Source organism: Mastigoproctus giganteus, chromosome 10 (genome assembly GCF_048544385.1).
Source record: "Mastigoproctus giganteus isolate SK-2022 chromosome 10, ASM4854438v1, whole genome shotgun sequence".
Lineage (NCBI taxonomy): Eukaryota > Metazoa > Arthropoda > Arachnida > Uropygi > Thelyphonidae > Mastigoproctus > Mastigoproctus giganteus.
The window spans coordinates 177,541,339-177,613,427 of NC_143584.1; the positions used below are offsets into that span (position 1 = coordinate 177,541,339).

Genomic DNA, 72,089 nt, shown 5'->3' on the forward strand with positions numbered 1-72,089 from the left:
GAAAAGCCACTGGTTCGAGTCGGTAACGCGAAGGACTTTTATGGCCTTTTCTTACCATGAAGTTCATGAAAATAAGCCCAAAAAAGTTCTTCGCTTCATTGACGAGAGTCAGATCCAGGCCTTTTCAATCCCTTGTATAGAGGGACGGTGATTATGACCACTGTGCCGCCCGCACGTACAACATATTTAAAAAAGAAAAAAAAATCGATTTCTTAAAGAATTCACAAGTACGATGGGTGTTTGAAAAGTTTGTAGCTTGAGTATGAAAGGGTAGTGGTACAGTGTTAAAAATTTCTGTACTTAATATATAACAAATAACACTTCAAATAGTATTCAGGTTTCGTGCAGTTTGAATAACGTCTTTTTTTTTTAATTACAGGTCCTGAAATCAACAAAATTGAGTGAATAAGAAAAGATGGATAAAATCAGTTATTACCGTTTACTTATCCAATATTTGGGGGGAAGGGACTAACGCCAAAGGCAGTTCATAAGGATATGGTAACAACATTGGTGGAGGATTCCCCTTCGTATTCTATGGTTAAGAAGTGGGCAGCAGAATTTAAACGAGGGAGGGAAAGCCTGGAAGATGACCCACACTGTGGAAGACCTGCAACATCCACCACTTCAAAAGTTGTTGACATTGTACCAGATATGGTGATGAGTGATCAAGTAGTGACAGTTCGGTACATTGCCAGCGACTTGGACATCTCATCTGAACGTGTGTGTACCACATAATAACAGAACTTCTTGTTAGGATAAAGATGTCAGCACGATGGTCCCAAAGTTATTGACAGATCAAAAACGCACAAGAGTAGTCAAGTGAAAATTTGCATCGTTTTCAAGCAGATCCAGCAAATTTCCTTGCAAGGTTTATGACGACGGATGACACACGGATTCATCACTTTCAATCAGTGACAAAGGAGCGGTCCAAAGAGTGGAAACAGCTGCCAGATTATCGGACTTCTACTATACTAACCGCAAGTAGAAGTGAAATTTTCATTCGACCTAAAAATATCTTTCTCTCTTTTTCCTAGAACTCAGTTCACTGCAGTTTTCAGAATATTCCAGCGCTTAAGGAACGCATTCTCTTTGAAGGAAATGGTCAATCGTGATACCTGTACGGTACCTGTATTCCTGTACCTATCGTTCTGAGACGGGTCTTATTTAGTATCATTCATGAAAAGTTCCCATCAGTAGATGCAGCAATGACAGGAACAGTCATAATCATTCTTAATAGAATTAAAAATATTTGAATACACTTTGCTGAGGTTTTTTGATCTTCTGGAATTTTTTATTGCTTCATCAGCATTTTCATAATCAAAACAACTCTTTTATGCTTCTCATTCTCTTCTCTTCTCTTCGACCTTTAGCGCTTTGAACTTTAGGCGGTAAAAATTACAACACCGAAATGAAACATAATTAAAACTTGAATGAATACCATATGAGAATATTTGAAATGAGTAAACTGTTAAACTTACTTCTTCATGAGATCTGAGAATCAGATGAGCACCCAGTCTGTACTTGTCCAGAAATAACTTCGTGGGAGAAGAACACAGAGTTCTGGAAACATGTAAAAATGTTTCTCCTACCAGAAAAGATCTATAAAAAAGAAATTTTAGGAATCAGTTTTTAAATTTTTCGTTAACTTACCAGATCACACGCAAGCAGGCATTTACCTGAACACTGTAACACCATTACGTGTAATCGATATGATTTTAAAATCTTCAAACAGGAAAAGATGTTCGCATACTCTCACATCAATAAGTAACCACACACACTCACGCTACAATTTTAAAACTGTAAAAAACCGACCATGTAAAGATTATTACAAACTGTCTCTCATTTCTAAAACGGCTGTGTTTCAAGTTAAAAGTGCTACTGAAAAGCAATAAATGGACTGCCCTACAGAATCACCACTCCGAAAGCGGATACTTCAATAAAACTGGTTTCATCAACAATGATTGTGAATTACCTTTCTTTCAATACCAAAATAGAACCAGTATTTGAAACACGCAAAGTATTATATGGGATAAAACGATTATTACTAGAATGCCAAGGCCCTAATGAAAACTTTAGCTAGATTTAAAATGTTTTTCATTAAAAAACTAAATTGAAATCGTGTCATTATGGAGTCAAATAAGTTTTTTAACCAATGTTTATTATTAACCCGGCGAGGTACCTGATAGATGCCCGTTTTCCCTTAATTTTTTTTGAAAAAGTTTAAATAATACATTTTTTTTTAAATTCTGATACCAATATTTATATCATCTTTTCTTAAATTATTACATTCTTATTGTATGTAACTTTTTAAAATATTAAACATTTTAAAATAAGTTGTGTTTTATGTATTTTGTTTAAAAAAATCAAATATTAATTTTAGTAAAAATTACAAGAAACGTATCAGACATAAATTAGGAACATCCGACTCTTGGTCTCTTCCATTTTCCAATTTAAAAATCGTTGAGCGTGAAATTTCCAATTGCACTTGCGCATATAAATTTCTGCTTATTATGTATATAAATATTTCTTTAAAAAATTTAAAAAAACATATGTAAATTAGATACTTGTAATTACTTTCATTTTCAGGCTTAGATGTATTTGAAATTTAGCTCCCTACACAGCGCGAAAATTTTTAAATTACCCATGTTGCTTCCGCCATTTTGAGAGAATACCGTGTTTGGTGTTATCATCTTTATGCTTCCTTCTGATCGCCCAGAGGATGACTTGCCTGTTCAACAAATAAGACTACTCATCCACGCCTACAATACTTCTGAATTTCAGCCATTTGGAGCTGTAGTTGGACAGTGCTGTCCTAAAAATTAATAGCCCTGGTTGTCCAGGCGTCGACCTTCTTGAATGCATCTTTATTGAGCAATACCACAAGCTCCGTCCAATGGTTCATCCGACTGTATTCAATACATGTCTCGATGAAAGTATTTTTCCTGTTATTCGGAAGATCGATCTTCTTAAATTAATTGCTAAACCTTTTAACATCCCGAGTGGCAAATCAGTTCGGCCAACTGCTCTGTTATCTCATTTGGTCAAAACACTTGAAAGATTTATTGCTATAAGGCTCACTTCTCTTTTTGCTAATACTAATCAGTATGGTTTCAGTATGCTGATCAGTATAATTTCCGAACTGGACGAGGTGCTGAAGAAGCACTCGCTGAATTCCTTTCTCGAGTTCATTATGCACACTCTAAATATGTTCGTGCTATTTCTGTTGATTTCTCTGCAGCCTGTTATGGTGATCAGTCTATTTGAGCAATTACATCTTGCTGATTGTCCTCTTTCTCTTTATAATCTTCTAAGAAGTGATTTTTAAAATCGTAGTTTCTATTATTTCTGGATCTAAATCAGCCTCCCGCTCTGTCGCTAGAGGTTGTCCTCGGGGCTCTTTTCTTGTACCACTCGTCTGGAACATCGTTCTTGAACAGTGGCTCCTTAAAACTTTTCCTTCTGTACTTTCAAATTGGCTTAAGCGGATGATCTCTCTCTACTGATTCGGGGTAATTCCAGCGCCTCTCTTGAACTATTGCCAATTCAGTCATGACAGATCTCTCCCAATGGTCTACTGTAAATAATTATTCATATCCTCACACAAAAATTAAAATGTTGCTGGTTAAGGATTAGCTTAATATTTCATGGCCACCTGTTGCAAAACTTCAAAACAAGTCACTGTCCATGGTTTCATTTCTAAAATTTCTTGCCTGATTATTGAAAATAAGCTTACATTCACTTTTACATCCACTTGGACCATCTTGAAACATCAGCGTCTCTCCAAACAGATTTGGGGACTTAACTCCTGCTCCCTGCGGTTGTATTATAAAGCTGTGCCATTGCAAATTTGTTCCTATTGTGCGGCTTCCTCGTTCTAATACGTTAAGAAGGTTTCAGTCCGTCTAAACTTTATTTCATTCAACATTAAATGCTTTTGGCAATGTGCAGGGCTTGCAGGACTGTGTCTACTCCTGCCTTCCAGGACCTTAACGGCTGTCTGCCCCTTGATCTGTGTTCCTTTTGTAGTGAGGCTTGTGCTTCTAAATCAGGCATGCTCTCCCCGTGACATTCTTAGGTATTTTCATCAATGTCACTTCGGATCCCAAGGCGAAGGAAACAAGCTGTTGGAATCTTTTGATGCAGCGTTGTCAAGACAGATGGTGCACTACCCCTAAGGGTCTTGTTACTTTAAAGTTTATCCTACCATTACCTTTGCCATGTTAGAGTCCACTGAAAAATGGTTCCACCGTGGTCTGTACACTCTCTACTTACCCTCTAATCATAGTTCTCTTAATGCAAAACATGCAACTTTCGATCTTGTTGAATCATCACTCTATTCTTGTGGTGCCCCAGAAAATTGGGAACATCACTGCCATCAATACGTAAATATTTGATAGAACCTTCTTCCCTCGACTGATGTTAATGTCCCTGGAACTGAATCGGACTTCCTGAGTACCAGAAAAATCCAGTCACCGTAAGAATTTGCTTGCAAAGCCTTCTTTGATTGCTGGAAATTCCTTCTCACTCAACTACGGGTACCTGCTTGCCTTCCTAGCGGAGACTGGTACCGACACCGCTGGGAGTAGCCTTTGCCCAGTAAGAACTGACATACTGTATATATTATCAAAATTCAGCTAGTTCCAAAAACGGTGGCAGGATACCTGACAGGTTCTCTCACCCAATTTCTATATGAAAAAACATAAGAAAATCACTTCAGAAACTATTTCGTAAAAGTTCGATTATATTTATAAAGGCAGCAAAATTCTGAAAATTCTTTTCGATATGCACCTGTGAGGTGCCCCGCCACCCCTGCCTGTATTAACTTGAATAATTACGGTTTTAAATATAATTTGAAAAAGATTAAAGCAAGATAAAAATTTAATTCACATAAAAGCACCGCATACCAAAATATAAATCCGTTTTGGTTCGGATCCGATGTACCTGTGACCTATGAGCTATTTTATAATGGTCACCTAACTATTGACATCTACACAAGCTGTTCGACATTGCTCACAATACATATAACTTCCATAACGTGTAGGCTCGATGGGTTCCAGGAAAACTGACTTAATTTAAACTAAACATGCATGACTGCATGTTTATCAGAATCTCCAACGCTGTAGTGAAGAGAGCGACCATTTAATGCAGAAAAACTGTCATGGATGGTGAGACCCACATGTATCACACGACACGTCTAACAAAGGACTTCGGAATGTTAAAACATTCTGAATGATATCAGTGTGACAATACTAAAAGAACTTCCCGTTTCAGAAAAACAGTCTGCGGACTAGAAATATTTTTAAAAGTCGTATAACTTTATTGTACAATTAGGTTTATTCCAGCTCTAGAGTACTTAACCGATGAAGAATACAAGACAACACAGTGCCATTAACAATTTTTTTAAAAAAATTAACAGATGGAGAATAAAATTTAAAACATAAAATTCATTAAATTTACTACATATTTATTTACAAAACTTCTCACACAGCGCACGCAGACGTTTGATAATGGTGACAAAACTGAGAATTACAGAGAATCAATACAAAGCTGTCAAATATCTATTAAAATATATACAACAATTGAAGAGGATGAAGGTAAGGAAGTAAGATATTTATAAAGTAGGAGTTCAAAAATTTTCGAAATTGTATTCAGTATAGTAAAAGGGCGATAGTTTCTAGTCATAGCGTTCTCTTCTGTTTCTTGTTTATCAAAATAATATAAGCCACTGAACGCTGAAGGGTAACAACTTGAAGAACACAGTAATTGAAAAGATGTGTAAGAATTGGAGCTAGAGAGGAACTCTTTTTCTTGAAGATAAAAAGCAGTGGGGATATCAAGACCAGGATCAATGAAATCTTTAAGCAAAGAAATGGCTAAGTAAACATCTCAGTAGTGAGAACTAATTTACCTAAATAGTCATTGGTTTGACTTACTCCGTCATACCTCTACATTTTACGTAGGAAATTTTGCGCGAGGATTGGCGAGCAAAGCCCCCTAGTTATTATTATTAATTTATTTATTTATGTTGCTTGTACTGAGCATGTCTTTAGTCTTGCTTTTAATTTTATGACTTAAATCAACATGCCTTTTTTACATATATTACAGGACAAGTCATGTGATGATATTACTATTTCAATTTACAGAAGACTACATGTAATTCAAAATATCTTTCATATGTAATGAGAAACTTCATAAATTAAAGGAATTTGAATTATAAAGTGTGATGTTTGTCTTTTTTTGTTGTTGTAATACTAACTCAAATAAATACTTATCTAAATCAATGCTAAATTACTTTTGTTAAAGAAAATGACTAACTCAGCAATAAAACAGTCAAAATTTAGTCACAGATAATTGCCTTCCAAATTTTCATTGATTCCAGATTCTTCGTATTTTTGTGTAGTTCACAAAAAGAAAAAAAAAGATTTATTAGTGGATATGGTTAGCAGCTAAATGATGCAGTGTTCGTTTCATAAAATGCCAGGCCTAAAATAATAAATGAATAAAGGAAAAGAATTAAATAAAAATTAAAACGGAAATCAAAAGGAGTGCAATTCATTAAATCGAAACCTAAAGCAATAGTTGAGTTTAGTCAAAGTGACTAGACGTAGATTTATGGAGTTAACATAATGAAACAGGCCTACGCGCTCTGGATTCATTAAGAAATTTATTATAGTTGCACACAGAGCGTATAAATAAAAGAAGAAATATATAAGCTTTCGGCTATATGGTAGCCTTCCTCAGAATTAAAAAGACATAAATTTCTATAATAAATTTCTTTATGGAGTTAAGGTCAAATAAGTAATAATTTGAAATATAATGGCCAGACAGTGGCTAAAATGCAGCCGAGAAGGAGATTAAGATGACAGTGTCATGTGTCAATACACTATTAATATTAATTAATGCAATGAAACAATTATTAACTATCCAATAGCTATTTAATAATTAGTTTCAGGTTCTTGAACTGGTGGCGCTGGGAGTAATTGCGCAAGCATCCAGCTTGTATCTTACAACTCTATGATTTCAATAATATTATAATATTATTGAAATTACAATATTAAAAATCATAATGTAACGAAAAAAAGTTTCCCGCTGGAATAAAAGGTTACTTTGGATTTACAAACTTAGTTCACTGATTTTTTTAAATTAAATTCAATTAAAACTGCGACTGATTTGAAACATATAGCGAAATATTCACCAAATTGCCACGTATAGCGAATATTCATCAAATTGTCATAAACAATTTGATGAATATTCGCTATATGTGTACACCAAAATTTCGTAAGACAAATTGACGTGATCTCCATTTTTGCAATGGGAAAGTCATGGAATTTAAAACGTAATCACAGTATATTGAACTGATATTAAAAATCAGGTACAGGTAGAACATGTTTAAAATGTTGTAACTAGTTTGAATATACAGCCAGTAGTGCATTGATTTCATTTGTGTATTGACTGAGGCAGCTGTATTTCAAATTCTCATATTCCTACAAGTCTTCGATCTTAAACAAAGTGTTGCCTTGCTGTAAGTATACGCTTCAATAATCATACATTATAATTCTCATATAGCATATTTGCTTAATTATTTATGCTGTTGCAATCAATAGTGTGTATAAATTATTATACACTCACTGGTCAAAACTTAGAAGCCATTTGCCACTGGCGTCTACAAATAACACTATATTTATTATAAGTTTGGAGCCATAACAATGGCTTGTCAAGATTTTTAAGAGCCTGGATGGAGACAAGATATGCATAGTCTCGCTACAACTTCTAACAACGTACAAGACAAAATAAGTTTTAAAATATGGTGGTGAGGCTGGAGGGTAATCAGTACATGTGCTTTGAGTGACCGGGGTTCAAGCCGGTGACTTCTAAATGCGGTGCTATTTCTCGTATTCTCTATATCTTGTGAACTCCTCTGACAGTGTGGTCGTCCCTGAGTATGAAACGAAAATTTATTTCATTTTTTTAAAATATATATTTAAATTGCAGCACTGAATAAAGTATAACGCAGGCCTACGTTTGGTGTAAATTATTAAGTATTACTTGCATAAATTACAACGCCATCAAATAATGATCGTTGGTGTAACTGCGTGAGAGCGCTAGTGGATGATGTTTCATAATTGAAGTATTGTAAGATGTAGCTCTTACAAATTAAAATATAAATATTTGTTTTGCTAAAATAAATCTACGAAGGGCGATGGAAAGTGATAAATAGCATTAATGCCCCAGTATTAAGTTAAAGATAGTAAATATTAAGATTGAATATTTAGGTTGAATGTAATATCGGTTAAAGTTGGAAGAACACTGGAATTAGTAATGCACAGTTTTAGGCGTGTGAATTAAAATAGCGGCTAAAGGTAAACAAATAATTTAAATAATATAAGAAAAAAAACAGAGACAGTCCAGCACTAGGGAAGGGGTTTCTTGTATTCTGTCTATATTGTGAACTCCTCTGACCGTTTGATCGTTCCAGAGTATAAACAGAAAATTAATTAATTTATTTATTTGAGAACAGGTGTGAAAGGGTTGCTGAGGGCAAGAACAATAGGACCGTAAAATGGAATTATGAAGAGTCGCTTTTGATCTAAGCCACCGTTGGGAAGTAAACAGGAAATTAGTGGACGTCCAGTGTTCAGGTCAAAATAAACGGCGTCAGGGTGACTGTTAGTTGGGTTAAATTCGAAATATTTAGCAGAGGTGTGAATACGAAAATGAGGTGACCGGCAACATGAAAGGGTCTATTGCCTTGTGAAAAAAATAAGAAATTTCTAGAGAAGAGAAGGCTGGTTTGTGCGCTAGGAAGACAGCTGGGGTGACATGTTTAGCAAATATGAAAGAATGAAAATTTAAGCAGGGTATGGAATTGGTTGGAATCCTTGGGGGAGGCGTTACAAACTTTAGGGAAAGAGTAAAGTTCGGGGTGAGAAAGTGTCCATTCTGTATCTGACTTTTCTGTGGTCAAAAGGGTCGTGAGTTGTGAGTTGCGAGTTGAAGTAGAAGTAGATTTTTTGGTGGTCAGAGTTCACATCTCGTGGTAGCAAGTTGAAGAAGAAAAAGAAAAAAAAAGTGAGAGAAAGAAAGCCTGGTCTGGCGTCCAAGGGCACTGATAGGCAGTGAAGGCGGTGGTTACATTTAAGGTTAAGGTAAACGTGCAAGAAAGAAAGCCTAGTCCGGTATAGGAAGGCAGTGTGCCCAAGAAATGGAAGAAAGCCTGTCTGCCACGAAGGAATCCTGAACGAAAGGAAATTGGAAGTAGCGGCCAGTCCGGAACGTAAGTCTGTTCCTGTTTTTTTTCTTAAATCCTGAACTCAAGGACTCATAACCTAGCTCTGTAAGGAATTGAGTGACAGTCCTTTTTTTTTTTTTAAAGAACATTCCTGTTGTATTAGGCAAGTTATTTACTAAGGTTGAGATAATTTGTTATGTCTGTAAATGATTTTGAAATAATGTGAGGGTAATAAAGGGGATGACTAAGATGGTAAATAGAGAGTAACTACGGTAGAATGAGTGATTGTAGTGAACATTTTTGAGGTAAGAGGATACCAGTTGTAATACACTTCATGTGTTAAAGGCTAAAAACAAATATACAAAATGACTTAACAAGCGTGGAAATGAGGTTTTCTGATGTAAGTGATAGAACTTGGTAATGTAAGAGAATGATTGAGTAATCATTGAGGATTCATATTTATTAAGATACAACTGATATAAACTGATGTTAATAATTTGTAAATTGAGAATAGTTGATGAGAGAGAGAGAGAGACAGTGTAGTGTAGTGTAGTATGGTTCAAATATATGGAAATTGGTATGCTTGTATGTAATTATTTGCTTTTTTATTTTAAAAACTGTATATAATGTTCATTAAAGGTTGTACAATTGTAATGTTCTGCTACCACTCACTTTATATACCCTAGAATCTATAATGTTCTGCGAATTGCAGTCAGATTTGCGTTTGTGCGGTAGGATCGTGACTTCAGTAGTGCGGAGGTCTAAGAAAAATGGAAGCAAAAACAAAACCCCCACAACTGACTGTGAAGTGCAGTTAAAATTAACATTTTTCATTTAATGTCCCCCCCCCCCAGTATGTATGCGACAGTTTGGCATTTCAAGGATTCAGAGTTGTCATAACCAGCGTCGCAGATGTCATTGCTGTTGAATAAACCAGTCATGACGTATACCATCCCGTATACCACGGAGAGATTGTTCAATATTTAGGCCTAAATGGATGTCAGATGTATTAATTAGACATGCGGCAGAGAAAAATAATGCATAAAAATAAAAACATATTAATTAACAGGTTACACAGAAGCCTTAGATATAAGCTGGTCTGTAACCAAGTCACAAAGGAGATTAGGCAGGCAAAGGCAGATTACGAGAAATATTTGGCAAAGGATGCAAAGAAAAACAGCAAAGAGTTTACTTATGTAAATTCTAGAAGGAAGGGGATGAATCAAATTGGTATTTGATTGATATTAATATTAATGGTTCAGCTATTGATGAGCCTGCTCAGGTAGCTAACAAACTAAATGGATATTCTTCATCTACATTCACACATGATGAGTTATTCAGGGAGGGGAATGCCAGAGGTGTATTAAACTCTGGAAGTAAGCTAGATAATCTTGTGATAACTGAGAGTAAAGTGGAGGAGAAATTGTTGAAGATAAACATAAGAAAGGCACCTGGGTGGATGGAATCTATCCAGTTATATTAAAGGAGGCAGCAAAGGAAGTAAGCAAACCCTTATCCATAATTATGAGAGCTTCCTTGGACTCAGGGAGGGTACCCATGGACTGGAAATGTGCCAATGTGACCCCAATCCCCAAAGGAGGATCAAAGGGAGACACAGGTAATTAGACTTGTTAGTTTAACTTTTGTTCCAGGGAAATTAATGGAGGCACTGGTTAAAGAAGCATTGCAGGATCATCTAAAGAAGACTTCAGTTATAGCTCGGACACAGCATGGGGAAGTCTTGTCTGACCAATTTGACTGGATACTATGATGTAGTCACAAAGGAACTGGATGCAATGAATAATTTTGATATCATATGTTTGGATCTTAGAAAGGCTTTTGATACTGTTGCAGATAGAAGACTGCTACACAAATTGGAGCGGTATGGCATTGGAGGCAAATTGCTACTATGGATAAAGGGATGGTTGAGTGGGAGCAGACAGAGAGTGGTGGTAATCAATGGAATTTGCTCTTCATGGACTAATGCTATTAGTGGGGTTCCCCAGGGTTCATTGTGTTGGGTCCATTGTTGTTTTCTGTATTTATTAATGATATTGATGATGGTGTATCAGGCTTAATGTCCAAGTTTGCAGACGATACGAAGGTAGGCAGGGTGTTGCTAATGACAGTACGCTGATGCAACAGGATCTAGAAAAGTTGAGCAGATGGGCTGAGAGGTGGCAACTGAAGTTTAACATTGACAAATGTAAGGTACTGTATATGAGAAGCAGTAACCCCAGAGTAACGTATCAACTGTTTGGTACTACACTGACAGGGGTAGAGAGTGAAAAGGACCTGGGAGTACTTGTGTAGGCAGATATGAAGTTTTCTGAACAGTGCAGACGGTCTGCAAGAGTAGCTCATGGTGTCTTGTCAATGATATACAGGAATTTTTCTAGCAGGGATAAAGAGGTGATTATTTCCTTGTATAAGGCAATGGTCAGGCCACACATCAAGTACTGTATACAAGTCTAGAAGCCTCATTTTAAGAAGGAAGTAGAGCTGTTGGAACGAGTACAGAGAAGGGCAACAAGATTAGTGAATGGAACAAAGGGTTGCTCTTATGAAGAAAAGCTTTAAGTTTTGCAAATTACAATATCTGGAGACTAGACACCTGCGAGGTGATCTGATTGAGGTGTATAAAGACTTTAATGGTTTGAGCAAGCTCAATGCTGATGGAATTTTTCCTCTTGCTCAGAATAATCACCTGAGAGGGCATAAATTCAAATTGAGGAAATAAAGTTTGCCTTTAGCCAGTGGGTGGTTGATTGCTGGAACAAACTTACATCAGTCGTTGTAGAATTTGATTTCTTAAACAGATTCAAGGCAGAACTAGACAAACATTGGGAGCGAGTGGATGGATGAAATGAGAAGGGTGTGTGTGTACGTGTATGTTTTTTTTTTTTTTTTTTTTTGTTTGGCTGATGGTATATCAGCTTGCTTTCTTGCATCACGTGCCCTTGCTAATTCTAATGCTAATCAGCGTCGCAGATGTCATTGATGTTGAATAAACCACTAATGACGTATGCCATCCCGTATACCCTCGAGCAACGTGATTTTTATTGGAATCTTATTTGTAAACGAAGTTTAATACTGAATGTGAACAAAAATTCGTTGAAAAATTCTCTAATACTAACTGACCATGCAAAGCTGCAATTTTCAAGACAATAAAGGAATTCCGTGAGTGTGGATCAGTTGGGAATAAGTAACGTGAAAGAAGAAGTTGTATTCTTACAATTGACACTTTAGGTGACGTTAAATAAACAATTTTGCAATCTCCAAACAAATCACTTTGTTCACTCTTTTCACTGTACGAATCACCTGAAACTTTTTCATACCGAATCCGCTTTGAACGTTATTTATAAACTATTATTAGTTAATTATTCTGATAATAAATTGTAGTTTCCTTAAATCATTTTTGGGTTTACTTTTAAAATGAACACCCTGCGCATAGTCTATATATACTGAATTGGCTTTGAGTCCCATCATGTGTGAAATAAAAATTTCACACATGATGGGACTCGAACTGAGGCATTTTCCACGCGGTATGGGGAAGACGGTGACGATACCACTGTGCTACATGCGCACACGAATCTTTCATCACAAAGATAACTCCAAAATTACAGTTATCTTAACACTAAACTTACTGGATTCTTAGTCTGGTTTGCGATGCAATGCCTATAGTCTTTTCGCTGCCGAGTACAAAATTTATGAACAAAAAAATACGTAATTAATGATATTGAAATTTCACATGATTATTTAGTGAAAACAATTTCAACCCTACAGACCAGTAAGAACCCTGGGGTTTATGGCAAATACGCTTTCATTTTAACGGAAATGGCAATTGAGTGCATTGAACCATTGAGGCTAATTTTGAGAGCATCACTGGACTCAGGAGAGATTCTGTTGGATTCGAAAAGTGCCAATGTAGCTCTAATACAAAATGGCGGTTCTAAGAATGAAGTGGGAAATTACCGATTTGTCAGTCTAACTCCATTAGTAGGGAAAACATGGAGGCAATGATTAAGGGTGAAATTCAGGATCGTTTAGATAGAAATGGAATTCTGAAGGATACGCAGTATGGTTTTGTAAAGGAAAAGTCATGTTTAACAAATCTGGTTAGCTATTTTGAGAGGGTCACTCATGAGCTGGGCTTAGGGAATAATTTCGACATTGTTTATTTGGATTTCAGCAAAGCATTTGACTCAGTCCCACATGAGCAGTTATTTTACAAGCTGAAACAGGTTGGAATCAAAGGAAAAATCCTTAGATGGATAGCAGAATGGCTTCAAGGTAGGAAGCAGAGGATTGTGATAGATGGTTATTACTCAAATTGAGTTAATGTAAGAAGTGAGGCTCCCCAAGGATCAGTCTTGGGACCACTGTTGCTTTTGATTTTCATAAATGACATCGACGAAGGGATAGAGGGTGTAATGTCTAAATTTGCAGATAATATAACGATTGGTATAGTAGTTACTAATCACCGTCAAGCAAAGTGACCTAGATAGACTTCAAGGATGGTCAGAAAAGTGGCAGCTAAGCTTTAATCCAGGAAAGTGCAAGATCTTTTACCTGGGGAACAGTAACCCCAAAATAACTTATACAATTGGTTGTTGTTGTTGTTGTTATTTGGTTTTTAGGAGCATTAGCAACTAAGGCCATATTGCTCCGGGATATGCGGTGGTCATTCCCTGACCTTTCCGCATCCTCCGTATTTGGTGGTGACGGGCTCGAACCCCGGTCTAATCAAGAAGCGTGTGCTACGCACTGCTGCCCCTTCCCACCTGGCTACGGAGGCGCCTTATACAATTGGTGGAGTTGAACTAAAGTCAGTAATGGAAGAAAGAGAGTTGGGAGTTACGATACGGCCAGACATGAAGTTCAAAGAGCATTGTAGACAGATTGCAAGGAAGGCCCATGGTGTCCTATCGATGATTTATCGAACATTTGCTAGTAGAGATAAAGACGTCAGAATCCCATTATATAAGGCTATTGTTAGACCACACTTGGAATACTGTGTTTAAGTATGGAGACCGCACCTGAAGAAAAACATCGAGCTTCTTGAAAGGGTTCTTTTGCCGAGCTCACCAGGGTAACTCGCATGGTGAGATCGGCAAAAGTGCTTCCATATGAGGAAAGACTTCGAATATGTGGGTTGCAGAGCTTGGAAACTAGGCACCTTAGAGGAGACTTGATTCAGGTGTTCAAGGCTCCGAGAGGCAAAAGTAAAATGAATGAGGGAAAATTCTTCATGGTAATAAATAATTCTAGAACTAAGGGTCATAAATTCAAGTTACGGGGGGAAGATGTTTAGCCTGGATTGCAGGAAGTTTTCTTTTCGCCAGCGAGTTATAAATTACTGGAATAAGTTAAATACATGGGTGGTAGAGGCTGACAGTTTGGAGAAATTGAAAGATCAGCTGGCTAGTTACCTACAGGAGGATGGAAACACATTGGTTGTCTTTTTCCTTTTCATTTATTAATTATTTATTTTACTTAATTTTTTATTAATAATATTTTATCTTTTCTTTTTCATTTTTTTTATCTGGGGCAGCATAAGCATAAGGATATAATACTTATTAGCATATAATAGCTAATACTAATACTAATACTTTACAGCTAGTCATATACATACACTGGTCACAAAACACACGAACCTTTATTGAGGTATCTAATCGGTCCGCCTTTTGTTTCGAATAACAACAGGTGTGCAGCATGGATTCTATAAGATGTTTTAGTGTGTTTTAGTCTAATTGTAGCCGTTCTTCCAGCAAAATACCGCGTATCTGCGACAGATTAAGGAACGATTTTGTTGCTAAATAACTTTATCCAGCATATCCCACACATTCTAAACAAACAGCATTAGCATCAGCACTAGCATAAGTTGAGACATATGATGCAAGAAAGCAAGCTTATTCAGCATCAGCCAAAAAAAAAAAAAAAAAACCATCCCATTTCACCCATCCGTTCACTCCAAATGGTTGTCTAGTTCAGCCTTAAATTTATTTAAGCTATCAACTTCTACAACAACAGATGGAAGTCTGTTCCAGCAATCAACTACCCACTGGCTAAGGAAAAACTTCCGCACATCTATTCTACAACACTCTTTCCACTATTTGAATCTATGCCCCCTCAGGTTCTTAATCTGGGCAAGCGGAAGTATCCCGTCAGCATTCAGCCTGCTGAAATCATTCAAGGCTTCATACACCTCGATCAGATCACCTCGAAGGTGCCTAGTCTCCAGATGCTGCAACTTGCAGAATTTAAGCCTTTCTTCGTAAGCACACCCCTTTGTTCCTCTCACCAATCTTGTTACCCTTCTCTGTACTCGTTCTAGCAACTCTACATCCTTCCTAAAATGAGGCCTCCAGACCTGTATACAGAACTCAAGGTGTGGCCTGACAATTGGCTTAAACAAAGGGAGAATCACCTCCTTGTCTCTGCTAGCAAAATTCCTATATATCATTGACAAAACTCCATGACCTGCTCTGGCAGCTCATCTGTACTGCTCAGAGAACTTCATATCTGACTGCACAATTCCCCCCGTGTCTTTTTTCATTCTCCACCGCCCTGAGTGTAGTACCGCACAGCTGGTACGTTTCTCTTGGGTTACTGTTACCCATATGGAGTACTTTGTATTTGTCAATATTAAACTTCAGTTGCCACTTTTCAGCCCATTTGCCTAACTTTTCTAGATCCTGTTGCAGTAGCACACTGTCTTTACTATCATTAACAACCCTGTCAACCTTTGTAGCATCTGCAAACGTGGACATTAAGCCTGATAAACCTTCATCGATAGCATTGATAAATACACAAAACAACAATGACCCAGCACCGAACCCCGGGGAACTCCACCAATAACATTAGACCAAGTACATCTTAGTCGTGCAAGGCGTTATATTTTTTCTTTAAACTGCGTTATGAAATTGATATTTTCATTACAAAAAAACAGAAACAAATAAAAGAACTCTCAAATATGGAGCGGCTGTTTTTGATATGCAATTATTACAGACATTTCTAGTCATTTAAATGCTCTTAATTTAAAATTACAAGGGGAAAGAAAAATTGGTCTCTGATTTGTATAGTGACATCAAATCATTGCAGAATAAGTTGTTATTATTTAAATCCCAAATTGAGCAAGACAATTTAGTTCACTCTGAATATTGTACCAAGCTAAAAGAGAAGCACATATTTCCAAAGAATCGTTGCTTCTCTTTATTACAATTACTTTTTGACGAGTTTCAAAGTCGATTTGCTGATATAAGATTCCATGAAAAAGACAAGCTTGTTTGAGAATCCATTTGAACCAAAACATGGTTCAAAAATAAGTATATGGACTGCAAAAATAAACTACTTGAATTCTACAAGGCTCTCCCATCTGAAGAATTTCCGCTAATGAAAGAAAATGCCATGAAAATGGATACTTTGTTTGCTAATATGTTTGCTAGCAACTTTTTTCACGCATGAAATCAAATAAATATTTAAAAAGAAACAGAATAACAGATGAGCACCTTCATTCCATATTAAGAACTGGCGTCATCAATTTTTATATATAGCATGAAAATAAAAAACGGTAACATGAAAATAAAAATTTTCTTTTACATGTAAAAGATATAGAAAATGCAACACACTAATTTTTCTCGAATCACTCAGTGCGCCCGCGAAACAAACCTAACTTTGAATATGGCCCCTATACAGGTAAAGGTTGGACATCAGCAGCTGGACATTGCCAGACACAAATCTCTGGTAGTTGTTCCTGTTCTTTAAGATAATTTTTGCGAATTTTTAAAAATGACTTTAAAACGCGGTGTAGATAAATTTTTCAGATATTCAAAATAGATAACCTCTAAATAAATGTTTTACATAGTCAAAGGCTAATATGTTTCGAGATTTTCTTTTTGCCTATCCCCAAACAGCTGATTCTAAAAAATCCTGAAATCACTTGATCAAATTAAACTCTACACCATGCTGTTATACTGGGAGAGTGATTAATGCCAATTATCACATTTCAGAAGCAGCTTGACTTGTTAAAGTTTAACTTTTAATTAAACTTATTTCAGCAGGATTTCTAACATAGTTTTTTTTTAACAGATTTGCTAGATTTTTTAAAGCACTTAAAGAGCTCAGTAACCACCTCGTCCCGAATGTGAATTTATTTCTAACCCCCAAAAGCCAGTGCCTTATTTATAAAGTGCAAATTACGAAAGTGATATGGATGGAAGATTCGTGGTAAGGTGTTACACATTCCTTTGCATTGGTCTTGACATTTCAAATGCTGTTAACTTCAGTGTGTTCTCCTGCCAATAAATCGGCTGGACCAAATCAATGTTCAGTGGACATGTAACGATTATTTTTCAAATAAACACAATCGCAATTCATGGTATAAATAGTAAAGCCTTTAGTTTCCACCTAACAAAATATAAAGTTACTTAATAAATACAGAAATAATAAATAATAAAGCGGTAAATATACACTTTTGGCACTAAAATGTATATATATATCGGAAACGCAAGTAAATTTTCACGAAAAGACTGGAGAAAACCACTTAAATCCTAAAACGAAGAGTTTTGAAATATGAAATATGAAATTAATATGAAAATAAAATAAATAAACACAGAATTAAGCATTTGTTAGTTAAATCAAATTTTAATTATTAAGTCCTAAATCATGCCTTTTTAGTTAACTTAACGCATCCTATTTTTTATTTTTTTATTTTTTTGGTTTTAAAAAGTTATGTCCACTAAAACAAATAATTTCACAAAAGAATCCAGTAAAGAAAGGACTCATTCGGAAGAAAATCCATGAGGATATGAAAAATGTAGGTTTTCATTTACTATCTCTCCCATCCTGTTTACCACAGGCCCCTTTGTATTACTAAAATCTTTTTAGACTAAGCCCTTAATGCATCTTAGTCTTAAAATCTTTTTATTAATCCATCGTAAACTTTACGATAGATATCAATGTTTTCCAATGCATTTCAGGAGTTGTAGGAACAGCACTGAAGAAGTCCTTCCTTCGAAAGTGAACACGAGTAAATCTGATGAACAGCGCTATGGTAAAAGGATATGCAAATTCCATAATAAAATCTAACATGCGTTCGAAATTCCAAATGGTTCTTTTGATCGCAATGGGTTCGGCTTTCGCTGGCGTTCTCTATTACGATACAATGCTGTAAGTATCGCTTTTTCTTTATTTTTGCACTGTCTTATCCTCTAAGACATTTTTGCTAGTTAATTTCGACCATTATTTTTTGCTTTTAACTTCTTTTGGCAGCTGATGATTATTTCTTGGTCGATTTGCCTGTTTTTTTAGATGAAAAGCTCGAGTTTCCAGGAGAAAACACCACGCAACCCTCTCCTGAGCCCGACTAACTAATCTATATTGTTTCAGAATTCAAACCTGCTTGTAATGATTTGATTACCAAGGATAAAAAAACTGCGTCGATGGATGGATAGTTGGAGGTGTGGGATGATATCTAAGCCATAATATAACTGGGCTGATTGGAGCCGTTATATGTGGAGTTGTAATTTACGTGAAATGTTACTGAATGACAACGTTGAAAATTATGAGGAACTAATCTCCGACATCCGAAAATATTTCAGAGCGAAATACACGATGTTATGAAAAATTCTGGTACATGAAGACCCATTTGCAGAAGTTACTATGTGATATCGGCCCTACACCATATTAATGGACAATTCCGGACTAAATGAGGATGCTCAATCACTTCTGGTTTCAATTTCTCGATAGTTGCCATAGAATTGTAGTGTAGCAAAATTACCACCACGATAATCAACCATCGGGGTCTCTTATTCATAATGACACGTCGCAGACCAACCTTGAGGACTGGGGATTACTTCTGTGAGTTGACTCTTTTACCTATACATATGAAAGGCACAGTAGCAGCAGCAGCAGTAGTCACGCTGTGTCAAAGAACAGCATGGAATAACCGTCCAGTGCTTTCGTAAGTCTTCAATTTCTTCAATCGTAATCGTAAAACGGATTAACGAATTTCCTCTGCAATTGTGTGGTGGAGGCCAGCTGTCTGCTAGTCTGAAAATTTGGAAAGCAACCTAGGTACTATCCCTAAGTGTATCAAATGACGTGGCAAGGCACCTGACAGATACCAGTTTTCTTTTCAGTTTCTGGAAACGGTTTATTTATTTTTATTTTATTTTATATTTTTAATTATACTTAGGCAATAATTAATTGCAATACTTACTATATAATAATAGTAATACTTATTATATAATAATAGTAATACTTACTATATAATAATTGCAATGCTTACTATGTAATAATAGTAATGTTTACTATATAATAATAGTAATGTTTATATAGTAACATCAAAGTTGTTTCTGCTACACAACTGCTTTATAACTTCGTCATAGAAAATTGCTGAATTACTGAGGCTCCCCTTCACGTAACCATGCTGAGACTCATTTAGGATACGATTCGTGTAAAGATGGTCCCGCGTTTCATTTTAATCATAGATTCAAAAATCATATCAACCACAAAAATCAAACTTAATGGGGCTACAGCTGATATCACTTCTTTGGCTCTTTCGTTATGGATTGGGGAGATATAGGCACTTCTCCGGTCCAAGGGAATAATCCCAGAATCTAATGACGATCTCATTAGCACTACAAATGGTTGCATGCTTTCATATGTCGCTTTTGTCAGTATAATTCAATATACACCATCCATCCATCCGTGGGCTTTACACGCACTCAGCTTCAGTAGCTTTTCAGATAGGCACTTCTCAAATGTCATTACTTCACTTACTTTACAGCGGTTCAATTCGGCTTCACTATTCTCACTTGGCAACTAATGTGACTTCAGTAGTTAAAACAGTTGCAAAATACCTATTCAACTAAGGATCAATTTCCGCTAGATTATCGATTATGACATCAGTTTGATCTTACAAGGGGTCGATCGAATTTACTTTCTTCTTCTTTACATTCATATCATGTTTTCGTTTGGCTTATTTTATTATAATCTTTGAATTTTAAAATTGAAGAAAAAATTCATTGCACTCCTGAGATTCCAGTTCTTTGCGATCAATATATCGTGTTATATACTTTTTTTTTTTTTATGTGAACCCCAAACACGAGAGGTATTAGAACCTATAGTACTTAGTACCGTGCTTTGGTAGGAGGTTGTGAAGACGAAAGAAGATATTTGTTGACATTGGACTTGAACTTCTGTAGACTGTAATTTTCAGGAAATACGTATGAAGGAAGGCTGTTCCAGAAAAGGGCAGTTGAATGAATAAATGAGGAAGATGAAAAGTTGGTTCTGTGGGTTTGAAGTTGGACAGTAAATGGATGTTGGCTGGTGGCGGCACGTGTTCGGACTGTTTTGAAAGAGAGAGCGGGAATTATAGAAGCCAATTCAGAAGAACAGTGCCCATGGAAGTATCTGTAAAAGAGGCATGCAGCAGAAACAGTGCGTCTATGAGAAAGCGAGTGGAGAGACTCTGTTAGAGATGAGTCATTAAATAACCTAACTGCCCTCTTTTGAATTGAATCAAAAAGCCTGAGAGAGGTTTTGGGGGCACCACCCCAAATGTGGGAACAATATTCCATGGCAGGGCGGATTTGCGATTTATACAGAGTGAGCAGCTGTTTGGAAGAAAAGTAACGCCGAGAGCGAAAGAGAAAACCAAGTTTTTTAGATGCAGAGGAAGCAATATTTGTAATGTGCTTGTGCCAAGAGAGATAAGAAGTCAGGATAATCCCCAAAAGAGATATATCCTTTTGCCTAGAAATTGGAGTGTCACTAAAGATAAGCATAGAAGCAGAAGAATCCTTTTTGCGAGATATCAGACAAGAATGAGTTTTAGAAGGGTTGAAATCAACTAAGTTGTCTTTGCCCCACTGGAGAATTACCTGAAGCTCAGCATTTAAGGAATTGGTAGCAGATTTTCGAGAAGTTGAAGCTGATTGAGCAGGACAGGATTTCTCAAAACGGAAATTTGAATGCAATGTGCTATCATCGGCAAAACTATGGATAGGATTTCCAGTCAATGGAAGAAGGTCATTGATATACAAGAGGAAAAGAGTGGGCGACAGAACTGAACCTTGCGGGACACCGGCATTAGTGGAGAAGTTAGAAGACAGAGAGCCATCTACCATCCATCACCCTCAGTGAGCGATCAGAGAGAAAACTGGATAACCAATTACTAAAAACAGTTGGCAAACCATAAGACGGAAGCTTGTTTAGAAGACCTTTATGCCAAACACGATCAAAAGCCTTTGAGATGTCAAGAGCAACTATTTGTGTTTCACCGAACCTTTCCATTGAAGTAGTCCATAAATGGGTAACATAAGCCAGGATATCACCAGTGGATCGACACTGACGGAATCCATACTGGTGATTGTTGATCAGACGGAAGGTTTCTAGGTAGTTTAAGAGTTGGCGGTTAATAGATTTCTCCATTACTTTAGAAAGAGTAGAAGTAATTGCAATGGGACGTTAATTGATGGGAGGGATTTGTCACCCTTTTTAGGAACTCGCTGGATATGAGCAAATTTCCAAGCAGAAGGAAAAACACCTTTGGAATAAGAAAGTGAAAAAAGGCGGCAAAGAATAGGAGTAAGTTCAGGAGCACAGATTTTGAGAACAAGTGGAGAAATACCATCAGGACCTGAAGCTTTCTTAGCATCAAGATTCATCGAAATCCTTCTGATATCCTTTTGACGGAAGACCACAGGAGGCATTGAATGGACCGTGTTGGGAATGGTGGGAGGTGTTTTACCAAGTTCATTAATACATGAGCTGAAAGAAAAATGGGATGCTAGCAGGTCAGCTTTATCCTTGGCTGAAGTGACAACAGAACCATTTGGTTTGGACAGAGGTGGAAGCAGAGATGGGCAAAAGTTACGGCCAATAGCTTTGGCAAAAGACCAGAATGCTCGGCTACCATTAGGGCAAGAAGCAAGTTTTCTACTCTTAGCCTGTTCAAACTCTACTTTTGACTGATTAATAACTGCTTTACAATTGTTGCGAGCTTTGGTGTAGGCAGAAAATGAAACTGAAGAATTAGAAACAAGCCAATTACGATATGCAACATTCTTCTCTTGAACAGCCTTAGCACATTTATTGGAAAACCAAGGTTTAGATAAAGGACGAGATTTTAAAGTGGAGTGTGGGATAAAGGATTCCATTCCTGCAAGAATAATTTCACTGACACGATCTGAGCAAACGTTGACATCAGAAGTTTTGAAACAGTAATCCGGCCAAGGAAAAGAAGAAAAGAAGTCTCGCAGGTCATTCCATTTTGCATTCTTGTAATGCCAAACAACACGAGGTTGGGAATAGCCATGAGATAAAGGTTCCATTGGAGAAGAGACAATCACCAAGTTGTGATCTGAAGTGCCTAAAGGACCTCTTACTTCGACCGTGTACTTAGAAGGGTTGTTTGTGAGAAAAAGATCAAGCGTATTGGCTCTATATATTCTAAAGCAGATCTACTGTATTCTAAAGCAGGTCTACTCGAAGTGTCATTTTCCTAATATCCAATTGAAATGCTATCGCATCACCATAAATTCATCCCAGTTTAGCTTGCATTTGTTCTGAATTTGGCATACTTGAATGAGCATTTTGTGTAACAGAAATGCACATTCCGGCAAAGTCGTGGCATCCACTAATGAAATTTATATTGGAACATTGAGAATTGAACTTCGATTTTTCTTGCCTTGACAAATATCTGAAAAAAAATTGTATAAATTCAATTAAATTGTACCATGTACCGTTGCAAAAATCGCACTCTGTTTATGCAATGGCAATCTTAAGTGCTTGGATATAAAAACAGAAAAATCAGTAAGATGGCTCTTTTAAAATTCTAGACTGCATACATTTCTATGTTGAGAAGAATGGGAATTAATCACTTGTTTTTCTTTTCAGAAATATTTTTGTTTCTTCAAACTCAGGAGAGATGTCATCCAATTACTGTGAGCCACAAAACAACATTGTGTTCCTGAAAACCCACAAATGTGCCAGTTCAGCGATCCAGAATATTTTGATGGGCTACGGAGACTCGCGTAACTTAACTTTCGCTCTCCCGTTGAAATCCAACTATTTGAGCAAAGCTACACCATTCCTTAGAAAAATGATTCCAGATCCATCTGTGTTCAACCAAACCTATAATATATTTGCTCACCATTGTGTATTTAATTATCAGGAGACCAAGGCGTTGATGCCCCTAGACACCGTGTTTATCACCATTTTGAGGGACCCTGCTGATCAATTCGAGTCCATGTTTTCATATGTAGGTATGCACAATTTCTACCGGAGAAATTTTAGCCAACTGCTAGATGAACTGAAGAAAAACCCAAATTTTTTCAAAGGACGCCGCTATGTTAATTTTCTTAGTTTTAACCAAATGCTTTATGACTTGGGATTCAACGTGAGTCATGCCGAAAATGAAACAGCAGTAACTGACTATATTAAGGAGTTGGATAGAATTTTCCATCTAGTGATGATTGTAGAAAGAATGGAAGAATCATTAGTTTTGTTGAAGAACCTTCTCTGTTGGGACTTTGACGATGTGACTGTATTCAAAGTAAATGCTCGTAGCTCACAACCTAGGTATAATATGAGTCAGGAGCAGCGTCAAACTTTACAAACAGTACAAAGAGGTGATAGCTTATTATACGCCTATTTCGTTCGGCGATTTAATGAACGTGTATTGGACTTTGGAATTGAAAACATGAAGAAAGAAGTCAAGTTATTGAAGCATCATATTAGTTTATGGCATAATAAATGCAGAGATCATAGGAGGCCAAAGTATTTAGAATTTCAAAAGGAAGTCAGCAAGGCACTGCATGATAAATGTGAGTCGCTAACTCGTGAAGAATTAAAATTCACCGATAGGCTGAGAAAAAAACAAGAATACTTATTTGCAGGCAAGAAACCATTGAAAAAAAACTAATTTAGAACCTGATTTTTTGTATAATTGAACTCCTTTTGTTCATTTTAATTTTTCAGTTATATCAACTGAATTTCTAAGCTCTACTCCTAAAAACAATAATATTTATTTAAACCAGCATGAGCCCGATTTATAAATCCTACATACAGTTGAGTTGAGCTCATTCGTGTACTCTGTATAAACTACCGCCGATATTTTCGTTGAGAATGTAGCCTGCAAGATTCATACAATCGATGTCACCAGACCAGATCTTAAATTTCGCTTTTCTCAACTCAACATATCTTGAAAGATAATTTATATATAATGTATAGACAATAAATATTGTCTCAATTAATCGCAAACACGTTGGGATTATTGTGTTTCATTCAGATATGTTTGAACAACTACCCTTAAATTATTTCTAGCTGTAAGAATAAATCATTAAATTATAATAATTATAATAACCCTTAAATTATTCCTAGGTGTAAGAGCGTATATATATATATATATATATATACAGTACAGCAATACCCCGAAGTTACGCGATAGGTGGGTCCGACGAAAAGCGCGTAAGTCGGGGTACAACTTTGTATATAAATACATATAAATTTTGCTTAATTGGGACCAAGGACTAACAAAAACACTAGTTTAGAAGAAAAATATTAATAAAATTGCAGTTATTTATACATATTAATAAAAAATATGTATTAAAAAAACAAATGACTTACGTTAAAAAGTTTTTTCGATGTCTTCATAAAATCTAACAAATTCGTCTGACGACACAGCGCGTTCTTTTTTTCACGCAGAATTTCTTCGTAGCGTAGCAAGCTAATAATTTTTTTATTCCTTGCTTTGTAGCTATAACGCGTTCTTCGTTGGAGTCTATGTTTTCTAAAAATTTTAAGCCCTTTACAATTGAGCCCTTTTCAATTTTCAACCTGTCAAGTTTGCAATTGTCATGTGCTTTTCGCCGTTGCTTCATTTAGGCCTGTAGCACGTGCAATATCACATGGTCTTTCATTTCGCTCAAAGCGTTTCACAATTTCATATTTTTTCTCTATCGACAGAGGTGGACTGGCCATAAGCCTTACCGGGGAAACCCCGGTGGGCCTGTGTGATTTTGGCCATAAACCATAGTATGAGGCCACTATAAATTTTCCCGGGTAAGAATTTTTGACCCAGTCCGCCTCTGTTTATCCATTGCTTTTCTTTTTCTCTCTGAATCTGCAGTGTCTTCACCAGGACGCTTCCTTTTCACACCTTTTAAGTATTTTACTCCTTTTTAGGGAATAAAGCACAATTACAAAACGAGGAGGCACGTTTGATACGCATAAACAAAGCTGCGCGCATGTAGCAGCTGAATAAACAACACCATAAAGGCAGAGATACACTATTAACACCTCACATTTCTAGGGGTTACTACCATAAAACAATAAAAATCCAGTTGCCTTTCTGCTAGTGGAATCTGTTATAAACTGGTAGTAAACTCGATCTAATTGCATTTGCGATTATACCGATAGCTGGAATTGTGTTGGTTTTTACGTTATTATGGTGAAATGTGTTTCCCCTTCACTGATATAAAAAACATAAAAGCAGCAAAGTTGAATTTTGTTCACCTTTCGCTCTCATTCTCCGCCGTCGCACCGTATATCGATACATATGAAAAACGACCTTGAAGATAGTGGGCGGCAGCGTTGCCAAACGAAAAAAATCAAGAACCGCGTAACTCCGAGTTCGCGTAAGTCGGGGTAGCGTAAGTCGGGGTATTACTGTATACAGTATATGTTCCTTTTGCAGCTGTTCTGTAATTGATCATATAAATTAAAAATTGATTATTACAAATGGGTTATATGATCCTCCGGGGGTTTGTGACTACATTGCGTGCACTCTAAAAGCAGCTGCAAAGCTATATATAGCAGTAATTTATTAAAAAATAAATTAAAAATACGGATCGCTTTGCAGTTCCATTTTGTAAACTCAATCATTACAACTTCAGTGACAGCGCCACATTACCTTGTTGAAATTAAATTGACGTAATACGCAACGTCACAGTCAGTGTATCAAGCTGTCGAGATTTGACAAAATAACAACCCTCGCTCTACCACTTCATGCATATTCCGTAAAGTTACTGCAAAAAATCAAAATAATAACTATGAATAATTTTCATGAATTTTATATAGTGGAAACACAAAGTGTAACCTGTCTGCAAAACTTGGAACTTCTTTTGTATATAGCTTCCGGACTTAGGTTTCAAAAAGGAAACTATTCTAAAATAATTGAGCAGTACTTAAGACGGTAATAACTGCAATAAAATCATACCGTGATGCTTACAATCAGGAGCATAACAAAATGCCATATGCACCATATTAGTAGTCTTTTAACCCGGAATAACTTATGGAGGGGGAACGTAACTCCCTCCATCTGAGATCAGCTAATTACAGCCTCAACTGAAGAGATCTTTAGAAATTCTTCCATTCATTGAAGGAGCTCGAATCCACATCTCTGAAAACGAGTGACAAGTGGGGAAACGACGAAGGACTATAAATATTTAAACTGCTAACAATATAATCTGAATTTATTCGCAATGGGCTTCACAGCAGGACACTGAATAATAATAGCAAGTTTCTTCTACTCACATTCATTACGGATGTATTAATGTAAACAGACGAAGAATACTCTTGCACTAAGAGTTCACTAACTGACATGTGATCATTAACAACTGAACTTTGGTCATAACCACTAGTTCGTATGGTACAGAGAACACTAAGAGAACTTAACATTAATTAAGGGTTTATGTTCGATTGGTCGGCTCACTTGGTTTCACTGTGAATTGGATGGATAACACTTCCTTCTTCCTAGTTTTCCTCAATTACAAACTAGTGGAGATTGTAATTGAGGAAATTGAGATTGTAATTACAAACCAGCATCGATGAGAATCGAACTTATATTTTGAAGCCACAGAATGGACTCCTAATTAAGAAGCCAATATTCGAACTCCATGAGATTGTCCAGTTCATAACTTTGATCGGTATTTGAGGCCAAATGTTTAAATGACCAGTGCTCTCACTACAGATGGCTTTCTTCTAGTGGGATTGATGAATTTCACTATTTAATAGTGCAGAATTTTGCAGCTGGTTATTAAACTTTATATAGTATTGTATTGTTTTTTTCCCCCGATCAATCATTAAAAAGTTGTAATAAAGACTTGTGGCGTGTATAGAAAATAAATAAAAAAAATTGAAATACTTGATAAAGGTGAATGAAAAAAAAAGTTATTTAATTATAGAAGGCTGTGTTATTGATTTTCTTATGATCACCTCTGTTTTTGAAGTCACCTACCCTTCGGTACTGTATTATATATATATATATATATATATATTTTTTTTTTTTTTTTTTTTTATTATTATCATTAATTTTATTCAATAAAGCGAAAATCCACTGGAAAGAAATGCACGCATCAACATTTTCCCGGCAGATGGCGCTAACCTGCTGCATGATATCTAGACCTGTCCGATGTCAGCCAGCAAAAGAAAGGTCAAATTTCTGTCGGGAAACCGTAGGAAGTTTACAAAATCCTAAAACAGCAAATCTGTAATGAAAATTAAAGGAATTTCATTAAACTTTTAAGCGATTGATTTATTAACTAAAATAAATACGCAAATAAATAAAAACGCATTTATGAATTAATTACCCAGTTGATAGTGTGGAAGAATCGCATGCTTTAATTCTGTAATAAGAATTAATTACATTTATTTTGTTAAGATTTAACCCTTCCATAAGCATTAAACGTCATAAATTAAATCGTATTCTTAGGCCTAACTTGTAAAATTTGTTGCTAACTGAGATAAATGCTAAATAAAAATTTAAGTTGTACACATAAATCAAAATTAAAAAGCGTATATACTTACCGTTGAAAAAAAGCTCTTGATAATCCATCTTATTTGAATAACCTCAACTGCAATTATGCACACAATTTGTAAAACAACAAAATGAAGAAAATATGCTCCTAACTTTGATTACCAAGGTCACCAACACTAACAACGTTATAATGCGTGATAGACCGTAGCGCCCTCAACATTAATCACAATGTGACGTCACAGCTTCAGAATAAACTTCAAGCCTACAGATTTTTCTTAAAATAAAATAATAGCTGCTTTGCTTCAAAAAAAAAAAGCTTGAATACAGGATATCAGAAAGGAAAAATCCCTCCGAATTTTTCCAGTGAAATTTAAATTAATTTCAATTAGAATCTTTTTTTAAATATTGCTATTTAAATCTAATCATTAAACTAAAACTTGACTAAAGTTGTTAATGGGAACATAACCACAGATCGCATTAGATTGGGGGCATGTTAGATGCCAAAGCAACTAAGGCTATGAGGTATCAGTATATTGTCTGTGATTGCATGTATTCTTCGGTCGGTTTACCTCTTGCTGGATACCTGACTGCTGTCTGACAATTCTTGAATGGTGCTTGCGAAAACTGAATTCATCTGTTATTGCATTTCACATCTGAAAATACGAAAAACCTTTCATTCAACCTATAATAAATATTAAATCTGTAATGTTGCGCCCATAAGACTTCTAGTCTTACAGGTATTATATTTTTTATATAAAAGAGAAAGGGGACGATATATTATTATCATTATTATAGGAAAATATGCCGGCATATCAAATTATACTAGAAACATTTCAATTTTCTTGAAGGTAAAAAACTAATAAGAATCTTAAATTATAGGGAAAAACCTCATACCTTTGAATAGGACTCTGGAGACCTAATTTCAGGAAGGATGTAGAGTTGTTGAGTAAGTATAGAGAAGGGCAGCTAGATTGTTGAGGGAAACGAAGGGGTCCTCTTACCAAGAAAGGCTTAAGCTCTGCAAATTGCAGCGTCTGAAGACTAGGCACCTGCGAGGTGATCTGATTGAGGCGTATAAGGTCTTGAATGGGTTGAGCAGGATCAATTCTGATGGGATTCTTCTTCTTGCTCAGGTTACGAATCTGAGGAGGCGTAAATTTAAATTGAGGAAAGACAGTTATAGAATAGATGTGCGAAAATTTGCCTTCAGCCAGCGGGTAGTTGATTGCTGGAACAAACTTCTTTCTGTCGTTGTGGAAGTTGATAACTTAAAAAAAATTCAAGGAGGAACTGGAAAAACTTTTAGAGAGAATGGATTTGTGAATTTTTTTTATATTTTTATTATTTTTTTGGATGATGCTACATAAGGTCGTACGCTTTCTTTATTGCTTCACCTGCCTCTGCTATTACTACTACTGAGAAAGAGAAGATTTTTGCTTAAGCACACAGAAGGGAGACCACCCTAGAGAAGTAAACAAACAGGCGAACCTTTCAATAAACTAAAAATGGTATGTGTGGCGAACAGGCATAGTGGAAGTTAAGTGAAACTTCTTTAGGCGAACATTTATCGCTTTATTGAGGATCCCGTATTGACCGCATGAATGCCGTAGGCGATGAATCTGCATGAATGGGAGCCTCGGATATATGAGACGTTCCATTAGCAAATCTAATGATAATGCTGCGACATCGGATGATATTTAAAACCATTTTACTTCGATAGAGCAGGAATCACTTTGCTCTTGGGAGAGCCCCGACAGCTGTTACATTTAACTTACATCCTCATTTGGAAATGCTGTTTGAAGAAGGCGTGATCTCGAGCTGCTAGAATCTTCACATCGTTTTTGAACCAAAATCGATCACACACGGAACAGACTGAACCGAAATCATTATCCAATAATGTACGTTTAAACTGTGTGTGGATGTTTCGGTGTTTCTTAAAATCCTGCTGCTGTGTATTACGCCCGCTACATGTTGAACGATTTGATGGAGTACTTTTGGTAGTCGCGTTTGGCTTCTTCCCTTTCCGTTTAGACTGGGCTTCGAGGACTCTTCATCGTTTTCATTTGCAGTATCAACTTCCATGACTCCTTCTTCCAAATTCACTTCTAACATTTCTGGGGGGGGATGTAAGGCTCTGAAGATGTAGATGGACCTCTTCGGCTTCTTTGTTCAGCTCCATCGCAAGCTGTAATTTCTTCCACTGTCGAAATAGATCTCTCCTTTGTACTCAATGGAAATGATTTCGGTGGTCGCATTAACGTTTACGTGTTCTATACGCCTTACAACGCTCACTACACTGATCCCCCGCTTTGCGATTGGTTCACTGTACGATCAAATCACTTTACGTGGATACTCCATAACAGAATACCGTTCCCTATACGATATGTAGTATGCACCGGTGATTACGATCACGTTTACGAACTGAATTTTAATTCCATTAACGGCGATTGTAATAAGCGAAATTAGGCGGAACGTTATCCACAGACTATAAAAGTAAAGATATAAAGCACAGATTTACACTTTATTACCTTACCAATTAACAAAAGGTAACGATACGTGAAAATCAGGAGCGCGCCTAAAGAACTTTCACTTAAAAAACGCCGTGATTTAATACTCATAAAGTTAAAAGTTTAGACGAATAGGAGAAGACAACTACTCTGTAATGACAGTTCTTATCAGACAAATAAGGGTGGATAATTTATATTTTAAATAAAAAAATGTATGTACAAATTTTCCTGCGAAATTTCCGGTGTGGAAAGTGTATGTGGAACCGAGTTGGGTCTGATTTTGAAGGGTGAAGACGCAATTTTAAAAGTGTGCATGTCGTGCCTATGGCAGACCCGTTCAACCTTGCCTCAGGTACAAAAAATAAAAGAAAAGAAATGGAAAGCAGTGTTTTATAGTGACCACAAGTAACTACATCAGCTACCCACGGATATTTCTCTATAATTTGAATAATCATTTGTAGTAGTGAAAATTTCCCCTTCATTTATTTTACTGTCCATTCTCAGAGCCTTATAGAATATACTTATATTCCCTCCTCTAAGGTTACCAAGCTCTGTTTTTTTAGGTTTTTTTTTTTTAGCAGTTTTAGACCCATTAGCAATTTAGACCATATTATGTCTGTAAATTCCATGTGTTCTGTGGTCAATTTTCTTGTTATGCTGAATGAAAAACTCGAGTTTCCCTGAGAAAAAACCATTCAGTCCTCACTTGAGACTGATTAACTCAGCTATGTTTTGAAAAAAGCTCATAAAAAATCCTCGTGTCATTGATGGAATTCCAATTCGAGCCTTGTACACCAGGCGCTGGTCGGACATTTCTTATATTCAAAATTATATTTGGAAGCAGAGAAATATAACAGAAGGACTTATCAAAGTAATTGGTAAAGAGTGAAGTTAAAATAAATTGTGAAGTAATTTTCTCTCAGATAAACAACAGTTTCCAGAGAAAAATACCAAGGTAAAGGATGTACAGAGAGATACAAATACAAAGGTAAATCATCAGATAATAAATAGGAAAGTTTTGAAGGAATATACAATACAAAGAATAATAATAACAGACATATAAAGGGGTAAAATAAAATGGCTTCCCATTCTCATTTTCATTTATTCCCCTTTACAGCCTTTGCCAATTTTAAAAGTCAGATATGTTTTTAAATTTTATTTTTTATTTATTTCAGCAAAGGTTGATCTTTACTCCTTTTACGTAGTCGACCAGTTTAAATGTTGTACAAAAGGTCAGATAATGATTATTTATAATTTTACCAAATTCCTAAATGTGCCAGAAGATGGCGCCACAAAATATATAAAATAAATATATAATTTTTGTGATATCATTCAAATAATAGAAACCGGAAGTTATCAGTCTAAGAGCTGACATTATTGTTATTATTAATTATTAGCAATTAGTAAAAACTCACAGTTACAAATTTTTAGGTTAAAACGTGGAAGGATTTTGTGAAGAAGAATGAATTATCAAAGAGCCATAAGAATTTTGAGTTCAAAAGATCTGCAGTATATAAAATAGACTATTTTATTTTGCATAATTGAAATTTCTTCAAATCTAGAACTAAGATAAAATTAAGACATCAGGTACGCTTTTTGAGGACTCACAGATTTTTAATTCACCTTTACATTTTTTAAATAATCGGAATATTCAAGCTCATATAACTGATAAAAATCAGTTCTTTCTGGTAGCTCTAAATATCAGGTCATTAAGAAAAAATTGGTTTAACTTCTTGCAATATATAAATGCGATGAAAGAATTTATTTGCAATACATAAAAAGGATCACCGGATGACTTTTGCAATTATAGACCAATAACAATACAGTCAGTTATAAATAAGATAATAGAAAATTATATTTTTTCCCATATTAGCAAATACTTACATCAATATAAACTACTAAACAACTATCTATTCTCATATCATAAGGGTAAAAGCACACAGACATTATTAGAGAATTTAGTAGTACAAAAAAATGGGATTTTATGTGTACTTTTTTTACTACATTAAGAACAAGTTAAATCTTCGAACAAAAGTTACCTTATATTATGCATTAGTGGACTCCCAACTCAATTACTTATTAAATGTATGGGCACGAGCAAATATAACTGAAATAAGGGTAATAAACAACTTAATTAACAGGATTTTGAAACTTTTAATGGGGATAAAACTTTTGGAATGACCTGAATAAGAGAAGGCAGTTTTTGTTGAAATATAAAATCCTTTATCCAGTTCAAAAACTGAAGTCAAATTTAATCTTTAACACTATTTTTTAAGAGTTGAATCTGCAAGGGAATTTCTCACATAATTTAAGTAACCCGAAAGCAATTGTTTTGCCTCACCCCTAGGATCTAACCGGATTGGGGAATTCTACATTAAACTATTACGCGAGATGTTTGTGCAATTTATTTGTCCCTCACCTCTAAAAATATAAAAATACTATTAGCTACCACATGCCGTGACGTTTCCAAAAAAAAAAAATCGACATTTCTTTAGCATTCGGCATTCATACCACTAGGATGTCGATTATCCGAATCGCCTATTATCCGAAAAATACAAAGAACTGACAAATAGCGGCACTCACATCCATCATCCTTTTTTTCTTTCTTTCTTTATATCAATTAATATTTTAACCTAAAGCAAAGTTATCTTTTTCTAGGGAACTATTTTGAATAACTGCTTATGTAAATAGATAAAAATTATTTCAAAAATATTTTACAATTTTTTTGTATTGTTTCAAAATAATCTGAACATAGGAAAATGACCGTGAGCCTTCACATTGAAGGTGAGGATTGAAACTGTAAAGTGGCGTGCAAATTACGAAAATTCTGCAGAATTTCCCATCAGTTAATGAAGATTTTTGCACAAAAACCACCCGCAACAAAGACCCTAAAAGTAAATTATGAAGAACTTTGATGAAGTGGGAAAGATCTGCAATCTACCAAAACCTGGTAGGCCTTATATCTGAAGGGCATCTGCCAATTCGGAACTTCTTTTGATAGATTAGAATTTCCGGAACTGTTTTTAGCCGTCAGTGTCACAAACCCAGATATTGTTGACAATGCCTTGTGGACTGCTGAAGCCAAACATTTAAACAAAATAGAATTATTAATCCCCATAACCGTGTTTATAACACTATCTTAACAACCCCCATTTATTCTTTAACAAAGTTTAAACATTCCGGGCTTAACAGTCTGGACTGGAACTTGTACAGGATGTTCTCGGACCTATTCTTTGAAAGAATCGTGTCAGGAGAGAGCTAACTGAGACTTCTAAAAGACAAAATCATTTGATTAATGAATTTTATGAATTTTTGAAATTTTTGCATTGCTTCATAAACAGTATAAAACCCCAGCTCGCTATACAAAATCTTCCCAAGGATTCATAGACTAAACTTCTCAGGTCGGATAAGACAGCGGGGTTCCATCAACGTCAACAGTTAGAGAATTTCATTACATTTCTGAGGAATGCCTTTTTTTTTTTTAATCCTTTCTCTGAATGTGCTAGCATTAATTAAAATACATATTTAAAATAGCATTAGCATTCCTCTTTGAATCTATTTAGACCATCAACTTCAACAACGACCGATGGAAGGTTGTTCCACCAATCAGCCACCCGCTGGCTACAGGCAAATTTCCGCAATTTTAATTTATACCCCCCTTAAGGTGCGTAATCTGAGCAAGAGGAAGAATGACATCAGCATTGAGCTTGCTCAAACCATTCAAGGCCTTACACACCTCACTCAGATCACCTCGTAGGTGTCTAGTCTCCAGACGCTGCAATTTTCAGGACTTAAGCTATTCTTGGTGAGCACAGCCCTTTGTTCCCCTTACCAATCTCGTTGACCCTCTCCGTACTCGTTCCAGCAGCTCTACATCCTTCCTAAAATGAGTCCTCCAGACCGGTATGCAGTACTCAAGAGGTGTGGTCTGACCATTACCTTATACAAGGCAATGGTCAGACCAATAGGGCAGAAAACATTTTTCTAAAAATTATATCCTTTTCCTGGAGATGTAAATATTTTCACTCGCAGGTTGATAATTTCGTCTCCTAGTCTAAAAAGAAAAATTTTCTTTCTGCCCCAGGTGAGGATCGAACTCACGACTTTCAGATTATGAGACTGACGCGCTGCCCACTGCGCTACCGAGGCGTTGTACTTGGGTTGTTATAGCAGAATAGTGTCAGTATTTACAGTTAAAGATACGTCCTCATGAACCATCCTGTAATCCTGTATATACTCATTCCTATCTTTTATAAAGTCTTTAAAATATTTTATTAAAATAAGACGACGTTAAGTGAGGCCTCCTTGCAGCGTCGCTTAGTCTGTTGTGTCAAGAATACCAATAAAGCATGGAGCAACAAATCAACGATTTTAATTGTAATACTTTTACGAATATCCAACGTTACAATCAGATTACATCTATATTGCTATTCGGTGTATCACATTAGGCATTCATTATACAGTCATGAAAGCACCAGCTAAATTTTCACTTTCTTCTAAGGAACGTTAACACTCTGATATCTCCAGTGACGTGCTCTTTTGAGTTAAAAAAAACTTCCTGTCTTTTTTATTGAAACATTGAGGTAGCAAACTGTGTTTTTTGCATATACTATACTTTTCTTTATTTTTGTGAAAGAAAATATCTCTTTTATAATGTACAATGCACGCTTATGTATATTTTATAAGCTCTACTTCCATTTATGGAAAAGATGCCTGTTTTCACTTTTTATGGAAAACATCCGGTTTCAAAATTCATCACACGTGACCTTGTGTTCATACGTAAAAATTTGTTTACTTTATATTAAAAACTGCTGCGTAATTAAGTCCACTAATACATAAATATTTCTACATAGAAATATTTCAGAAATTAAACAAAATGACAAACAATATTTCAAAATTCTTTAAGACATCCAGGTTAGAGACACTTCCTCGATAGACATTGGCCTTGAGGTGACCCCACAGCCAAAAATCACACAGTGTAAGGTCAGGTGAACGTGGTGTCATTGCAATGGGCAACAAACGACTAAGGACTCTTTCTGCAGAAAAGTGATGCTGGAGAAGCTGCTGTACTGGTCGTGCAATAGGAGGAGGAGCCCCATCTTGCATAAAAATTGTCTCATTCAGACACCCTCTTTGCTGCAGTTGAGAAATAATGAAACTGCTCAGCATGCGATGATATTTTTGTGCTGTAACGGAACAGGTGGCTGCCCTGCTGGGTGCAGTTCCTCGAAAAATTATGGCCCTAGGATGAAATTTGAAGTCACACCACACCAGACGGTGATTTTCGGCGAGTGCAATGAGATTTGCTGAATAGCATGCGATGCTTCTGAAGCCCATATTCGGCAGTTTTGAATGTTAACAGTCCCATCGACATAAAAATGGGCCTCATCTCCCCCAAAAGAATGTTCCATAGCGAGGCATAATCCACTTCAATTCTGACCAAAATAAGCCCATTAGGCCACAAGAACTGAGTTTAGTGCAAAGGTGTACGTAGAGAGCTGCATGGGGTCAGATTTTAAGGCAGAACCGATGATCCTGGGAGCTGCGTTACGTTGTGACAAATCATTGCTAACGGTTTACCGATATAATGACCGCATTTAGATCAGGCGAATGTCCCGAGATAGTTTCTTGTGGCTTGATCTTGGACCATTGGTTACTGTTTCTGGAACAATGAATTCCATGCAATAAATTGATATCCTGGACAGTTCCTTTCTTATAAAACTGCGCTCGCAGGATGGGGAAGGTCCTTTTCTGTTTCAGCATGGCAATGCACCATTTCATATAGTACAATTTGTAGTGTGTTGGTTTTAAGATGTGGGCATACAAAAGATTGGACTGTCCAGAGCTTCTGGCCAGGACAACATACTCGAAAAGAGAAGCGAATTGACCGCTGAGTTGAAAGAAGAATGGATTAAAACACCGCCTTTCTGTTATCAAAAATTAGTGGGCTTCCAGAGGACACAGCGCGTAATTATGGACAAATATTAAGTAAATTATGGCCAATATATTAAATATTAGTGATCTTTGAAACACGCAGGTGTCCGGTTACTTTTGGAAATGGAATAATAATATACAGTAATTTCTTAATCACAAATAAAACAATATATACTTACCTTTGTAGGTGTGCACCTGTGCAAACTAGAAGTAATGTCCATTTTTATTTTCATCGTGATGAAGCTCATAGACGAAAGAGGCGATATTCTACCAAGCGTACAGTTCCATCCTTTCCAGTGTCACCAACTTTATGTTTTAAGAATTGTAACTGAAATAACCGTTTCCAATTCCGAAGCTTGCACAATTTATGGAAAACTGACACGTTATGCCTATTATAATTGAAGAGTCAGCAACTCGTTTTGATTTATCACTAAAAATAACCTTGGGTATTTCCTGAAAGTTTTGATAGTTTCACATATCTAGGAAATAGGTTGAATTATATCTGCATAAAACTTATCTTTTGTAAACAGGACAGAAAGCAACAAACTACAGATCCGGTTTCAATATTCTCTTTTCATTAAGATGAAATTGTTGGTGAATTGCGAAAAAAAAAATGTCTTATTAATCAACAGAATTGAAAAAAGGATATTTTTATAGCGGCCAATAAAAATATTACAGTGGTGTCAAAACGTTAAATTACAACCATAAAATCTCAGACATCAATTAAAAAAATGTACTTAATAGCCTTGATTGATTTGCAGCTTTAAGTCTCTGGAAACCTCAGTTTGTGAGTGTCCTACCATCGTTTAATTTTTGTATTCTGTAGCTTAAAATTCTGTTGCTTAAGACGCACCGGGTGGAAAAGACTTGAGTTCGAGTCCCGTCGATTACGGGAGGAATTTTTATAGGTTTTTTCACAACGTGGCTGAGTTAGTCGGTCTAAGGCGAGGGCAGCATGGTTTGTTTGCCCTCAACCTCAGAATCTACCTCAGAAAACACGCAATTTATAGACAATATACAACATGTTTTTGTTGTAGGGTTTTAAGAGCATCAGCTTAGTAGCTGATGCTCTTAAAACCTTACAACAAAATATTAATTACCATTATTATTTTCTTCTTCGTATTCTTTAAATTCATAATTTACTTAATTTGTTTTGCCACTCGCTATATCCGGTGCTGAAATCCTCCCACATTCAACATCCGGAAACTTTAAATGCAAGAATAATTCTCTTTTCAATTCAACTACTTTCACTCAAATTATAAATGATGACGAAAGCATTTCTTGATCCTTAAGATTTCTCAGCTGATGAGGGAAAACATGAATGAATTGCATATGTATTTTATTACATTCAACTCGGGGAAAATTACGTGTTTATCGAAGTATATAAATTCCGATTTCATCTTTATTCTTTCTCTCCAGTACGGTATGTCCAGATCACACCTCTGATACACTTCGGCTTCTCTTGGATCGACAGGTAAGTGTTACTTTGATTGTAGATAACTGTTAAATACGTATTAAAAGCGATCTTATTTTGTTTTCTTTTTTGACATAATTAAAAATAAATATTAATTTTTCTAGATAACTAACAAAAATAACATTTGGAGAGAAATTTTAAAACTAGAAAAATGACATATTTCTGAAATACTTAATGAACATTGTTTTATATTACCTCAAACCTTATTTAAACTGAAAGCATTCATTGCTCAATAATATTAAGTACAGGCTAAGCAAATTCACTGAATTCAAAATCAGATGTCAGGTCATAAGGTCTGCTTCATTTCGTTTGCTCTTTGTTATGGTTGTGGTGCACCAGTTATCGTATGACATTTCGGATAGATGGTACAGAACGGATCAAACTGAACTGATTCAAAGTTTAACCTGTTAAGGGCAAGAGGATGCAATTTTCAGACGATATACACTGAGCAACAAGGCCTTAGTTGCTGACGCTCCTAAAACTAAACAACTTAAAAATGTATGTTTGAAAGTCTTCGGCTTTTGTGATCAGATTGATCGTACCGAAACAAGAACAAAATGTAATTGCCCATCATATCTTCAACCCACTCCTCTTGATAGCTCTTCTTCATTGACTGTTTGTCCTGGTGGAATCTTTCCCCGTGTTCTTCACTAATATCGCTCAGATTTGGTCCCAAAAAATACAGATTCCAATGAAGGTAATTGAACTTTAATGGCATTCTACCTCCCATTTTTTCCGTAATTTTCATTCAAATTGTCAGCTAGTTTGTAATTTTCACTCTTAACATTACCAAGAAAGCTGTCCACTACAAGTGATATGGAGTGATGGAAGCATCACTCCATATCACTTGCCCACGTAGGTAGCACAGTTGGTATTATCACGGTCCTCCCACACTGAATGGAAAAGATCCGAGTTCGAATCCCGTCAGTAAAGCGAGGAATTTTGATAAATAAAAGTATTTATTAAAACAATCCATGAGATCTTCCAGATGCCTCAAAATATCGCCTTGAATCCAATCTGGGACCATCTGTAACAAGCCCTCTGCAGAAAGGAAAACATTTTCCTTCCCTTCACCAATTTGTTGGCAGGCGGCCATATTCTCATTTGCATTATGAATAGTCACTTCTGACCCTTTCAGTGAAATGTTGAGATCATCAAATGCGATAATATATTTACAAAATAAATTGACGATACAATGAAACCTTTAGTTTCAAACTTTTCTCACAGTTTGTTTTCTTTTTCCCTTATATTTCCGTTCTAAGTTCCATAACAGGAGTGAAGACACGTCCATGTGTCAGCCAGCGTTCGTCTTGTAATAAAGAAAAACTTTATGAGCAGCCCCAACTTCTTGGCAGAATATTTTGAAGAGCCTCTTGTTGTTGTAACAGGATTTTAGGAGAATCGTCAATAAAGGCCTTATTGTTCAATATATACTGTCTGTAAATTGCGTATGTTTTGGTCGATTTTGCTGGGCGAAAAACCCGAGTTTCTGGGAGAAAAAAACATGCTACCCTCGCCTGAGACCAACTAACCCAGCCACGTTGTGAAAAAGCCCATAAAAATTCCTCACGTCATAGACGAGACTCGAACTCAGGTCTTTTCTACCAGGTGGGGATAGGACGGCGATCCTACTAACTTTGGTACCCACGAGGTCGAAGAACCTGTGATTCAAAGATCGAAACCGAACGAAGCTCACTGCTTGAACAGCGGTATCCATAGTGATTTCTGTCTTGGAGAAAGAGTTTTTAACTACAGTTCACGACAATATAGAAAGTGATGGATTACCACCACTTGTGGAGGCTACACCTCTGCGCGGGTAGCACAGTGGTATCGTCACCATCCTCCCCACACCCGGTGGAAGAGGCCCGGGTTCGAATCCCGTCGATGACGCGAGGAACTTTAATGGGCTTTTTTCACTACGTGGCTGAGTTAGTCAGTCTCAGGCGTAGATAGCAAGGCCCCAACAGAAACTGTGTTTTTTGTTTCGTTCAGCAAAACAGGCAAATCAACCAGAGGATATTTACATACGCAATTTACAGCCATAATACATAAACGGGTATATGTAATCATTTACGGGTGACCCTAATATAATAATTTGATTTTTTTGTACGGCCTCTGCCAAAGCCAGCTTTCTTTCCCAACTTGAAAGGTGCATATGTAGCCCAATTTTGCCTTCCAGTCCAGGTCATTTCTTTGAAAAGAACTTGTCAGTTAGCTGGTACACATCAGCAGCTTTTATGGTGGCCAACAGGAGTTCACAGAACAAAAACTCTTCTTTGATGCGCGTTTCGGTGGCATATCTCATAAAGGCCAAGAGTTGATTGCATTGAGCCTAATCAGCACTTTCATCCAATTGAAGTCCAAAGGGCTTTTTTCAGTTCTTCCATTAGCTGATCCAAGATATCAGATGACATATCCAAAATGCGACTTCTGATGACGTTGTTTGATAGAAGTACTTGAAAAATGTGTTTCCTCTGTTGCTTTCCGAGAACAGCTTGTGGGGGTCGGGGTAACGTTTATTACTTATGGGGTTATTTTTTTTTGTATCTTGTATCTTCCTTTTGCATTAATATTTTAATTTTTTTTTACTTATATATCCCCTCTTTATATATGTACATCCCCGTAGTCCAATCCTCCCACTTAGCATCTGACTTGTTTGTTCTCAGAAGATTACCTGACTCGTAGGGGACCTTAATTACTTTAAGTATTTCTCCACAGGATTGGCTGAGTTTCGGAATGACAGACTCCAACACATGAATGTAAAATAAAACAATGTTTATTAACATATCATACAGAAATTAGCAATAGTGTTTGGTCAAACTATATTTGGCTGGTGACTTGTTAATTCATTAACCTTTATATGTGTAAATATCTTGTTCAAACTCAATTGTTTCATCATCAGATATTCTACTCTAATACACATTATTATTCATTATGTCATGGTGTCTCTTCATGTTCTTTACAGGGACTTCAATAGGTCGTGTCATACGCTTTACATAGATTCTTCCCACTCTTCTTCTGAACAGTCTGTATAATAAACCAACAACTACCAGCCAATGAACTGGCTCACAAAAACCTTCAGAGTTCGTGTCTCAATTTGTAAAAAAATTGCATTTATTCAATCAGACACCCTTTCTGCAATCAGGTCAACAGGAAATATTAATCAATTCAATTTAACATTACCCTTTAGAACAGTTAATCCTCTATACCGTTATATATCACTTATTAATTAGCCCCTACTTAAATCAGAAATACTCTCCACAAATCAACTCATAATAAATCGAAATTTCAACCTTTAATTTCATACATATTATAAAAACCTTTCCCAACTTTAAACAATTCTCAGTTATCTATTATAATCTCTCCTTCCAGCAAGCATAAATATGAGGAGCTTCACTTCAAATTATAGGCTGCGTCCGTCTTAAATACATTACCCTTTTATTCATATATTCATTACTTAAACCTCCCTCCTTAACCATATATGTCTAGTTATCTTAAAGTCCTCTCCTTAATAAATTAAGTACACCTATGTTGGTAAACTCTCTAGCACTTACGTGTTAGGCCTGGAACTTCCCTCTCTGCTCGGCTTCCTTTCATATCGGTCATTCAGGTACTGGAATGCGGGGGCGCTCATTTGGGGATCTCGGTGATTTATGGTGTCTCCCTACCGGATACTGCACGGCTGGAATCAATCAGGGTCGCATACTCTTTACCGGTCAGCATTTCTTCTTCCGTGGATAGAGGGGTTTTCGAGTAGGTCAATGGTTCGACCACTCATTCGACTGGCTTTGCCTACATAAATTTCAGGATGTGATTCTTCCTTGCTACGGCTTCCATGCTTACAGGTGAACATTCCTACGGGCTGTCGGGATACGCAGAATTTCTATCATTGCTTCCATCTACCTCAGGGCTGCAGCTATCACCCAAATTAGACTACTGCTCTGCTTTGTATCGTTCTCCAACTCATTCAAATCATTCTCCAGACCGCTTCGAGAACTTCTTCCGACTCCTCCGAAAACTTCTTCCGAATGCCCCGAAACTTCTTCCGAATGCCACGAAAGCTTCTCCCTGAATGCCACGAAAACTTCTTCCTAATCTCCCTCTCAAAATTCCCTCCACTTTCTTCCTGGCCAATAGGAGATCTGCGCATCCCTTTTCCTGTGCTCTCATTTGTCTCCTCTCATCTTCCGTGGGCGGGTCTTCTTCCCAACTTCCGTGGCCTAGAATATACGAGAACCATCTAGAACGAGAGGCGGAAGTTCAGGTTAACTGAGAAACGTCACAGCTCTTCCCGTGACCTCACGCGCGCACACCTGGTGACGTCGCCCACCTCTACTAGCGTTCCACCGTGAAATTTCTAAGAGAGCCAACTTAAGTGCTCTTGGCCCTTACTATGGTGCATCTGCCTCTGTCTTAATGGGGATTTGTCACGGTTATTTACTTTTACTGACTCGTCAAAGAATTTCCATACAAACAAACTACAACTAAACAGGGAGTGACTGGAAGGTATTTTTGAATTCCAGTGCTACTTAACTGATGTTGTTTTTACCAGAAAACCACTATTCATATTACAGTTAAATTCTCATAATATTTAACAATTTTTATTAATTAATGTAAGGACGGGTCCTTACATAGCATTCCTCTTCCCCTAAAAAAAATTTATATTCCATATATAAATTTTTTTCCTTTCTGTCCTCAGACGGATATTCCTTTATCCCAGATCCACTTAATCGACAGCCAATCTCCTCTAATTGCCTTTTTATATTTTCTAATTACACTTATATACCAGACATTACTTAAACTTATATTAAGCTTCATTAACTACTCCCATCCCATATTTTCGTCGAATACTGCTCCTAGATACATTTGCTGCATCCTGTTTATTTCCTTCAGTTTGTATGCCTTCTCCTCACTGGAAGCTTCAGTTCTGTAATTTCCTAATCCTTCGATTCCTTTAATTTCTGTTGCTCCATTTAATTTGCGATCCTTCTCATCACAGCCATTCTCTCCCCCTTCATGTTTTTCTCTCCTGAATGTAAACCGACCCTTTCTCTCGTTTCCAAAATTCCTACGTGTAACACCCTCCCCTTTTCTTGGCACTTTCCCCCATTATTCCTATTTGTGTTGGTGTTCTTATTTAATTCCAATTTGTTTTGTGTAACCAGAACTTTATTATCTGTGCTTGCCTTACACCCTTCTAATTCTTCCCCACTAGCTTCCTTTGGAGTTTCCCCTTTCTCTGGCTCATACTGGGCTCTGACGCCTGCCTTTCGCCTCCTGTCTACCTTTGGACTCGCCTGGGTATTACTGCCGAAGGTAATGCGGCCATTTCGCACATCTATCTTGGCTCTTAACTTCCTTAGGAGGTCCGTGCCTAGTATTGCGTCGTGTCGACGACTGTTTATTCTGTTTGCCACAAAATATGAATGGGCCACCAAGTTATCACACCCCTGTATTCTTACCTTGTCTCTGACAATGTAATCGGTGTGAATTTCTCCAGCACCTACCCCCTCCACAAGAAAATCGCGGCAACATCTTATATCTCCCTTACTCGGCCTTTTGCAGTATTTAATGAGGTAGTCCCACATTAAAATAGACCTCGAGGCTCCTGTGTCCACCAGAAACTTACCTGGTACCCCTCCTAAGCTGCCTCTCACATATAATAGGTCGTTTCTACTGCCATTAGCACTTACCGCACCTAAAGATATGGCCTTTCCTTTGGCGGTGTTTAAGTGTAATGATGGCCTCCCGCAGCGGGCATGTCTAAAAGATCCATGTCTCTTGACTACGGCATTGTTGATGCGCTCTTGTTCATTCCGATACCCCCCTTGTTTTGCGCAATGCCTTTCCTCCCTGTGCTTGTCCATGTTTCTGGGGTTTTTTACGTGTGGGTACCTGTCTCGTTCCCAATACTCTTCTCTTTCCCAGCTTTCTTTAGCACCCTGTTTCACTTTGCAGTAGCGGGTCCAATGGTCTGAGGTCTGGCACTTATAACACCATTTTCGACCGCCGTCCTTGTCTCCCCCCTCGTATGTTCGTGAAACTGTGCCCAATCTTTGTTTCACTTCCGTTTGTTGCTGATTTTCTCTAGCATCATTGCTTAAGGAGAGCCTTTCCATCATCCACTCCATCTTTCTTTCGATGCTATTTAAATGTTTAGCTAACCCTTCGATTTCGCTTCCCCACTCCCTCGATTCCTTTCCTGTTTCAGGCTGCTTTCTGTCGGTCATTGCGTTTATTTCCCTTGCCCCCGTATTTCTGCTAAAGTTCTCAAGCCTTTCTTCCTCTAATGAGTGGGTGTACGCTTCTGTTAATGTTTCTGGATTTTTTCTTAGTACTTCTTTTTTAAAATTGTGCCTGAGCCCTGTGATGAACTGCCCAGTTAGTATTTTTTCGAATGCCTGTTTCTCCGATTCCGATGTTTCTGTATTTATTTTTAAATTTAGAAGTCGCTGGTGGAATTCGCTTACTGTTTCGCGAGTGGTCTGCGTGTATCCTCCCAATTTTCCTATGCTGGTTAACAAGTCATTCTTTTTCCCAAATAATTTTCTTAATGTCTCAGTGAATCTGTGGAGTGTTACTATTTCTTCTGCCACTGTAGCCTGCCTGTATTTTTCTAATGCCTGTCCTTCTAGTTTAAATTCCCCTATAGTTATGACATCCATATCGCTTAGCTCTTCCTTATCCTTAATTAGCTTTAATTTATTAATAAATTTTTCCACTCTTTCACCTGATTCCCCCTTGAATGGTTTCAAATACTTGCTGTATTTGATTTGTCCTGACCCCTTTGCTACCCCGCTTACCATTCTCACCTCTGGTTTTTCTTGGCCTTCATGTTCGTCACTGTGGCCCCCAAAATTTTCGCAGTCCTCGCCGCGTTTCCTACCCTTTCTTGGCATTTTTATTTTATATCTATTAATCTCTAGCTATCAACTTTAACTAATTAATATGTCTGCCGATTAATCTTTCTACAATTTTTTAACTATATTAGATAATCTAATTCAATTTACCATTAACATTTACCTGATTGGTCAATAATCAATTAGTAAAATTTCAACACCCAATAATTATAAAACTTATTAATTTTTTCTTATCTATCCTTGAAGTTTCCCTGTTCGGTCTCACTAATTAATTCAATTGTACATAAATAATAATTTCCAGTTCAACACTAAATCAATACTTGCCTCTAAAATCCACCGTTATTTACCTGTTCAATCTAAAATTCATTCAACAATAATCAACTCAGTAAAACATATATAATTCTAACTTACGCTTTCTGGCTCGCCAGCTGAATTTTTTCTATCAGTTTCAGCAACTGGATTACATATATATATACATGTATATCTATTTTCCTGTCGTTCTGAACTCAGCCTTCCGTTGTGCAGAATTATCCTGGCTTTCGCTCGCCAATTGTGGGGGTCGGGGTAACGTTTATTACTTATGGGGTTATTTTTTTTTGTATCTTGTATCTTCCTTTTGCATTAATATTTTAATTTTTTTTTACTTATATATCCCCTCTTTATATATGTACATCCCCGTAGTCCAATCCTCCCACTTAGCATCTGACTTGTTTGTTCTCAGAAGATTACCTGACTCGTAGGGGACCTTAATTACTTTAAGTATTTCTCCACAGGATTGGCTGAGTTTCGGAATGACAGACTCCAACACATGAATGTAAAATAAAACAATGTTTATTAACATATCATACAGAAATTAGCAATAGTGTTTGGTCAAACTATATTTGGCTGGTGACTTGTTAATTCATTAACCTTTATATGTGTAAATATCTTGTTCAAACTCAATTGTTTCATCATCAGATATTCTACTCTAATACACATTATTATTCATTATGTCATGGTGTCTCTTCATGTTCTTTACAGGGACTTCAATAGGTCGTGTCATACGCTTTACATAGATTCTTCCCACTCTTCTTATGAACAGTCTGTATAATAAACCAACAACTACCAGCCAATGAACTGGCTCACAAAAACCTTCAGAGTTCGTGTCTCAATTTGTAAAAAAATTGCATTTATTCAATCAGACACCCTTTCTGCAATCAGGTCAACAGGAAATATTAATCAATTCAATTTAACATTACCCTTTAGAACAGTTAATCCTCTATACCGTTATATATCACTTATTAATTAGCCCCTACTTAAATCAGAAATACTCTCCACAAATCAACTCATAATAAATCGAAATTTCAACCTTTAATTTCATACATATTATAAAAACCTTTCCCAACTTTAAACAATTCTCAGTTATCTATTATAATCTCTCCTTCCAGAAAGCATAAATATGAGGAGCTTCACTTCAAATTATAGGCTGCGTCCGTCTTAAATACATTACCCTTTTATTCATATATTCATTACTTAAACCTCCCTCCTTAACCATATATGTCTAGTTATCTTAAAGTCCTCTCCTTAATAAATTAAGTACACCTATGTTGGTAAACTCTCTAGCACTTACGTGTTAGGCCTGGAACTTCCCTCTCTGCTCGGCTTCCTTTCATATCGGTCATTCAGGTACTGGAATGCGGGGGCGCTCATTTGGGGATCTCGGTGATTTATGGTGTCTCCCTACCGGATACTGCACGGCTGGAATCAATCAGGGTCGCATACTCTTTACCGGTCAGCATTTCTTCTTCCGTGGATAGAGGGGTTTTCGAGTAGGTCAATGGTTCGACCACTCATTCGACTGGCTTTGCCTACATAAATTTCAGGATGTGATTCTTCCTTGCTACGGCTTCCATGCTTACAGGTGAACATTCCTACGGGCTGTCGGGATACGCAGAATTTCTATCATTGCTTCCATCTACCTCAGGGCTGCAGCTATCACCCAAATTAGACTACTGCTCTGCTTTGTATCGTTCTCCAACTCATTCAAATCATTCTCCAGACCGCTTCGAGAACTTCTTCCGACTCCTCCGAAAACTTCTTCCGAATGCCCCGAAACTTCTTCCGAATGCCACGAAAGCTTCTCCCTGAATGCCACGAAAACTTCTTCCTAATCTCCCTCTCAAAATTCTCTCCACTTTCTTCCTGGCCAATAGGAGATCTGCGCATCCCTTTTCCTGTGCTCTCATTTGTCTCCTCTCATCTTCCGTGGGCGGGTCTTCTTCCCAACTTCCGTGGCCTAGAATATACGAGAACCATCTAGAACGAGAGGCGGAAGTTCAGGTTAACTGAGAAACGTCACAGCTCTTCCCGTGACCTCACGCGCGCACACCTGGTGACGTCGCCCACCTCTACTAGCGTTCCACCGTGAAATTTCTAAGAGAGCCAACTTAAGTGCTCTTGGCCCTTACTATGGTGCATCTGCCTCTGTCTTAATGGGGATTTGTCACGGTTATTTACTTTTACTGACTCGTCAAAGAATTTCCATACAAACAAACTACAACTAAACAGGGAGTGACTGGAAGGTATTTTTGAATTCCAGTGCTACTTAACTGATGTTGTTTTTACCAGAAAACCACTATTCATATTACAGTTAAATTCTCATAATATTTAACAATTTTTATTAATTAATGTAAGGACGGGTCCTTACAAGCTTGGACTATTTCAAGGGCACAAGGCTTGATCAGAGTCTCACCAAATGTGTTAGGCTTTTTGTTCTTTTCGATAAGATATGTCACTTCGTAGAAAGCCTCAAGGAGTGTCTTTGTTGAGTACAAAACTTGTAAAGAAAGAGAAGTTGAGTCTTACTACAAATCACCAATGTCTATCAAATCAATTTCTAATTTCATCACCTTACATCAGTAGTACTTTCTACGAAACACTTATTTCTATCTTCGTTACTCCCCTTTCTAATACAGGACAGGATTCTTCCTTTCTCTCAAGGTCTCTGAATAAAAAAAATATACTTTTTTTTCTCTTTTACACATTAACTCATTACCTAGAATCTTATCTGTTATTTTATCATCTGTTAACAGATTGTCTAGAATAATAATACAGATTATCACATTCTCATCCTACTACGCCTACAATTTATTCAATTATTAATTCCCTTATATTTTCTTACCTCTTTTCTCTTTTTTCTTTCCTTACCTCTTTAGTCCCCTTTCATCATTTAATGGTCATAAACTTTATCCATAATCTACCACAATTTAATTGTACATTACAAAAAAAATTTCCTTTGAAAGACACTATCAAACAAATTTCTCACAGAGTTTAACTTATGAGTCTATGAGTTTGGGATTCAATGAAAACTGGAACAGCCTTGGGTACCGAAATTGGCAGCTACTTTTAATTCCTTTGCACTCTGGTTTTCCTTCGTGGCAGACAGGCTTCTCACGTCGGTTTCAAATCTTTCTGGTGGCCTATCTCATATTCGGTGGCTCGTGGACTGGACACTTCTTCTCACGTAGATTTCTCGACTCACATATCTGCATACCGGATTCACTCTCGACGGGACCTTACCCTAGATGCACGTGTAGCTTCCTACACATGTTTTGCTTCAGAAATGCAGCATGCGATTACGTTGCTAGACACTCCGACCACCCGACAACTGGACTCTCTCTCTCTCTCTGCCTTTACTTTATACTTCAGAATATGTTTCCCACTCGTCCGCACTTCCCAAAAAAAAACAACTCTCCACATTCTTTCCATAACTCTCTCGTTATTTTTTCCCTTCTCTCATCTCCCTATTTCCAAACCCCGGAACTTCAACTCTAAACTGTAAATCTGGAAATTCTTCATGTTCTCACCTCTCCTCAGCCTCACTCCCTTTTTTCTTCTTCTTCTTCATCTCGCTTCCACGAATTCCAAACTCTCTCTCCAAAGTGAACTCCCAAACTGTCTTCTTCCTCTGACTCATATCCGAGCTCTTTTTTCTCAGAAGTTTCGAATGCCTCCCACAGGACTTTCAACCAATCCCAATACTATACTTAGTTTCTCACTCTCTCCTATTTGCTAAAAAAAACCTAACCACAACTCTCTCCCTCATGAACAAACCAAACCCCTCCCTTGTGATTTTTTTCTTTTTACCTGTTAATTTTCACACACCAGAAAATCACTCTTTCGTATGTGCAGCGCGCCTCCAAAAGTAGCCCTTTTCATGTTTACACTTCCCTTGCTAAAGGTCGCCAAGTATCTAAAAATCGCCACACTGGCACTGTCTTCTTTTGACGAAAACGCCAGACGTCCACTCGTATGCAGCTTAGATCAAACGTCCTTAATTAACTGTATCCACAATCCCATTTTTTTGCCCTTAGTAACTCCTTTCTCGCCTGTTTGCAATTGACCACTCCTTCCTTCCCTAGTATGGCCACCGTTTTGTTTACTCTCAGTTGACCCTCTTTGAACTACAGTATTTGTTACTTCTGTTAATTTAACACCATTTGTAACCTCCCTATATCTGAATGCAGTATTTTCAAACCTTAATAATTCTCATATTCAAATCTCAATATTTACGATATTCAAACTTAATACTGGAACTTTAATATTTACCATTTTCTTTTCCCTACTTCAATTATTTCATATAAATAAAAAATAGTTCCATTATATTTGTAAGTGTGTACTCTTACAATACAAAACCCAACTTGGGTAAAGTGTCTGATGAGTGGAATCGAGCTTTCTTCTGCTTCAGCGACTCCAGAAAGTCTCCAGACTTTCCTAGATGCACTTTTGTGAAATACTCTTGGAGTTTTGCAGGCCTCAAATCATGCTATCACGTTTTTCGGTTCCATCACAGTCAAGACAGCACGAACCCAAATTTCACATAATCCTCACTGTATTTCCTTTTCTTTGACATTTTATATTCTTTTTGAGGAGACACAAAACTGTAATTTAAACTTTGAAATAAAATATTTCGTTCACCATACAAAAGCAGCAGTCATCATAATAGTTTATGAGTGCTCTTCATATTCGAGATTGAATTATTATCTCGATATAATATGAATTTTATATACGTATAGATTATATATGTATATAATATTTTATAAATAGTTAATAAGAGATAAAAATATGCATATTTTGTATAAAAATTAATAAAACAATTAATATATAGCGTCCTGTTTCAGATATTTTAATTAAAAGCAAAATATATTATCCGTGTATGCACGTTTGTTTTTATAAATCATTAAATTACTATTTAATTATTTATCTATAGGAAATGAGTTCTCCAACACAGATGGGAATGGATTTTGCTTTGGGAATTACAGATTACGTAGTAATCGCCACAATGTTAACAATTTCCGCTTCCATAGGAATCTACTTCCGGTTTTCGGGAGGCAGGCAGAAAACGAATTCTGAATTCTTGTTAGCCGGAAAAAATATGAACATCCTGCCAATAGTGTTTTCTTTGATGGCAAGTTTTCAGTCAGGCTCAACGATGATTGGTGTTCCCGGAGAAGTCTATCGATTCGGCATAGATATCATAGTTTTAAACATCAGCTATAACATAGGAATCTTCATATCGGCTGTATTTATTTTACCTGTTTTCTTTGGAATCACCAATTATACAGTGAACGAGGTATGGATTTTTACTAGTCAGCTGTATCCGTGAAATAACACTTTATTTTAAAACTTTTGACCTTAACTTTTATGACTTTAACCTTCATCAACCACTATGATCTTTTGATTTTTTTTAACTATTATGATCTTTGGACCGTTTTAACTTTTATGACCATTTAGTCTTCTTATCTGAGATATCCTTCTAACCTTTTTAACTATTATTATCTTTTGACCTTTTTAACTATTATGATCTTTTGACCTTTTTAACTATTATGATCTTTTGACCTTTTTAACTTATATGGCTTTTTCATTAACTGTTTTGGCTTTCTGACGGTTTTCGGCTTTCTTTCTGTGTTAAATTTTATATCTCTTTAACTTTCAATAACTGTTAAGAAGGTCAACTTTAAATTCCGTGAATTAAACATAAAAGCATTGTTAACTTTTATGTTCTTTTAATCTTCATTAACTATTATGACCTTTGACATTCTTAAATTTTATATCAATATGACCTTTGACATTCTTAAATTTTATATACATTTAACCTTTTACCTTCATTAACTGTTATCACTGCTTAACCTTATTTAAATTTTATGACCTTCTTACCTTTTATGTCCATTTAACTTTCATTAACTAGTATGACTTTTGACTTTGATGAATTGTTTTTCATTGACAAATTAAAGTCGAAATTTTTCTCAATCATTTTTCATGAAGAAAACCCAATCTGAGTAGCACCTTAACATTATTGAAATTTATTTACAGTATTTGGAACGAAGGTTCGGATCCTCAGTTAGAACAGTGTGCTCGTTTCTCTTCTTAATTCAAATGGTAAGTGTTTGAACTGTCTGTCGATAACTTGGAAATAGGTGCATTGAAATACAAATATTTGAGATAATCATTTGGAAAATATGCTCTGTTTATAGACACGATTCACTGATGACTCATGGCTTTAGTTGCCTTAGTGCAAACTTCAACAAACACATTAATATTTTTTTTTCTGACACGTATATGATTCATCTCACTTATTGCCTCAATTTAGGACCAATTATTCTTGTAAATCAATTCCTTTCTGTAATATATCGTATTAAATGGAACATTCTACTCTAAGAATGGTTTATAGAGATTCAAACCGAGAAATTATTCTTTGAACCGAATGTTCCATTGATTATGGAACTGGACTGTGTAAAAATCATTTTGAAAATCGTTCTGGAATGTCCATTGTTTGTTCACGATATTGACCTCGAGTTTTGCATCCAGGGTGGTAAATTATATATCAATCTGAAATCTTCACGAAGAATAGAGTTTATGATATTAACAGAGTTAATTTTTAAATACGAAATTAAGTAATTTGTACTTTTTCTCAAATCATTAACTGAAATTGTGAATCACGATATTATAAATAAATTCTACAACAGTTCAGCCAGTAGTATAATGGAATACAATTTTTAACAAGCCGACTTTTAACCATTTTTGTGGTAAAAGATATTCTTTTCTTAATAACAGAAAACAATATTCTTTTCTGTTATATAATTCTAAATTGTTGGTTCGATATATTTGTAGGTTCTCTTTATGGCTGCAGTTTTATACGCCCCTTCTATAGCACTGAGCGCTGTTATGGGAGTTTCCAACTGGATATCAATTGTAACGGTTGGACTGGTGTGTACGTTCTATTGCACAATGGTAAATATGTGTTTCCCTTACCAGACTGAATAAGCAAACAATTCAATTCCCTAGTTAAAATAATTTCAATAATATTAAATTGTAACTGTTGTATAACGTACATTTTCCCTTTTGTTTGAAAATAAACGGAAGTCGACTTTCAAGCATGAAAGAAACTCTTCAATTCCTCATTTTAATGTTATAATTCTAAATTCATTTGCCTGTTGCATTGTTTCATCCTATTTTATAGAAAATGTTTTTGATTTATGCAGGGCGGGATGAAAGCAGTTTTATGGACGGATTTATTTCAAGCTATTCTCATGTTCGCTGCAGTATTTATTGTCTTAGGCAAGGGACTGGTTGATGTTGGTGGATTCCGGAAGGTGATGGATATTGGAGTAGAAGGGGGACGAATAGATTCATTAGGGTAACTATTTCCTATTATTGTATTTCGCATACAGTATTAAGTGTACAGAAACTATTTCCGTCATATAATGCTAGCAATTATCACGTTTGCAACTGCACAAGGTAATATATGCATTATTTTTACATAGATTTCAACTGGACTTCTACAAACGTTACTCATTTTGGAATATGTTGCTTTCTGGTATAATAATGGGAATATCGATGTACGGAACGAACCAGATGCAAGTTCAACGCCTTCTAACGGTCCGGTCCTTAACTAAAGCGAAATGGTAAGAAAACACAGGTGGGAGCTTGGAATACGATTGATTTTTAAGATCAAATTTGAAAGAAAACTAATGAACAAAATTAATAATTCGTATATGGATCACTGTTTGTTTTTGATTTCTTTATTAACTGTCTCGATCAAAAATACAGGAAAGTCATGTAAAGTGCTATGTATTATTATAAAAATTATTTTAACCTAGGATTAGTCCCACTGACAAAACTAATTTGAGTAGAGTCCGATTATCCGAAACCGTTGGTACCAAGGGTGTTTCAGAAAGTACCAACCGTTTTTCTGCTGCAAGATTCTTTATTTCCATATAACGCATAAATTGTTTTTCATTCAGTTCATCCGATTCGACTGATCGAACAGCGTTCTAAAGGGCATTAAGCACTTCACCGGTTGTAGGTTGCCGAAATATTATTCATCATAAACTAAACCTCCCAATCACTTCCTAGTTCATTTCACAAATATATATGTCTCAGTTCTAATCTCAATGATGTCCATTTCCACTTACAGTCTGCCAAACCCCATGTACTTTTCTGACAGAATCTCAGTTATCAGTTGATTCAACTACTGCTCATCTCAGTTGCCCAAATTATTCGCTGTATGATTCCTTTCGCCTCAAAGGTGGTACTTGTGCATATGTCCGTTCCGATATTTCCTGTCAGAGACTTGGTAATTTGGAATCACCTCTTCTCGATCTTCTTGCCTTAAAATCTCTCTGCCTCATTCTGTCAAATTCATCTGTTGTCTCTACCTTTCTCCCAACTCCGCTCATCACTTGAAACTCTTTGACTTCCTCTCTTTGCAACTTGACTTTCTCCAGTCCAACTTTCCTAACAGTGAGGTAATTTTCTTTGGCGATTTTGATGTTCACAACTCCAGCTGCCATCCGTTTTCTAGTCACGTTGACCCAACTGGTCGAGATGTTGAGGCTTTTGCAATTACTAATGACCTTGCACGGATTGTTCATTTACCTAAAAGAATACAAGACGATCCCAACCATACAGCCAACACGCTTGATCTTTTTTTCACAAACAACCCTTCTAGGTACACGGTTGAAATGAGTGGTCCTTTAGGCACCTAAGATCAAAACTTGGTGATTGTCTCTTCTCTCCAATGGAGCCTTTATCTCATAGCTATTCCCAACCTCGTGTTGTTTGGCATTACAAGAATGCAAAATGGGATGACCTGCCAGATTTCTTCTCTTCTTTTCCTTGGTCGGATTACGGTTTCAAAACTTCTGATGTCAACGTTTGCTCAGATCATATCAGTGAAATTATTTTGGTAGGAATGGAATCCTTTATTCCACAGTCCACCTTAAAATCTCGTCCTTTATCTGAACTTTTGTTTTTCCAATAAATGTGCTAAGTTTTTTCAAGAGAAGAATGTTGCATATCGTAATTCACTTGTTTCCAGTTCTTCAGTCTCATTTTTTGCGTACACTAGAGCTCGCAACAATTGTAGAGCACTTATTAACCAGTCCAGACTAGATTTTGAACAGGCTAAGAGCAGAAAACTTGATTCTTGCCCTAATGGTAGCCTAGCGTTCTGGTCTCTTGCCAAAGTTATTGGCCGCAACTTTTGTTCATCTCTGCTTCCACCGCTGTCAAAACCAGATGGTTCTATTTTCACTTCAGCCAAGGATAAAGCTGACCTCCTAGCATTCCATGTTTCTTCCAACTCATGTATTAATGATTTTTGTAAAACACCTCCCACAATTCCCAACACGCTCCATTCAATTCCTCTTGTGGTCTTCCGTCAAAAGGATGTGAGAAGAATTTTAAAGAACCTTGATACTAAGAAAGCTTCAGTTCCCGATGGTATTTTTCCATTTTTTCTCAAAACCTGGGTTCCTGAACGTACTCCTATTCTCTGCCGTCTTTTTTCACTTTCTTATTCCAAAGGTGTTTTCCTTCTGCTTGGAAATTTGCTCATATCCAGCCAGTTCCTAAAAAGGGTGACAAATCCCTCCCATCCAATTATCGTCCCATTGCAATTACTTCTACTCTTTCTAAAGTAATGGAGAAATCAATTAACCCCAACACTTAAACTACCTAGAAACCATCCGTCTGATGAACGATCGCCAGTATGGATTCCGTCAGTGTCGATCCACTGGTGCAGTTCCTCTTGACATCTCTAAGGCTTTCGATCGTGTTTGGCATAAACGTCTGCTAAACGAGCTTCCATCTTATGGTTTGCCAACTGTTTTTTGTAATTGGGTATCCAGTTTTCTCTCTGACCGCTCTCTGAGGGTGATGGTAGATGACTCTCTGTGTTCTAACTTCTGCACTAATGCTGGTGTTCCCCAAGGTTCAGTTCTTTCTCACGCTCTTTCCCCCTTGTATATTAATGACCTCCTTCCATTGACCGCAACTCCTATCCATAATTTTGCTGATGATAGCACATTGCATTCGACGCTCCAGTTTGAGAAACCTCTCTCTGTTCAATCAGCTTCAATTTCTCGAAAATCTGCTAATAATTCCTTAAATGCCAATCTCCAGGTAATTCTCCAGTGGGGCAGAGACAATTTAGTTCATTTGAATCCTTCTAAAACTCAGTCCTGTCTTATACCTCGCAAAAAGGATTCTACTGCTCCTGTGCTTATCTTTGGTGCCACTCCGATTTCTTTACAAGTTGATATATCTCTTTTGGGAATTACCCTGACTTCCAATCTCTCTTGGCACAAGCACATTTACAAATATTGCTTTCTCTGCATCTAAAAAACTTGGTTTTCTCTTTCGCTCTCGGCGTTACTTTTCTTCCAAACAGCTGCTCACTCTGTACAAATCGCAAATCCGCCCTACCAGAGAATATGGTTCCCACATCTGGGGCGGTGCCCCCCGAAACCTCTCTCAGGCTTCTTGATTCCGTTCCGAAGTGGGCAGTTAGATTGATTAATGACTGATCTCTAATAGAGTCTCTCCACTCTCTGTCTCATAGATGTACTGTTTCTGCTGCATGCCCTTTTCTACAGATACTTCCATGGACACTGTTCTTCTGAATTGGCTTCTATTGTTCCTGCTCTCTCCTACAAAACAGTCTGTCTGCACACGTGGCGCCTCCAGCCAACATCCCTAACGTTTCATTTGCAGTAATTTATATAATGGCGAAACTATAGTAGCTTTTTTGTAAATTAAATTTTTGTGTATGATATCGGCATGGTTGGTGCAAAAATTACCTGGATGAAATTTACTCTTCTTACAGTGAAAATTAAAAGTGTCGATATCTTTCACTATCATTAGGGGGAAAATATCGCTGAAGAAACTACGAAAAGTATTCGAATAATCGGGATTTCGGATAACTGGCGTTCTGCTCTATCTCAGTCATGTGGTCATTTATTTCGTTAATATGAAGCTCACGTGTCACCTAATGCGCTTTAACAAGGTTTTTCTGTAGTAATTACAGTATTTTCATTCAACTGATTAGGCATTTAGTAAGAAATGAAAGCATAAAACAGAATACTTTGTATTATAAAATTATTCCTTCTTTTACATGCCTTAAGACTGTAGTTTTTATGGATCTTAGGGCTGTATTCCTGGGTGCTTTTCTGTCGACTGTTTTTCGAATTTCATGCTGCTTCGTTGGGCTACTTCTGTATGCGTATTTCTACAAGTGCGATCCCATTCAACTTCCAAATAACAAAGTGAATTCGGCCGACAAAGTAAGCCATCATCCTGTCTCAATTAAAATTTCAATATTGCTTGATAAATGACCATCTATTAATTTCCTTGTCCTCTTGATTAATGACTATAATTCTGTCGATATTCTGTGATATTCTTACGTTTTTGATTACAGCTTTTTCCATACTTCGTGATGCTATCACTATCTGCCTTTCCTGGAATCGCTGGTCTATGCATTTCAGGAATATTCAGTGCAGCCCTGAGTAGTGTTTCATCCGCTGTTAATTCTTTAACTGCTGTGACAATGGAAGATGTCATCAAAATACGCTGTCCTTCATCATTCGTTAAGAAACATTCGGCCCTAATATCCAAAATCATTGGTGAGTGAAGAATGTTCAAATGAATTAATTAAAATTGGATTTCAACGATGTTTTCAAAGAAACGAACTTACACCTTTTGTTTTTAATTAACTTCAGCTCTTCTTTACGGATTAATCTGCATCGCATTGACCTTTGTGATTGCATCTTTCGACGGGGTCGTCCAGGCTACCCTCACCATATTTGGCATGCTGAATGGACCCGTATTAGCAATGTTCCTTCTAGGAATGTTTACTGTCAGGACAAATGAAAAGGTATTCACTTTAATGAATCAAATTATTCATAGAACTTACTGAGAAAATTTTAAATTTACAAATTACTAATTTAGAAGTATGGAATTTATAAATTAGTAATTTATAATTTAGAATCAGAATTATATAATTTATAAAATAGTAATTTAGAATTAGAATCAGAATTTAGAATTAGAATTTAGAATTATAGAATTTATAAATTACTAATTTAGAATTAGAGAATTTATAAATTACTAACTTAGAAGTTAGGAAACTCACAGAGACTTGAAATATATTCAGGGATTTTAATTTAATGCAAACACTCATGAAATAGAAGAATTTTAGATATGGATTTTCATTAGTTTAGCGTTATTCAAATAGATGCATGTTTTGACTCTTGTGATTTCTGATTTATTCAATGATGTTAATAATATTTTGCATTTTTCAGGGTGTTATTTTCGGGCTTGTTGCTGGAACTGCAGTGGCTGCCTTGCTTGGGTTCGGAATTATTTCTGTAGAACACAAGCCGCTTTCGTTACCATTATCTGTAGAATGCCCACATATTAACAACAGCGTCGTTGCCTATGCAAAAGAGAAACTGATGTACAGTACATGGACTAATGATTCCAGTGTGATAGTAGATGTCGTAGCTCAAGCTAAAGAAAAGTAAGTAGATGGTAATCTATATGTCTTGGTCAAATATGTCATGAAACAATTGCTGAAGTCTAACAATTGCCCAATAAATTCCTTGTGCCAAAAGGCCTGAATCAAGAAAAGTAGTCGATGTTCTCTTCCTGGATTTAGCTTCGTCTTTTGGAGTAAATCATAATCTTAAGCATAACATAAACCAAATCCTTCGCACTTTGACCTCAACTCTTTTATGGTCAAAGTCCAGCTCTTCATAGACGACTTGAAAATCTATGAAGTCATCACTTCATCAAGTGACAGTGCTTCACTGCAATCCTGGATTCATATATTTTAGAAATTATACAGCAATATAGATGTCTATAAAATACATATTTCTTGCATTATATTGAATATTGAGTAATATATGTTTTGGTATTTTAGGTACATCTTCCCTTTGTTTAAAGTGTCTTTTCTATGGATATCTTTCTTCGGGTGGGCAACGACTGTTATCTCTGGATACATTTGCAGTCTCCTAACAGGTAATGATCACATTTATTCTATAAAAGTTTTAAATGAACTATAAACTCTTGTTATAAACAAGTAAGTTAAAAACGATAAACCCTTTTTATTGTATTGTATCCAAGAGAGGGCTACTAGAAATTTCTCACGATGAGAAATTTTAAACTCAAAATTTCATATTACAAAATATTTTAGTTTAATTAAAAACTCTCGTATAACTATTACAAAGACAGGTTATTAGAACATAGCTATTCTTTACTATTATTTTTAGGATCTCAGAAAGATATCTCTCCAGAACTTATTAGTCCATATCTGAGGAAATGGCTAAAAGTTGACGAAAATGAGAAAAGTATTAGGTAAGTAAATCGATATAAACTTAATATGAAATTGCAGCTAAGGACCTTAATTATAAAAACCTCCACTGTTTCCCAATCTATAAAAATGACAACTTTATCTCTTTATCACTTTTACTACAAATTTCAAGGTCAGATTTGTAATCCTTCATTTCTTACAGCACATTCGTAGAAATTCCTCTGCTGATGCCAGTAGAAGTCCACACTACGAAGACCTGACCGCCAATGATTGCTCAAAACCTTGAGGACCAAGAAGTTATTTCACTCATCTGTTAATTTTATTTTGTACATAACTAAGAACTGAATGTATTGTTTTTTCTCGAAGAATAAAACATACTGCAAAAAAGAAATAATGTACTACAAAATGTGGTAAGAGTGTGGGTGATCGACATCCTCATTGTATATACAAGTATTGTTTCATATTTTCGATGTATTTTGTTTAATAGTTGATTAAAACATTCTAAATTAATTGGGTTGAGAATAAATTGATTCTTGTTCATAAATCTGAACCGAATGAGAACCATTTCCTCGATTATTAAATCAAGTTCCATTGGCTACTAAAGATCCGATTTGTTTACTAGTTCACAGATACGAAATATTTCTGTAATAGCTTATCACACCGCAGGAAGTATCCGATTTAATAAGAAAGAAAGAAAGGGCTGTGAGTTTTCTTCCGGGATATAACACATACATTACGCGCTGTAATCTCTAATTCAGTAGTTTACAACGTAGTAGTCTGTTTGGTTCCTTTTATTATGCAAAGCCCTTCAGATAGGTATGTCTGAAAAGCAGGTGCATTTTAGGGTATTTTGTACAGCTCTGTGGTGATAAACTGAGTGCTATGAATCCTGAAGACAGACGCATCAAGATAGTTGTTCAAGAAAGTTGTATAAATGAACAGGACCTGGTGATATCGACTTTTAAACTTCTTTAAAGCGTATATCTACAAGGGTACGTTGCATAACCAAGGTGTGTATCAATACCATGATTGTCTTTAACTTAATTTAGGAAAAAATTAAAATGGGCGCAAATATCGTGCTATATAGAGTGGAGTTTAATATATCATACCTTCTTTAGAAAAATAACACAAGTCAAAAGAAGTGTAATTTTACAGGAATGCCAAAATAAGATTTTTTAAACCATGTGCGCAACACATGAGATACACTTGTGGGTCGCATCCATTTACCATCATAAACATGAACCGTGAAATGGAATTCTCGTCAACAGGGTCAGCAAATGGGTGACTCACCGTTGACTCGCAAGTCGCAGATGGCCAGTCACATCTGCACTGTAATTCAACAATTATACTGAATTCGATCAATGCCATGAGCTGTTTTTCACTCCAGGATATCATCTTTCATTATTTTTTGGCATCAAAAAATCATGAGATATCCCCCTCCCCCACCCAGGTATCTATTTTCAACAGAATACCCTTATAATCATTTAAAAAATTGGTTCCTATACCCACGAGGATTTACAAAATAATTAACTTAAAATTTTCTTATCAGATATACTTTAGTTTTGTAAATGTTATTTAAGGACCAACGTATCCTTGAAGATTCATTTTAATGGTCGTTAAAGATATGTTTTATCTTTAATAAAGGTGTTTAAAGATATATTTTATTGTATATTTAAGGACATTCTTTGTCCTTTGTGATGTATTTCATTAGGCTAATTTATTACAGAAAGAACAGCAAAAAGAAAAAAAATCTCTGTTTAAAAGAGACTGATACTACATATTTTCTGCCTTGGAACTGAGTTCTATTTAACAGAACATTCTTGAACTGCACTGCTCGACAAAATTAACAGAATAAAATATTTTTGATGAATATTTGATATAATAGGCATCCTGGCATGCAAATTTCGAGTATCCAATAGAAATCGATCAATCGTCTTACAGAGCCGCACATTATGCAATTTATTCATGCCTCTAAAAACACTGGTTGCGACCATTCCGTTTTTTGTCTTGCTCAATGGAATAGTCACTTCTCCAGTACTCAGGATGGCAAGTCATCATCATTTAGATGGTTCTTTGAGATGGCGGGCTGCTGGACGACTTGAAGCCGGACAGTCGCTGGAGGAGGTCACACGTTGGCTTAATGTGTCATACAGTGTCGTCTCGGTACAATGGGTGTGAGATTAACAACAGAACATAACAGTACACATCTACCAATCCTTGGAACAACCATTAAACTCCAAACAGAAGTCAAGTACCTTGGCGTTATACTCGATAGACACCTCAACTTCACACCGCATCTTAGTTACCTCAGAGTAAAATTCAGGAAATATTCCGGCCTATTCGCTAGAGTTACACGCAGAGACTGGAGTCTGAAGAAGAGAGCGCTCGCCATCCTCTACAAGACATTCTTCATCCCGGCACTGGCTTATGCAGCGGGAGCTTGGTACGCTAAGGCAAGCACTGCTGTTAACAGAAGGAATTGGAAACCATCCATCGAATAATTCTCCTCACAACAACCAGAGCATGCTGCACGGTGAGCACCCACGCTCTCCAGGTCCTTGCGGGATGTCTCCCTCTGAACTTGGAGATTGTCGGCCGTGGGCTGCTGCACCAACACGCCAAAGGAAGGGTAATCACACATTTGGGATACATTACGGACCCAACTCTGACTAGACCACAGGAAAAAAGACGTCTTACAGACCACATGAGAACAGTGTGGCAGAATCGGTGGAATGACTCCACTAAAGGCCGCATAACTAGAAGCTTCATACGAGACATTGGACGTGTTTACCCTATTTCCCCGACTTGGTTCTCTCCTGGACTTCATACCACTTACCTGCTGACAGGGCATGGCTCCTTCAGGAAGAAGCTACACGATTTTGGAATCTCGGACATAGCGCAGTGTAGATGCGGACAAGAAGAAACTTGGGAGCACCTGCTCTACGAATGTAATATATATGAAGACCTCCGTGGCCTGCTGTTTACCAAACTGCGCTCCATCCTTAGAAATCAGGAGGACATAGTGCTGCAGGAAGAAGAAAACTATAAGGCTTTCACGCTTTTCGCTCAAAATCTCTTCGCAAGGCAAAGAGCACTTCCACCACCCTGAAACAAACTTCAGACTTTGGACCACCGATGGACAGAAAGAACACAACTGGCCATTGACGACCAGCTGAGTGACTACAGGACTTGAACACAAGTGGTGGGGACAACCTACAGCAACTGAAAGACAACTGAGTCCTAACTGTATGCGACCGAACACTGGGACCTAGATGTAGTTGGCCTGTCACGTGCAGGTGATGCATCCTGGCCTCTGCCGAGACTAAGTCCACCACCTGGAGAGTCAAAGTGAACGACTTAGATTGCAGCCTTGCTGCCAACTAGCCAAATGGCGACCCAGATCCGACACCTTTCCGGGCCTGCTTTATCTAATTTTCCCGGCGGGGGGACACCCCTGTCTCCCCCTCTCCCTGCAAAACCCACTTTCCCTCTGGTGTGGCATGGGCATGCCCACTGAACATTTGGGGGCCACCTCCTCTATCGGTCCCTTTCTTCTTTTTCTATCCTCCAGCCTTCCTTCTCCCCACCCAAATCTGTCTACCTTCACAGCCCACAGCCCCACGTGTCAAAATTGTAACTACACCAAAATTGCTTGCCCTACCCTTTTCGGCCAAAAATAAAACTCATCCAGTGTACAATCCATTCTCGCTCTTAAGGCAAATCTCTATGACCAAACAAAGCACCAACAGCGATTAAAGTATTGTCTTTTTTTTTCTTTTTTTTTTTTGTTTTATAGGTCCTAGCCATTGAAATCTGATGAAAGTAGGTGGCAGGACCTGCCAGATACTGATTCCTTACTGGTAACACCTGGCTAGCCTCCACGTGGCGCGGTATGGGCAACGTCGGGTCCCATCAGGGGCCCGATGGCCAATAAGCCAGGTGAACAATGGGCACAACAGACTACACTATACACGATCCACACACTTTAAATCTCTGGCTTGACAGGGTACTGTCACTCGATACGGAGAACACCGCGGAGATGGGAGAAATCCCAGGAGCCGCAAGACCCTCAACATACCAAAAATCTACCAACCCATACACTTTAAACCTCTGGCCTTGACAGAGAACTGTCTTACACCTTCAATGAAAGAACGCGGAGATGGGGGAAATCCCTAGTGCCGTTAGACCCTAAATACATTATACACTACGGGTGCAGAGTTTTTTCTGCGCAGTAATACAGTAGTATCGTCACCATCCTCACCACACCGGGTGGAAAAGGCCCGGATTCGAAACTCGTCGATGACACGAGGAACTTTAATGGGCTTTTTCACTTCGTGGCTGAGTTAGTCGGTCTTAGGCGTGGACAGCAAGGTTTCCCCCCCCCCAGATTTTTCGTCCACAGAAACAAGCAAATTGACCATAGAACACAAGCAATTTACAAACACAATGCCTATTTTTTTAAGTTATGGGAGCAGTTTCAGTTGTCAGGAACCATTACAAGAAGAACTGATCAAAGTCGCCCGAGGGATACTTGCTGTTAGAGTCAGGGATGCCCGAGGCAATCTGACTCTAACAGCAAGACGGAATCCTATGACGTCCTCTCATCAACTGTCTCTTGATGTTGCTGCGGCCACAGGTGAAAACATTTCCAACCGGACTGCGTAAAGAAAGCTCAATTCAAGTGGACTATACATAAGGAAGTCAGTGGTTTGCATCCCATTAATAAATGCCTTATGGTAAGAATTTTCCAGTTTTGTGGGAAACTGCGCTCATCAAAATTATACAAAGGCCAGGAAATCCTACAAACCAATTTTCTTGCTAGGAAATTTAGGAAAATTATTTGAAAGACTACTTGCTCTAAGAATTATAAACCTCTTTGAAAACTAAATTCTTCCCGACAGTTCGAATTTAAGAAGGGAAAATCTTGCGGAGAAGCCCTTGTAGATCTCGCCTGCCACATCGAGACCTCTCAGGCTAAATATGAATTAGCCATCTTTATTGACTTCAAGGGTGCTTAAGACTCCCTGTTGTGGGAAAACGCCCTGAAAGTCAATAAAAATGTCCTTAAGGCCAATTGGTCTAGACAACTGTTCCACGTAATTAGAAGCTATTTTCAAGACAGATGCTATATCAGATTCATCTGAAAACAGCAGTCTGTAACCAGAAAAGTCTCCAGAGGGTACCCCTAAGGTGTTCTCTTGGGACCCTTTATTTGGAATATAGTACTAGACAGTGACTACTTCGTAGTTTTGATAAGACACACGCAATAGCATATGCTGACGATTTGCTCTTATCATTGCAGGCAAATCTCACTTCGAACTGGAGTCCCAACCCAACATGTTCCAATCTGATCTATGTTTATAATTTATGTTTTCTTATCTACTTTTTTTTTTGCCAGTTCAGCAAAAGGCTGTGGCTTCCTTGCACTATATGGTGAATACTATTATAATTACTGTTTTATTATTATTGTCTTTTTTTCACCTGCTTTTACATTTTTCTGCAGGGACAGAATCTTGCGCTGTTACCTCAATGGCAGGGGAACACTGGCACTCATAAGACTATCACAACTGCCTGTACGTGCGGAATTTTTTTTTTTTGCTGGCCTCTTGTGCCCTTTGTAGCTTTTTTAGGTACGGGATCGTGGCATCCACTAGCCTTGCACTCTACCAATGGGCATGGGATTTTTTTTTTCCTCTTCGAATAATTGCAAACTCGTTTTGAGCATTCAATATGAGTTAGTCGATTGGTCACAACGTTGGTCACAGTACATGCGTAGTTGTGGCCCACCTCCCCGTGGTGTAGACGGACACTGGACAAGCTTTCCAGGTGATAGCCTTCCTCGTGACAAAGTAGCCAGAAACAACTAAACAACACGTATACACACACTGCACAAACATAACAATACATACATTTCTGGCCTTTTAGAATTCTGTATTACTAAGGCGAAGTTGAACTGACGTTTAGTTGCCGCCCTACATAAGATACTAAACATGTCTACATCCTATTAATCCCAAACCACCGCAGAGCTTGTCGAAACTGGTGCTATGAACATGTGACTTGGAGCCCTGACAAATGGGATACAGTTCTGTTCTCTGATAAGTCTCGTTTTAGCCTACAAACAGACTGTAGACGATATTTCATCTGGAAACAACGGGGAATGCAATACCATTCCTCCAACATCACGGAAAGGGACACTTACTGTGGAGGCGGACTTCTCGTGTGGGGCCGAATAATAATCAATTGTCGCACACCTCCTCGAATCTTTGAGACCTATCCTCGAATCCTACGTGCGATTTTTAGGGGTGCGATAGATCCACATTTTCTCTTCATACATGATAACACCACTGCATATACGGCTCAAGTGGTGGAGGAATATCTTGAAACTGAAGATATCCAACGATTGCCGTGGCCAGCACGATCATCAGGCTTAATCCGATCGAACATGTGTGTGACGTCGCATTGCACATCAACAGCCAACTCTTCAGTGGCGAATCTTTCTATCCTTTCAAGTCCTTTTTCAGATTTGGAAATAAAAAATAGTTCGATGGAGCCAAATCTGGTGCGTAGGGTGGATGCTCTAAAATCACGCAGTATTACCTAAGTCACAAATGCTGTGTGCCCCGGTACATTGTTTTCACGAAAGATGACTCCTTGGGCCAATTTCCACGCCTCTTGAGCTTCAATTCTTCGCGGAAACGTCTCGGTAGGTTAGAACAATACTCAGGATTTATAGCAGCACTTCGTTTCAGGAAATTAACCGTGATCACTCCGTATGCTTCCAGGAAGACTGATGCCATGACTTTCCCAGCTGACTTCTGCACTCGAAATTTTTAGGATAGGAGAAAAGAAATGCTTCACTGTTTCGATTGTTCTTCAGTTTCAAAGTCAAAGTGGTACACCCATGTTTCGTCCATAGTAACATGCCGCCCCAAAATCTGAGTTTCATTATCTTCAAATGCTGCATAATCTCATGTCAAAACCACTTATTACCGCTTTTGATCTCCATTCACTATTTAGGGACCCACCTCGAAGAAATCTTCATTCCTTACACATTAAGAGATTCTTTGGTTTATGCAGAATGTTCGCAACCTAAAAAACAAGCTTCATTGTCTCCAGACTCTCCTATTGCTTAATGAGTTTGATGTCATCTGCCTTACAGAAACATGGTTAACGGCGGATAGACAGCTTGATCTTACCCCTTTTAACACCCTTTACAAACACATAGGGAATCACAGGATTAGCGGGCGGGGTGGAGGTGTTGAAATCCTGTTCAACAATAGATTCCAGTCAATAAGGACACGAGTGAGCCAGTCGAATAACTTTGAGGCATTCTGAACGACGCTGAGGAGTCCTCTTCACCAAATCCAATGCTGCCTGGTTTACTTTCCTCCAGACTACAATGAAGACTCTAGAGCTGAGCTGCTCTCGTGGTTAGCAACCAACTTAGTGCCTAAAATCCAACTGTTGTAGCAGGTGATTTTAACTTGCCACTGCCCAGGCATGGGGATGCCCTTGATGACCTTGAGGCGACTCTTCGGGCATTTAACCTTACACGGTTACCGACGCAACCAACTAGAGCGTGTCAAGCTTTGGACCTAATCTTCCACAACTTGCAAGACATCAAACTGCTATCTAGCAACTTTCGATTCCAATATGATCACTCGCCAATGGCATATAAACTATCCTTACAGAGCAATTCCCTTGGGTTCCCTGACGAGTACTCTGATGAATTGCCTAGGATAGCCTTCTCTACTAAATATCTGAAGCCAGAGATCATTCTCCAATGCTTGATTGGGGGCGTCTCTGTTCTGAGCCATTGGAGGATGCCATTATGCTCTTGTCCGAACAACTGATGTTAATTGCACGACGTGGTGCAGCCAGAATCAACAAGATTGGTGACAGGTCGAATCGGGGTTTTAACAAGGAAACTAAGACGACTTTCATCAAGAAGCAGAAGGCCTACCGGAAATGGCAGAAAACCCAACTTCCCTCAGACCTTTCCATCTTTCAGAAAGAAAGAGCACGATTCTTGAAAAAGAAAAGGCAGGTCCTTAACGAAGCTCTTCTCGATAGGTTGAAGAGTGGTAGAAGGTTCCTTTCGCATCATCATCATCATCTAGCCATTGACCAAAAGCTTGTCCAAGAATGGGCACAGTTCAGCTTACAGCAAGCAGATTTTCCCGACTCTGATTCCTCTCTCTCGCACGAGGACTGGTTACCTAGGGCACACTTGACTGAAATAGAAATAACTACAGAGCCCCAAATTGATGTCATTAGTAAACTACCCAACAAAGCTATTGTGGGTCCGGATGGTTTTCCACTCTTTATTATCAAAATTTGCAGCCCATATATAGTCGACCTTCTCCTTTGCCTTTTCAGACAAATATTGCAATCTGGAATAGTTCCTTCAATTTGGAGAACTTACCATGTTAAGCGCATTCCAAAGATCAAGAAACCCAAATCTCCTAAAGACCTGCGACCAATCTACATCAGTTGTTCTTTACTCAAAATTTTTGAAAAAGTAATTCAGCCAACAATTGCCCAGTATTGCTTTGCACACAGGCCCGAGTACCTGCATACCGTTCTGCATAGGAGATCGACAACTACCAATTTCTTGATACCCTCTTCAGAATTCAGCGCACCCTTAACACCAAATCATAGATTGATATCATATTCCTCGACATTAAATCGGCTTAGGACAGAATACACCTCCCAGCTCTCTTTACCATTCTGAAACACTACTTCGGTCTGGCAGAAATCTTACTTCAAATTTTGAAGTCTGTTTTACTTCCTAGACATCTGTCTGTGACCCACAATAACTTTCAGGTAACTATTCAGGAAGGAACTTTCAGGTAACTATTCAGGAAGTAACTTTCAGGTAACTTTCAGGTAACTTTCAGGAAGTAACAGGAGAGATTGCTTCTACAGGGATGGGATACACTTAAATAGAAAGGGTGCAAGAATTTTTGCTGATGCTGTCGAGGCAGAGTTAGGTGGGTCGGAAAACTGCTAGTTGGGGGGGGGGATACAAGGACTAATAGATTAACAGTAGCCACTGGCAGAGGTGGAAGTGATTCTTGCACTGCTTCTATTGAAATGAGCAGAAGCCTGAAAAACAAGATGCATGGTATTTCAGAGACTGCTGGGAGTCATTGCGGTACAAGTAAACAGATGGGTTGTGTTAGGGTAGCCAAGAATAGAAACAGGTGCATGTATACCTGCGTGTACACCAATGCTAGGAGTTTGGTAAATAAATTTGATGAATTTGAGGTATTGCTCAAAACATCAAAGGCAGATATTGTTGGGATATCAGAGACGTGGTGTCACACAGATATAAGTAATGCGGAACTGGAATTTGGGGAATACAATGTGTATAGAAAGGATAGACAGGACAGGAGGGGAGGAGGGGTTATGATATTAGTTAAGAAACACATAAAGTCCAAGGAAGTGAAGCCAGTCGACATCGATGCACAGGGCAGTGTCGAGTCAGTTTGGTGTGACATAAGCATAGGGAAATCAAAATTGAGAGTAGGAGTGTGCTATAGGCCTAATGACTCTGATGAGTATAATAATATATTGTACAGGGAAATAGAGTGGGCCAGTAAATCAGAGAGTCTTATAATGGGGGATTTTAATTTCCCAGATATTGACTGGAATTTGTGAGTTGGTCACTCGCACACTAGCAAGGCTTTTGTGGATTTATTGGATGATTGTTTTCTACATCAGCATGTTCGGGAGGCAACTAGAGGGAAGAATACTCTTGATTTGATTATCAGCAGTGATTCTTCATGCATTAAGAATATGCAGATAAATGAACCACTAGGTGGCAGTGATCACAGTGTGCTGAAGTGGGATTTACTCAAAGAGGTAACTACCATCAGGGGTAAAGGGAACGGTTTTTGCTTTAGTAAAGGCGACTACGGTGGTCTGAGACAGTATTTAAATTCTATACAGTGGGACCAACTGATGATGTTACCAACAGCAAATTCAAAATGGGAAGCATTCATGGAACTAATCTTGGAGGCTACCAGGCTTTACATACCAACTAAGAAATATTGTTCAAGGTTTAGGCCTAAATGGTTGTCAGATGAACTAATGAGACATGTGGCAGAGAAGAAAAATGCATGGGATACATACAAATTAATGGATGACATGGAAGCCTATGATAGATATAAGTTGATCTGTAACTAAGTCACAAAGGAGATTAGGCAGGCAAAGGCAGACTACGAAAAATCCTTGGCAAAGGATGCAAAGAAAAACAGAAAAGAGTTCTTTACATATTTAAACTCAAGAAGGAAAGGGATGAATCAGATTGGTCCACTGGCTATTGATGGTTCAACAGTTGAGGATCCTGCTCAGGTGGCTAACAATCTAAACGAGTATTTTGCATCTACATTCACGCATGAGGAGTTATTCAGGAAGGAGAATGATGTAGGTAAAGTAAACATTGGCAGTGAGCTGGATGATTTTGTAATAACTGAGAGGAAAGTGGAGGAGAGATTGTTGAGGATAAACATAAAAAAGGCACCTGGGGTGGATGGGATCTATCCAGTTATATTAAAGGAGGCAGCAAAGGAACTAAGCAAACCCCTAGCCATAATTATGAGAGCTTCTTTGGACTCAGGGGAGGTACCCATAGACTGGAGATGTGCAAATGTAACCCCAATTCACAAAGGAGGATCAAAGGCTGACACAAGTAATTATAGACCTGTTAGTTTAACTTCGGTTCCAGGAAAATTAATGGAAGCACTGGTTAAAGAAGCACTGCAGGATCATCTGGACAAGAATTCAATTATAGCTCAGACACAGCATGGTTTTGTTAAGGGCAGGTCTTGCCTGGCCAATTTGATTGGATACTACGATGTAGTCACAAAAGAACTGGATGCAGGGAATAACTTTGATATTATATACTTGGATCTTAGAAAGGCTTTTGATACTGTTGCACATGGAAGACTGCTGCACAAATTGGAGCAGTGTGGCATTGGAGGCAAATTGCTGCTATGGATAAGGGGATGGTTGAGTGGCAGAAGACAGAGAGTGGTAATCAATGGACACTGCTCAACGTGGACTAATGTTATTAGTGGAGTTCCTTAGGGTTCAGTGTTGGGTCCGTTGTTGTTTTCGGTGTTTATGAATGATATTGATGATGGGATATCAAGTTTAATGTCCAAGTTTGCAGATGATACAAAGGTTGGCAGGGTTGTTAAGGACACCACTGACGTTATGCTGCTGCAACAGGATCTGGAAAGGTTGAACAGATGGGCTGAGAGGTGGCAAATGAAGTTTAACATTCACAAATGTAAAGTACTACATATGGGAAACAGTAACCCCAGAGCAACGTATCAACTCTGCGGTACTACACTGACAGTGGTGGAGAATGAAAAGGACCTGAGGGTAATTGTGCAGGCAGATATGAAGTTCTCTGAGCAGTGCAGACGAGCTGCAAGAGTAGCTCATGGTGTCTTGTCAATGATAAACAGGAATTTTTCTAGCAGGGATAAGGAGGTGATTATTCCCTTGTATAAGGCAATGGTTAGGCCACACCTAGAGTACTGTATACAGGTCTGGAGGCCTCATTTCAAGAAGGATGTAGAGCTGCTGGAACGAGTACAGAGATGGGCAACAAGATTAGTGAATGGAACAAAGGGTTACTCTTACGAAGAAAGGCTGAAGTTTTGCAAATTACAGAGTCTGGAGACTAGGCACCGGCGAGGTGATCTGATAGAGGTGTATAAGGCTTTGAATGGTTTGAGCATGCTCAATGCCAATGGGATTCTTCATCTTGCTCAGAATAATTAGCTCAGAGGGCATAAATTCAAATTGAGGAAGGACGGATGTCGGATAGATGTGCGGAAATTTGCCTTTGGCCAGCGGGTGGTTGGTTGGTGGAACCGACTTCCGTCACTTGTTGTTGAAGTTGATAGCCTAAACAAATTTAAGGCTCAACTGGACAGGTATTTCGAGCGAACGGAGGGGTGAAATGGGAGTGGTGTGTTTTTTTTTGTTTTTTTTTGGCTGATGCTGAATAAGCTTGCTTTTTTGCATCATATGCCTCTACTAATGCTAATGCTAATGCTAATGCTAATGCTATTGACGTCTCAAGAGGCATCCCGCGAGGAAGCGTACTGTCAGCTATCCTGTTTTCAGCAGTTTTGGAGCCTTTCCTAGCTCAGAATCCTAACTTTGTCTCTTACCGACGATCTGAAGTTCTACGTGAGCTTATCTCATAATCAACAGATTCATGATATCAAACAACAAGCGTCTAGGCAGATATTGAGCTTGGAAAGTTATCTTGCCACAATTTGGCTGCATCTGAGCCCTTCCAAATCAGCACAACTGACGATAACCAAGAAGAGACTCAAAAATGATATCCAAATCTTTCTTTGTTAGTGGGGAGCCAGTTCAAAGAGTGACCTCCCATACTGACCTTGGCCTCATCTGGGATGTTGGGCTCACCTTTCAGCCTCACTTCGTCAAGATGAGGCAGAAGACGTACGCGGCTCTTTTGGCTGTGCCCCAGGAGCCCGTTGGTGTTCAACAGCCAGCGCTGCTTGTTCGACACATCCTGAGATGTATTATGCCGATCCCTCTCTATGCGTCAGAAATTTGGTCATCTGCCCCTGCCTCATACTTTCACAAGTATCTCAGTTTAGAGTACTGGTTGCTTAGATGGATGAACAGGATGGTAGGCCATCCCCTAACTATCTCCAGATCCATCCTACAAGCAAATCTGGGCACCACTCCCCTGGAGACATATCATCATGACAAAAAATGTCTGTCTCGGGTCGATCACGCATGTACTCTTGTTTATTGTACATGTGTTCCTCGTACCTTAGTCTGAATTGCCACACCTATATTGGGCTAAAAACTTTTAAACCCCTCCTGGTACTTTTCCAAAAAAAAAAATTGTGACTGATTCAGCATTTTAAAATTAGAATTACCGTTGTTTATGTTAGAGAGAGAGAGAAAATTTTAATATTTAATTGGGAGCACCATGTTTTAGTGTTTATGAAACATTGTGACGTTCCAGTGATTTGTATTTATTTTCAAAAGCAATCAACAGATCATAAAGTTTCCCCAAGAACCGAAGACAGACAGTTTATCAGAGTATTTGCTTGACATAGACATTTCTCAACTTCTCTTAAAGACTGCTGTAATTATAACACTGGACCATTTCTTATCAGCAAGGGCAGTTATTGTCCTCGTGTACTGTTGAGGTCACATTCAAGGAAATGTCTTATATTGAATAAGATCTTCGCTATATTATCCACGTATTCAGTACAGTAAACTCATTTTTGAACCTATATCATTGAAAACAGAATCTTTGCACAATTTTTCTGATAGGTGGTGGCATAAGTCGCCTTATTAGATTCTTTTGACCTGCCTACTTTCTTACGTTTCACTCTTGCTTTTATTAGTAATCTTTGAGCAACATTGCGTTTGAAATTTAACATAAATATCGTTCAATATGCCCAGTAAAATGCCCAGTTCGAATCCCGTTAAGTGATGCGAGGAAAACGTTTATGGGTTTTTTCACTTCGTGGCTGAATCAGAGCAGTGGTGTTAAAGACCTTTAAAAAGACCTTTAACACCACTGCCCTGTCCCAAATGGAATACCAGTGATCTTTGGACTTATTTTATTTAAGACTTGTCGGAGAAATATAAACTCCAGCAAAGAACGCCCACAAC

At 37.5% G+C, this 72,089-nt stretch overlaps 2 protein-coding genes and 1 non-coding gene across 3 annotated transcripts; 2 read left to right on the plus strand and 1 right to left on the minus strand.

Annotated features, from left to right (window-relative positions):
• Positions 1–23,168: 23,168 nt before the first annotated feature.
• On the plus strand, positions 23,169–24,164 carry LOC150079565 (galactosylceramide sulfotransferase-like). Its single transcript, XM_090383119.1, has one exon. The coding sequence runs from the start codon at positions 23,169–23,171 to the stop codon at positions 24,162–24,164; it is 996 nt and encodes a 331-aa protein (XP_090239245.1).
• Positions 24,165–34,581: 10,417 nt separating this feature from the next.
• Positions 34,582–34,654, minus strand: TRNAM-CAU (transfer RNA methionine (anticodon CAU)). Its single transcript has one exon. It is a non-coding gene; the product is annotated as a tRNA-Met (tRNA).
• A 3,212-nt stretch (positions 34,655–37,866) lies between these two features.
• LOC150079567 (putative sodium-dependent multivitamin transporter) lies at positions 37,867–58,694 on the plus strand. The gene is made up of 13 exons (XM_090383376.1): positions 37,867–37,913; positions 50,022–50,384; positions 51,125–51,190; positions 51,923–52,042; positions 52,294–52,448; positions 52,576–52,716; positions 56,241–56,376; positions 56,511–56,715; positions 56,812–56,966; positions 57,391–57,608; positions 58,011–58,108; positions 58,360–58,444; positions 58,603–58,694. Exons 2-13 carry the CDS (start codon positions 50,025–50,027, stop codon positions 58,658–58,660), a joined length of 1,797 nt encoding a protein of 598 aa, XP_090239502.1. The 5' UTR covers positions 37,867–37,913; positions 50,022–50,024; the 3' UTR covers positions 58,661–58,694.
• The last annotated feature ends 13,395 nt before the right edge of the window (positions 58,695–72,089 follow it).

Coding starts and splice junctions, on each gene's coding strand:
- LOC150079567 (XM_090383376.1), top strand. CDS start 50,025: ATGAGTTCTCCAACACAGATGGGAATGGATTTTGCTTTGGGAATTACA. Junction 56,377..56,510: donor AAGTGAATTCGGCCGACAAA/GTAAGCCATCAT, acceptor TTTTGATTACAG/CTTTTTCCATACTTCGTGAT. Junction 56,967..57,390: donor CTGTCAGGACAAATGAAAAG/GTATTCACTTTA, acceptor TGCATTTTTCAG/GGTGTTATTTTCGGGCTTGT.
- LOC150079565 (XM_090383119.1), top strand. CDS start 23,169: ATGTCATCCAATTACTGTGAGCCACAAAACAACATTGTGTTCCTGAAA.